Consider the following 60,948-nt stretch of genomic DNA (forward strand, 5'->3'; position numbering starts at 1 on the left):
TTGACTTCAACAGATAGACACCACTGCCAACAGTCCAACGGAAGAATACAAAACAGCACCAGTACCCCTTCGAATCAGCAAAACTTCAAAACTTAGGGCAGCAGCAAAAGTCGAGAAGAACATGATAGAAGAGTTCGACCAATCAGAAGTATATCATTCAGTTCGAAAACAGCAACATCAGCATATACGAAAAAGATGAATCGATTCAAGTATTATTCATCAATCTTCATAAATAGGAAATACAAATACTTAAATCGTTGCCGAAACCCGTGTGAAACCCTAGTCCCTCTTCTTCTTCTATGAACTCTGGTTTCCTTCTTCAAATCATTTACTTAAAACGACTCTCAAAACGGCAATTACGGTAGAGAATCAGGTAATGGTTACAGTTCTGATACAATGTTACAAACCCAGAACCTTTAACCAGTAACTGCAAATAGAAGAAAGAAGAGAGAAAGAGATTGAGGGAGAAGAAACAGTGTATATTTATATTAAAGGCAAAACAATGTTACAATGGAAATAAACCTCTTACCTAGCTAAGCCTAAAACATAATTACAATAGGAGATTGAGACCTACTTACAATAGGAATAGAATAACCATCTTACTTAAACTACTTAGCTTAAAATAGAATCCCATGATATATATCTCTAACAACAACTAAAGATGTGCACTCATCAAGTTTGTTTAGAGGCTGATTAAATAATCAACTTTCTTTTTGTTCATGTTCCTCCCAAACTCACCTCCTACTGTGCTTATGGTACAGAACTAGATGCTTGATGAATTGAGAACTTATTCTTCAGAAGAAACAAAAGTTGGGGGGGGGGATTCTCTATTTATGAAATGGTCTACGACTCTAACATGATCATGATAACTATGGTGAGCCTCAGCAGGGAAAGGGGAAAAAGTGCTTTAGCTGTGTTAGTGATTAAAAAAAAACCCCATTGAATGAGATGATAGGATCCCATCCTTGTTGTGCCACAGAATTTAGTCCCACATCGGCCATGCTTAGGCCATGGAATGTCTATATAAGTGGCGATCAACCTTCACATGATATGACGCGTTTGAAGTTGTGCAACGAACCTTACCCAAATCGGACAATATCATGGCATGTGGGGCCCATCATGGATTGTGGTACTTCATTGGTATTAGAGTCTGGGTGTGGGGGAATGTTGTTGGTATGATTCTGCAGTGGAAGCGTGGATGTTGTGCCACGAAATTTAGTCCCACATCGGCTGTGCTTAGGCCATGGAGTGGCGACCAACCTTCACATAATATGACGCGTTTTAAAGCCGTGCGGTGAACCTTAGCCAAAGCGGACAGTATCGTGGCATGTGGAGCCCGTCGTGGATTGTGGCAATTCAATTCCAACATGCATTTATCACTTGACTGATTAAAAATTCCTTCAAAGCTAGGGTGAGATAAGGAATATACAATCATTGAAGTTTCTCTAAGTTCAAGAGTCGGGCCCCTTGAAATTTAGATATCCATGTCCACACCACAGAGTTTTTCCTCATGACATCATAAAATGTCTTCTTTCCAGAAGATTACTCATATCCATTGGACCATTGCTGGTTTTGCCAATCCGATCAAAGTTTTTACTTCGTGTACTCTCTACTCATATCTCCTTCAAAAGCATTCAGTGTCGTACACGTTTATCCATAAACATTATACTTATATCCATTACATAGTAGGAACCAAGCACAGTTCTTTTAGTTTAACACTAATTTAATGCTCACACACCTCTAATTGTTATCATTTCATACCCTCTGACGTTAAGTATATGGAAACACCAACTCATTGAGAATTGAAGTGTGGCTTACCTATCCTTTTATGTGTAGAATATTATTGGACAACAAGTTATCTTTCAACTGTTTTATATAGAGTCCTCAAAAATTTCTCTTCTTTTCTTCCCCCCTTAGCTTGAATGCATATTAATGAAGTCCAAACCTCATAATTTCAAATGGCCTTTATCTAGGGATTTAACCCCATGTTGCTTTCTTTTTCTCTTTCTCATATTTCACCCTCAATTTGATTTGATACATTTTATTTGTTTGATAAGGTAAAATGTCAATGAAATTAAAGCCTCTAGCAGCTCAGTCCTTCAAATAATAGAACCTGTTAACCCAATATATATGGAACTAGAGTTTCGTACGGGTTTCGACAATGATTTAAGTATTTGTATTTCCTATTTATGAAGATTGATGAATCATACTTGAATCGATTCATCTTTTCCGTATATGCTGATGTTGCTGTTTTCGAACTGAATGATATACTTCTGATTGGTCGAACTCATCTATCATGTTCTTCTTGACCTTTTCTGCTGCCCTAAGTTTTGAAGGTTTGCTGGTTCAAAAGGGTATTGGTGCTGTTGTGCATTCTTCCGCTGGACTGTTGGCAGTGGTGTCTATCTGTTGAAGTTAATTTGCAGATCCTGATCTTTACTTTGACATAGTGTTTAACTCATGTTGATTTTCTGACCTGGTTGTCATTGAAACCAATTTGCTGGTTTCTCACAATCTCTTTCCTTGTAAGAATGGGATTCTGCTGGTATGTTGCTGCTATTGCTGCGATTTGTTCATCTCATTGCGATTCGGGTTTGCGCTGCACCTCGATCCACCATTTCTCGTTGCGATTCTGTTTTCTTTCCCTCTTGGTTACCGCCCCCAACCTCTTGCTCCTGTTTATGTTGAAGGGTGAAGACAATCCCTGGTTTCTTGCAAGTCGATGGGCAATGAGCTGGTTGCATTGTTTATTTCCAAACTCCCATATTGCCCACACCCTTTTTATTTGCTCTTGCATGGTATATTGGTATGCAATCTCTTTTAGGATGGGTTTCTTTGTTACTTTATTTGGTTCCTCAAACCTCAAAATTACCTCATGTCCCCTATGTTATCCACTCTTGTCACCCATGGCACATGTCCCATGTACCTATCATGTCATATTTTTTTTTTAAAATCCCAATATTTATTCCTTTTAATAAATATTAATTCCCTTTATGTCCTATTGCTTCATTATTTAACAATAACCCCTTGAAAAATTCTGGTTATTTACCAAACTGCCATTGCTTTCTAATTCTTGGTGTCTTGTTGATTGGATGGGCCCATAAGCCATCCAAATTGGGTTTTGAAACCCCGAATTACATTATTTGGTATTTTTTGCTTGGGTAGTTCCATTACTATGGCCAAAACGTACGCAATTGCCATTGAGCATATATATTTGTCAAATTATTATTTTGGTGGGCCCTCGATTGCATCAGTTTGGGATTTACAATTTTAGGACGATTGGTACTTGCATGGAAATTATTTGCTACCATGAAAGGGAGATTGGAGATTATTTACAGCTACTCTTGATTATTGGATTTTTTTTTTTTGTGATACTCATCCTTTGAGATGCTAATTGCTGGTCATTATTTGTCCACGTGTAATGCTACACACGAGGGGGAGATTGAAGATTATTATTCTTATCAACTCAAGTCATCAGTTGGAGATTATTATTTATTTGTTCGTGTCCTCAACAACAATATTATCTGTGAAGATGGTATTTAGTAACAATGTATTGTTATTTGGTCTACAACAACTTTATGTTGTCTGGTTCATAGTAACTTGATGTTGCTACTTGGTTCGCAGTAATATATACTACCTATTTATCAATGAAATTTTTTATTTGAGACCTCTATTTGGGGCTCAAGAGTGAGTCTAATCTTCACTAACCAGACCTTTAATTATGTGATCTTTGTTAATCATATCATTGTTACCCTATTGATTGGAGTCCCTTCCTTGAGAAGGGCTTATATGTAGCCATTGGAGCAACACTTTTATCTATTTTTGTTTGAGGAAGTTATTACTTACTACTTGTCTTCATTGGGAAAGTCTTATGATGTAGCTGTTGGATGTTGCACTTTTATCTTCCATTGGGAAGATTACTACCTACTATTTGCTACTTATGATGTAGTTGTTGGATGCTGCATTTTTATCTTTTTTGGAAGATGACTACTTACTACCTGCCATAGTTCAAAAACTTGCCAAGATCTTAAGAGACTCGAGCTGGTCGAGACGAGATAGCATGCGAAATAAAAAAAATGCAATGTTTTGAAAAACTCTACGGAGATTTCAAATATTTCGAGAAATCTCGGTGAAATCTTGAATATTTCGAGAATCTCGACCTCTTCAGTACTCCTAGAGTCCTAGTATTGTATTGTTGGGACTTGGAACTATGTAATATGCATTGTGAATACTTCACTGTATCTTATAGTTTGTAGTAGAAACTTTAAGTTTTTAACTATTTCTTAAATAATTATTCAATATTATATGTCTTCAACCATTATTGCATAATTTACTTGTTTTACTTGCCAATTATATCTCATATTATTCAAACAACGTGTAGAATAGGCAATATTACATTAAGGGTTCGGCCTTTACTGCCAACCAAGTGTGCAAATCCAAAACATCAAATTGGGTATTTTCCCCCCCAATTTGAAGCTTTAAATATGTTTATTAAGACTAAAACAAGCTTCCCTTAATGTTTCGGAGCCAACTGTGGCCATTTGCCCACCAAAACATAGTTCCGAAAAAAAGAAAAAAAAAAAAGTACACTGTCTTGCCGAGATCTCGAGATTTCGAAAAACTCGACTTGGTCGAGATGGCTGTTCGAGACGAGTATTTGAACCATGCTACCTGCCTTCCTTGGGAAGAGTTTTTGATATTGTTGTTGCTACTATGATATTGTGGATTGCGGTTAATATTCATTACCGCCTATTTTTCTCGTTGTTGATTGAATTTATTTGATATGAAGATTATTATCTGCTGAAGTTGCTGGTGATGGATGTGCTTGAGTTAATACTGCTACCTGAATGAAGTTCTCCCTATGGTCACTGGCATCTACCGCTATTGTTTATATTGAAGGCTGATGCGGCTTTTAATATCTGTTCTTGCTATTCCAAACTGGAACTTTGATATGAATACTCCAGCTTGAGGGGGAGTGTTAAAGATATATGCCGTGGGATTCTATTTTAAGCTAAGTAGTTTAGGTTAGATGCTTATTCTATTCTTATTGTAAGTAGGTCTTAGTCTCCTATTGTAATTATGTTTTAGGCTTAGCTAGGTAAGAGGTTTATTCCCATTGTAACACTATTTTGCTTTAATATATGGTTTAGATTTTCTTTATGGATACCCTTGGAGTTACTAAACTTACCAAGGACTTTTTCTGCAGAACTCTTCATCAGATGGCCATGTGGGGGGGGGGGGGGCATAAACATTCTCCTTTATTTTGTGTTGCTTGCTGTCGAAGGAATGCAACCAATATATTTAGTGAGATCAGCTCCTTCAAAATGCTAATTGACAGGATAAAGACATTGCTCTTCTTTTGGTTCTTTATGTTTGAGGAATTTAAGGTGTCAGATATGTGATACTTAGGGTACTTGGGAAGAATAATTTTGATCTTTTTATGACAAGAAATAATACTAGTCTGATGCAGCATGATTGTTTAAAAAAAAAGAAAAAAAGGAAAAGGAGCAAGGCCATGAGCAGAATATTTACCTTTGGCTTGTTATCATTATTTGGGTTACCTTAGAAGTTTGTAGATCCAAGGTTCATCAATTGAGGCCCTTGATGTCAGGGTGCGATTCTATATCTGCTATTTGGAATGGGAGGAATTTCACATTTGATATACAACACTAACTGAATTTGTGTTGTAAAGAACCAAAGCCTTCTTTTTCATAAGTAAATGGATACCACAGATCATGGCAATCGCACTGGTGATTATAATGCAGAGACATTATCATTTAACTTAATGAGGAATCCTTTTACTATCCTGGATTTTGTAAAGGGTCATCCATATATGTATTTAGTCTTCTATATGGTAAGATGCTCTTTGTTCTGACCCAAAATAGTTAAATATTTCCTCTTTAGTGTATTTTGAATCTTTAGAGCTGAGAAGGTTCTACAAATTCCTTTTTTTTTTAACAGAATAACGAAATGTTCTTGGCCAAGAGGCCAAAGCAATTAGAGGCCATGAACAAAAAAGCAAAAGCAAAAACTGATTTCACTTCATACAGTTCTATATATTACCCAATATACAAATTCTTACTACTTACCCCATCCGTGGCTAGAGAGTCTGCTAAAGAGTTTGTTCATCTAGGTCTCCAAGAGAATGAGACATTGCCTTGGGGACAAAGCTTCCGAGCCCTCCTAATCAGACTTGCCAGTCTCCAGGGAACCTGTCCATCCTGTCATAGCAAGAAAAGATCTTGAATCAGTGATTTAATATCTACTGTGTTGGACTAACTTCTCCAAACGGGACCTGAATAAGCAACAAAAATGTCACCAACATGATCCCTAAAGCCATTCTAATGCCTTTCCGAAGCTACTTCCATCGAAGTTCAATTTTATTGATGAAGAATCTGGTGCCACCCATCGACTTATCACCTTATCTTTGCATGGCTGAGATCTGACTTCTGACCATATTTCATAATGTAGTCAAAAGGAATATTGCAAAATCTCCAACACTTAAAAGATTCTCAGGGAAATGAGGTTATTATACATACATTAATGCCTTCCTCTTTATTGTATCTTGAATCTTTAAAGCTGAGCTGGGGCTGCAAATTAAATATTTTATTACTGAGAATGCAAACTCTCCCACTTGGGAGATTTTCAGCTGGCACCCGTCGCTCTTTATATGATGCCCCTTTAGTGCTTCCCAAATAAATAAAAAATCTGTAGAAAATTTTCATGCATGGGTTATTCACAGATAAAGGGAGTAAATAACTGTTGTAACTTGTAACCTATGTGTTTGAAGTTGCATTTTGTTGCATATTGGGTCATAAAATTTTTTAGCTACTTACATCAAATATATTAAAGTATCAAAATTGTTGGTTTATTTGTCATTCGAGGATGCTGAGCTTTGTGAAATTAATGGTTGCATACACTATAATTAAGTAGTCTTTTACGTGAAATTAGTTGACATCACACAGTTCCAAATACTAATCATATTTTTAGAAATTGTTTGGGGGAGGGTGGACCACCTGTAATTGAAACATCATTTTATGCTTTATGTATAATGCTGGACATGTTGAATATGTTGAACACACCTTTTTTACTTCTCTAAAAAAAATTTATGTATCACTTGGAGAATATACTTGCATAATTTTCAGCTTGGATGGTGAAGCAAATTTTAAACTTGATTGGGTAGGTTGATCTGCATCAATGGTATTCTAAGAATACCAAAGGAGGAAAAAAAATTCAACTTAGAGAGTCAACTCAACGGCTCAACTCAGTTTTGAACTCGGTGGACCAACCTAGCTCCCCATCATTGGATAGTTGTTTGGTTTTTATTTGTTTGTTTTAAGTTAGTTAATTCCTATTCCTAGTTGAGTTAGAGTCCCACCTAATTAGAACACTATCTACTTAATTGTTTTAATTAGTCGATACTTTTGTTTAAAGTAGTTTTAACTCTTTCTTTAAGTGTTTTAAACAGATGGGATACTCCATAAAGGGCTGTCGACCAAAGGGGATTCCTATTCTGTTTTTGTTTGATTATTTTAATTAATGAGGACTTCTTCTAATTGGTTAGGAGTTATTCCTAGACCGAATATGAATCTAGGTATTTCCAGTTATTTAATTCCATTGTAAGGTTCCAGGTGAGCGCACGATTTATTGAATGAAGATGGCTTCTGCCCTTATTTTCTATGGTGAATCAGAACTTCTACTGTGGTGAATCAGTAGAGTGGTTAGTGGTGATTCTGACCAAACCCATTGGTGGTGATTCCAGTGGGTTTATCTTTCTCTCCTCTTCTCTTATTTTCTTTCCTGTAATCAGCCTTCAAGTAAGTCTTTTGTTCTCTGTTTATTCAACAATTGCTGGTTGGTATCTTTTAATCTTCGGTTTCTGCTTCTTAATATTTATTATGTTGTTTATTCATAAATCTTCTGAGGGCGGACCTTGGTGCAACAGTAAAGGTTGCTCCATTGTGACCAAGTGGTCACGGGTTCGAATCTGGAAACAGCCTCTCTGCGAAAGCAGGGGTAAGGCTGCATACATTATGACCCTTCCCAGACCCCACAGTAGCGGGAGCCTCGTGCACTGGCATCCTATTCATAAATCTTCTGGACCCCATTTATTCTAAGGTTGACATATGCTCTTAATAATCTGATTTAAGATTCCTACCAGCAGTGGAAAACTCTTTGATCTCAGGATCCAACCCTTGGATTAACCTTTAACCTGAGATTTTGAAGTTCTATTCTATCATCCTACAGTAGCCTTCGACCATACTTTGGGAGAGATCAGATTCTTTGATCTGCTGTGGTTTAATTTCTCCAATATTACTGCTATTACTTCTGTTTTGAGATTGCTTGTTGAACTGGAATTCTGTCAGATCTTTAAATCTGTCCTTCAGATTGGTCAGGATTTTTGGTATGTTAATCTCCTATATCTAATTAATATTTGATCAAAGTTTTATTCACGTTCTAAGTTTTTAATTCTGTTTTATTGGATTTTCTTTGAATCTGGTCTATTCCCTTTGTCTATGATTCTGGCTTGTGGTTGGTTTGCTGAAACCTAGTGTTAGGTGGAGTTAAACCTCATCAGGAGGTCCTCGGGTGTATGTGTGAAAGGATGAGCACTTGATTCATCCATCGCTGTTTAATCTGACTAAAGACCAAGATTAGTCTTTCTCATGTTTGTGAGAGGTATACCTGTTAATTATCCATTATATGTACAATGTGCTCGAGTCCCATGGTTACATGTTGTTTATGTAGGTTTAATAACATATAATATGATGTGTGGCCTTGGGGTGATCAATATCTTGTATGTTTCTATTAAGTTCATGGAATAACTGTTCTGTCACACATCTTGAGGTGGCTATGGCACTATCTTTTGTAAGAGTGGGTTCTGCTGACTATTTATATTATCAATAAAGAGAGAGAGTGTTGGATGCCTTGCAATGTGATGTTTTTATGTCACTAAGTTTGACACCAATGGACAACATGGTGTTTAAGTAAATTAGGTCTTGAGTTATTAATCAGTGTGCATAAATTCAACAGTTTCAAAATCACCCTTTGTCGCTCACATGATGACTATTCTCTCTGAGTTTTTGAGTTGAGCTCCCTCATTTCTGGCTTTTTTGGATTTATTCTCTGCACTATATGACATCAGAATGTCATTGGTGGTGCCTTCTCGTTTGGTTCTGCCAAATACTGAGTGCTGTTCAAAACTGATTGGTTCGGTACACTTATGAATTACTCACTTTGGTTTCTGGAATTTGATGTGTAAAGTTCCACTTGCTTCCATTAGGCTACAATTAGGTTTATCAAGGTGGGGGGGGGGGTACTAAAATGAAGAGTTGCTTACATGATCTGTTTTCTGCAGGAGAATAGCTGTGACATATGTGGAGTCAACGGCTACAGTGAAGCTCTTGTAGTTTGCTCTCGGTGCCAACAAGCATGCGAACATGTGTATGTCCACCTCTGCGTACTCAAGCTAATCTTTTGTATTTTATGTTGTCCAGTCCCCTTAATTGCTGTAACAATATGACATCTGCTTATCATATTGCAACAGAAATGAAACTGTGTTTCTGTTGGAGTTGTTCTTGTAAGGTATGTAACAGTATGTGAATGATAGAATCAATAAACAAAAGAGAAGAGATGAGATGGGAGAGAAGGGGGGCTGACTAGAGAACAATAGTCGATTTATCTAGCCGTCCCCCCAAGGCTTTATTTATAATCAGAAAGATACATAGAATAGGACTCTTGTAGAAGGAATCAAAAATAAAATAAAGATAACAACTTAAAGACTAAACTCAACCCTCCTAGAAATACTAGGACACACAAATACCAAGTCACGATACGAGGGAAAAACCCCCTATATCGTGTTACAATAATTAACACTCCCCCTCAAGCTGGAGTATACATATGTCAAAAGAAGGCTCCAGCTCGGACCAATAAGAACAGATATTAAAAGCCGCATCAGTCTTTGAGCATAAATAGTAGTGGTAGACACAAGTGGGCAAGGGGAGAACTTCATTTTGGTAGCAGTATCAACTCAAGCACATCTAATCATCATCAACATCAGTAGATAATAATCTTCATGTCGAACAAATATCCAATCAGCAACGAGCAAAATAGGCGGTAGTGAACATAAACCGTAATTCATAATATCATGGCAGCAACAACAATATCAAAAGCACTTCGCAAAGAAGGCCAGTAGTAGGTAGTTGTCTTCTGAAAGAAAGATAAAAATGCAGCATCCAACGACTACATCAAAAGCCCTTCTCAAGGAAGGTAGGTAGTAAGTAGTAATCTGCTCAAATAAAGGCAGATATTGAGTCCCAAACAGAGGTCTCAGATAAAAAATCCAGTGATAAATAGGCAGTATAGGTTACTGCGAACCAGATAGGCAGTATAGGTTACTGTAGACCAGACAACATCAGGTTGTTGTAGACCAAATAAATATGAATTGTTGTTGAATACCATCTTCACAAAAAAAAAATTCCTGCCGAGGATGCGAACAAACAAATAATAGTAATCTTCAGATAAAAATAGTCTTGAGATGATGACTTAAGCAGATAAGAGAATAATAATCTTCAATAGCAGATAAGAAAATAATAATTTTCAATCTCCCCTTCATGTGTAGTATTACACGTGGACAAATAATGACTACCAATAATCAACATCTCAAAGGATGAGCGTCACAAAAAAAAATCCAATAATCAAGAGTAGCGGTGCAACAAGGTCGTAATAATCTCCAATTCACCCCTTCACAGTAGAAATAATCTCCATGCAAGTAAGATCCCAAAATATCCAATTGGGTTCGGTGTGGACCCACCCAAGTACACAATAGGCAATAGCAAGGGTTAATGGCAGAACCGTAATTAACTAGAATGTCCAAGGGGGGTACTTGGTATGTAATAACATAACAAGGTTCAATCTGGTAAATAATGGCTATTCGGTAAATATGTCAAAGGTACAAGGGAGAGTGGCAATCTGGTACTAATTAGAATTTTCAAGGGGTCAATTAGGTAGTCAAATGGGGAAATGGACAAGAGGGGAATTATAATTTATTGAAGAGGGGCAAACTTGGAAGTAAAACTAATAAAAGGATATAATCGAAATAAAGAGGATGGGAGGGGTAATTATGGAAAGTATAAATAATTAGATTGAACATACCCACGCTAACCTCGCGACAACCAAAAGCCAGAGGAAAATCTGGTTTGTTTCAAGGTGAGAAATCTCACCCAAATAGGGTTGGACAGACTTTGAGAATCCAGCGGCGGGAGCAAAGAACCATCGAAGTAGTAGAAGGGTAAACCAAGCAGCCAACGGGAAAACCCTAGACAACGGCAAATCGCAAGGAGGAAGCTGAGAATAGCAGCAATCGACATCATTAAATCTTCCGGCAGCAAGAGAAGAGGAAATCCCATCTGAAATTATATCAGCAGTATATCAGGCAATCCCAAACATCAGCAATCGAAGCACATAGAACCAGGGCAGATTATGATAACGACAATAGATTCGAACCAGAGCAGAATTGAAGCAGCAAAACCCTAGTTGTACGAGCAACAAAATCGACACCAGAAAATCGATCAATGACAATCTGGCCAGCAAACTTTCAAATCAGAAAACCCAACAAACAATAGCAGATTCTCGTACAGATCTGCAGCTATGAGAGAGAACCTAAATCCAGGACAACGAACATAAGCAAAACTAGAACACTAGCATGTATGTGAATCGGATTTTTTTATTTTTCTTCTTCTTCGTCATGAACATGTAACAGTATCTGAATGGTAGAATCAGTAAACAAAAGAGAAGAGATGAGATGGGAGATAAGGAGGGACTGACTAGAGAACAATAGTCGATTTATCTAGCAGTTCCCCCCAAGGCTTTATTTATAATCAGAAGTATACATAGAATAAGACTCCTACTTGTAGAAGGAATCAAAAATAAAATAAGGAGAACAACTTAAAGATTAAACCCAACTCTCATAGACATACTAGGGCACACAAATACCAAGTCACAATCGGAGGAAAACCACCCTATATCGTGTTACAATAATTAACATGGAATTTAGGGCATTGCTATGTATTATTAAAAATGTGAAATATATGTTTATGTGATGGGTATTTTATTCATTTCCTTCCTTTTGAAAGAAGATAATAAGAAAAAGGGGGGAAAGTCTTTGACTCTCCTCATGATTCCTCCATTCTTCCTCTTCTACTCTTTGTCTTTGTCTTTCATTGTCTTGTTTGCTTGTCTTTGCAACTTTTTGTCACCTTTCAGTTTCATATTCAATTTCTCCAAGGATCTAGCAAATCATTGGATACTAATGTCAGAAGGTTTCAATTCTTAAATATGACCTCAATTTGCTCTTACTTGTGAGTTGTGACCCTCGTGCATAGTTGCATAAAGAAGTTAGTAGCTACCCAATATGGATCTCATCTAACTGATATCTGTATCCAAAACCACTTAAGCCAGTCACATTCTCTTTGCAGTCCGGAAAAGGGAGATAAAGAAAAGGTCCAGCTAAAAGTAGAGTTGTTATTATTTTGGCTTGTCTGTGTATATAGGTGGGTGGGATCTTGTACTATTAGTCAGTTAGTTGGATTAAGGCTTTAATGAGTATTCCTAACCTGTGGTGGGCTGCCTATGCTTGCATGTCCTCTGCTTATCTGATGGACTAACCTATGTATTCCTATTGAATTAATTGTAGTACACCAACTTTGTTTAAAGACTATTATTTGTTTCCATTCTCAGCTACTGTATGAGAAAAAACCTCAGAGGTGTTCCAGCCATTTGGTTTTGTGAAGCATGCAGACTACAGACAAAGAGTAATTCAGAAGCCAGAAGTGATCCAGTGAAAATAAGGTCTCCCTTGCAGAAGCCTATAGCACCAATTCTCAGAAATAGTAATTGGAAAGGAGTTGAAACTGCAAGAGTAAAGCCTATTTCTGCTGAAGAGGTAATTATGTTGGCATCTGGGACCAAAAGAAAGGCAGTGATTAGTTCAACTTCACAGCCTGGTCCAACAGATGGCATGAGGTCTACGTCCAGGAGGACTCCCCCTGTGTCAGAATCTCTTTCAAAGCATTTCTTTCAGAGGCAGAATGCAACTTCAAAGAAAGTAGCTGTTCGAACCCAACCACCATGTGGTGATAGAATTCCATATAACAAGCCAAGCCTGGGAGAGAATGCAACTTCAAAGAAAGTAGCTGTTCAAACACAACCACCATGTGGTGATAGAATTCCATATAACAAGCCAAGCCTGGGAGAGAATGCAACTTCAAAGAAAGTAGCTGTTCAAACACAACCACCATGTGGTGATAGAATTCCATATAACAAGCCAAGCCTGGGAGAGAAGTTGGAGCTGTCTAAAGTAGAGGGTATATTTACCATTATGTTATGTGTTTCATAGATTCGTTTATCATAGGAGAGTCTTATGGATTTGGCATAGGTTGCTCATATGAGGTTTGTTTCAGGAAGGAAGGCTTCTGTAGAAGTTCATTCTTTGCCACCCTATGAATGCCTAAGCACAAGAAACTCAGGCAAGACAATTGCACTAATATACAATATGATTTTTTTGTATCATAAATTTTCAGCTTTTATTTTTGCCTTAAGAGTTGGCTAGGAAAAATGGAAAAAGAAGACTTTTGTAAATTAAATTCTCTCACAAATAGTGCTATTGTTGTGAAAAGAAGAAAAGGACAAGGAAAATAAAGCAATCTTAATGCCAATGGAGGGCATATGTTGAGAAACCAATTTTGGATGGGTTGCACACCTCATTGATTACTCATGTGTCAAATTTGGGTCCCATCTCAACCATACAGGTTCACCATTTACTGTGCTTTTGCCTTTTATTTGCAGTGGGTAACTCTAACTGCTACATTTGAGTTTTCAGCCAGTTCTCAATGCCTTATATTTCCACATGGGGAATTTGGATTGGGCTTGAAACTTACACATTGATAGAGATGATATAGACCATATTGTAGTTGTTAAGGTGCCTAGGCGACCCAAGGTGTTGGAGGGCCGCCTAAGCGCTTAGGCACCGTAGTATTTTTTTATGTATCCATTAAATGTAGTATTGCATTAATATATTTATGCTTACTGCATCAGTAACAATAATACAGATTAATCTATGCACTATTTTGCCACTATATCTAGCAACATCATTACAGCATTACAACAACATATGGTAGAAACAAATATTTTTAGAGGGAAAAAACAATGTAAGTAAACAAGATAAGGAGAACAGGAGAAGTGAACTAATAAAGTTTGATTTCTTTCTTAATTTATTTACTTAGGGTAGTAAATGATCCCATGCTTCTCACCTATACGCAAACTTGTACACACGCCAATAAAAATGTTAGAAACGACATTATTTAGAGGAAAAAAAAAACCTAAGTAAAAAAAAAATATCAACTGCCCAGGGAGCCAGGTGTCCCCAAGGCTCCCAAGGCAGCGCCTAGGCATTGCAAGGCACCTGTCTTGTTAAGTTAGAATAAGGTGGGCGACCACCCAGCCCTTGGAAACCCGCCGGATGCCTAACTGACGCCTTGATAACTACTGACCAAATGTCCACAGAATTTGAGTACCAATTACTGCCACATGACAGATATTTAGGTTGTCAAGACAAGCTTCTCTTGATGTGCTATCAAGCAAACCTTTGTGATGTAGACCTAGATAGGTAGGAGACCTACTAGGAGCCAGATAACAGGATCAATAGCAAAAAAGGGTTGCTGGTTCGAATGGACAGGGCTCTGATACCAATTTGATGTAGTCCTAGGTAGGAGTAATCCCACTAGGAGCCAGGGTACTAGGATCACTTAACAAGGCTGCTGGTTTGGGACAGCTCAGGCTAAGTAGGAAGAAATTAGGGTTAAGACTAGGAGTTTGAGTTAGGGTTTTATGTAGTAATGATATGCAGGTTTTTAGGAAGCTAATGGTATAGGTTTAGTTAGGTTTAAATAAGAAATTAAAATTCCAGAAATTTAGGTTTAGGGTTTCGGGTTTTAGGTTTTAGGATCTAGGCTGAAACTAGGGTTTAGGATGGGAGTTCAGGGCTGGACTTCAGGTCGAGTTTTACTGGCAGTGAGAGGGTGGTTCGACTGAAATTTGGTTGGGTTTGGATGGCTGGTTAGGTCTAGACAGCTTTTAGGGTTTTTGGGTTTTAAATTTTTAATGGTGATGGAGGGATTTAGGATTTTAATGGTCAGTTGAGGCTGCAACTGAGATCGAGTGAGAGAGTTACTGTGATGGACCTGTGGTTAGATTTTGAGTGTAAACTGATGAGGGAATAGGGCTGTAATGGTTATAGATGAAGCTAGGGTTATGGGATTGATTAGGGTTTTAATGGAAGGTTAGGAGGAGGAGGGGAAAATAATAAAACAGTAAATTGACTTACTGAATTTGCAGGTTCTTCAATGGCAGCTTGGAAAAACTTGATTGAAGAAGAAGAAGACCTCCCGATCTACAAGATGCAAGGAGTCACCGGAGTCCACCAGCCCTAACCCTTGATATGACTCACAAGGGGTCTTGATATGACACACAAGACAGTTCTCTGAAGAGAGAAGCAGCAGCAGCAGCAATGGCTAACAGCAGGAAACGATTTTTTTAAAATATTAAACTTGGTGGGGGAGCCTGCCCACGATCTCTTATTAATAATAAGGCCATAGGCCAAACATAATACAACTCTAACTCCTCCTTTAGAATCGTTGGAGGATTCTAATTTAAAACAACTTAAAAGACATTAAAGAGAAAGACCTAATTACCCCTATTGACTTAAAACACTTAAAACTTTTAAAATAGTTGAGATTCCTCATAAACCAATAGGATATAAGATCCTACTAGCCAATAGGAGCTCTTCACTTAAACTAACCCAATTGAATCAATTGGATGCAACCAATTTAAGTCGGTTCAACTACAAAACAAAAATAAAACTAAGTATAACTGAAATAAACTAAGTATAGGCTATACTAAGGCTCCTACTATAACCCTAGGTCTAGGGTGGTTTCTTCAATTCGAGGAGGCTTGGATCTACATCACTTTGCTTAGGAAGAAATTGCACATTCCGTTATGTTTTTGAAGCGATAATTGGTTGCTTATTTTTTGTCAAGCCCGAATATGTCCTGTTTCTCATACTAATAGATAATGTCATACAATGTGTTGAAAGTGCTACTAAGTTTGGGTTTGTGGTCAGTGTCTTGGTGAATAATTGAGATAATTGTCGCCCAACCTTTACTAATCAGCAAACCTGTGTTTAGTACATAGGAGCTTCGATCCTGAATTGCAATTCTAAATAATAGCATTTATACAGAAAATATGATATTATACAGTATTTCAAAATTGCTACTATACTTAGGTCAGAGGTTGGCGTACCTTGGTTACTGACTTGCACTATATGTTGCCTTACTGATGCTCATTGGCAAACCTGTCTTTGGTAAGTGAAGCCTCACATACTGATTTACATTCCCAGATAATACCATGCAGTATGTTGAAAATTACTATATTCAGGATTGCTGCCAGCATACCTTGCTTACTGACTACTATATGTTGCTTTATGCCAACTGGAAACCAGTGCTTTTGGTAGGTAGAGCATCTGATGTTGATTAGCAATCCCAAATAACATTGCACAGTATGTTAAAGATACACCAATATTTAAAACTGCAGTTAGCATACCTTGTTATTACTTGTAATATATGTTTCTGTTTTTTGGGATACTAACTTGTAATATGTGTTGCCTTGCACAAATTTTCAGAACCTGCGCACTTGGTTGGTGAGGCTTCTTCTCTTATTGACTCACAATACCAGAAATCTGTTCAAGGAAAAGATCTGGCAGTGTTTTCCCCCAGATTTGAGGAGGATCATGAAAATCTTCCTGCTCTAGATTGTACATGGAAGTGAGCAACTTATCCTTTCATGACATAACTTAATGTAATATTCCTCTGATGGAAAACATCCACAAGAACACCTACAATAGGGTCCACAGTATGACCACTTTTCATAGTTTTTTTGACTTTTTTAGACAAAGATTTAGTTAAAACTCAGCTTAATTCTGACTGGTGCTGCTGTATATTCCTTTTTGTTTCTTCTAACTTTGTGTGTGTGTGTTTGTCTAAAGCATATCAATGCATAAGTGATCTAGCCTCCATGATCCTCCCACTATCCTACTAAACCGATCAATCACACAGTCCGAATCCCATTCCACAACTAATGATCTCACCCCTCCCCACAATATCTGAAGCATTTTGTATTCCATTTAATGCAGCTTTTATGAATTTATCTCAGCTTCATACCCGACTGCAATTCTTATACGTATTTGGTGATTCTTAAGTATTTCGTTCAAATCTGCGAGCCCCAAATTGCCCCTAGAACTACCACCCAAATTTCAGCTTTAATATATCTCCAATGGGCATAATGGTTGTCATAGGTGGCCTGGATGATTATCCTCCCTTTTCTTACTTTTGAGTATTGACTCTCTAGTCTCCACTATGCCCACAGGGATCAATGGTAGAATCTGGCCAAGCTGCTCTCCTCCTCATCATGGGTTGAATGATTTGTTTCTGGTCATGGAAAAAGTCTCTGAAAGTTTTGTTGTTTTGCACATCACATATCCTCAAGAAGATACATTCATAGCAACATCCCTCTCTTGCTTAAAATTTGAGGGAACCATGCATGAAGGAAATCAGAAAGTCCAAACAGAAAAGCACCAGCCAGCTGCAGAGGTCAAGGAAGTTGATGCAGGAAGCCCAGCTGGAGTGGGCCTGATTAGACTTAAGTTTGGGTCCTCATTGGGTTTTATGTGTAATGGCTAAGTATTTTTGGGTTAACTGTTACGTTGTTTAAGAGTCCTGGTTGGGTTAGCATACTAATTGAGTGTTTAGCAAGTCCAGTATCAGATTCTAATAGGGATTTTCATCCATGCTATAAGTAGGAATTTAGGAGGGTTTCTCCAGTTTAAAAAACTGGGTCTGGTCCAGCAATGTGATACATAGTTTTCTGATTAATTGAGTAGAATTTTGATTATGGCTGCTGGTGCCTATCAATCAGTGTATTATGTGTGCATGCGTAGTGATCTATTCTTCCCAAGTTTGGCTGGTGACTCAACTCTAATTATTCTACCTCTGTTCTTCTGAATTCTCTCCATCTGTTTCTCTCTCAAAGAGCAGCTTGAAACCCAAGTGAGTCTGATCATCTCTTGATCCACTTAGCCGATTGAGAAAATAGTTTGCAGGGTGATTCAGGCTCATAAGAGAAGCACTCAACCTGAATTTGATAGCATGAGATCAGTTTCCTCTGAGTTATTAAAATTCTTCTAGATCCTGACTTTTTGTTTCTATTTCCTAATTCCTGTTTGGTTCTTATTTCGAGTTCTGACCTCATATTCCTCACACCATACCTGAAATTTGACTTCTAGAATTGATTCTGAGATTCTCTTAGGCCTCTAGTCTGCTTTTCTAATTTTAAGTGTTAGAATTCTGTTGGTTTCCTCTCTCTTCTTCTCTCACCAAGCAGACTTAGGTCTTCCAGCCCTAGCATCGACATTAGAAGTGGAAGCAACCCTTTGAGTGAAGGCACAATAAATAAATATGTGTGGGAAGGCACAATAAATAAAGGTGTGGGACAGACCCATTAAATGATGCACCTATGGAAGTAGTACCTAGTTCTTCCTTCTTTGGAGTTTGTTGCTTGTTGCGAGTGTTTACATTTTGAAGGTCAACTTCTCACAGCAAGGCTTTGATGTTGAAGGTGCTGGGGTACTCCAAATAATTTTGGAAGGGAATTTTTTTTTTTTTTTTTTTTTTTTTTTTTTGGAGGGGTGGGGGGGGGGGGTTGGGGAGCTCTGTTATTTTGAAGTTGCAGGGATTTGATATGGGATGAAAAAGAAGAAGTAGAACATAGCCCATAGAGGATGGAGTTTGTTATTCTTCTGATAATTAGATATTAAAACATTCCTGGGAGAATTAATTAATGAATTAGCATCCTGATTCCTGAAGTTTGAACTCCCTTCAGGATCTTTCACAAGTCCCAGAGAAGGCCATCTTTGTTGAGGTTATACTTCATGCCACAACTTAATTTTTTTCCCCTCAAAAGTCCTATATTTCTAGGATACCTTACTACAAGTCACTGAAAGACTGATTACCCCACAGCAACTCTATTCTTCATAGTTCAGCATATACTCTCTTTTCTATTTTTGCGTCAATATTCATGTTTGTGATGGCAGCATTCCTCTTTAGAAGTTAAGATCTAAGTTACATCTTATTAATGCTTTTCGATTTTGAAAAAGAGTACTCATTTGAGCTGACCTGACAAGTAACAGGTAATAGCTTAATTTATTTGTTATGTGTTTTTTATATGTTTAAAATTTTTAAGTATCTTTTTTACTTGCATACATTGAGCAGCTACATTAGTCCTATTCTGGTTTGCACTCTATGTCATAACCTCTTATCTTTCCCACTCCTTCAACCCAATCTATTTTGCTATTGGTGCAATCCTTCTCAGTTCTTATTGCCTATCATGAATGTTTATTGTTCTCTTTTGTGATGAGTGCCAAACAACAAATTTTGCTAGTAAATGTATTACTACTAGGTACTAAACACACACAAAAACCTGCAATTTTGAATATCATAATTACATAGATTGAAAGAGGGTGTGCACGGATACCGCAGAATTAGGGAGGAAAATAGTGTTGGCATGGACATGTGCAATGGAAGTCTTTGAATGCTCCAGTACGGAGGGGTGATTTGATTCAAGTTGACGGGGAGCTAGAAGAGTCAAGGGTAGGTCTAAAATGACTCTAGGAGAAGTGGTGAGGAAAGCCATGCGTTGTTTAGGACTAGTAACAAGTATGACCTTGAATAGATCTGAATCATCTGATTGGAGAAAAAGGAACAATGTACCCGACCCCATTTAATTGGGATAAGGCTGAGTTGAGTTCAGTTGAGTATAGAGGAAAATAGTGTTCATTGTATAGATTGGAGGATCTTCAAGGGAAATGAATGAAGAGGAATGCTGTGTAGATTGAAGAACCTTATTGGGCTAAGCTAACAGACTTGGGAAATTGTGATTGCAATGATTGATCTTCACATAATTTGGTAGAATGATGGAAAAGGATTCATGTAGCTGACCCATATAGTTGGCAAATCAAACTACCTTTCTTTCCTCTTTCTCTATTGTCAATAATATGATTTATTAATCAGAGGGGGGGGGGGAGCTGATGCAGATACAAAGACTTACTTTCGAAAGAAGTCCAGGCTGTCCAAGTAGTATCAGTATTAGTAGTTAATTGTTTTAGTTAGTTTTCCATATTTAGTTTTTATTTTGATGTAATAAGTTGAACTGGACCAGAACTGGTAAAACCAGTGGTTCAACTTAATTAGTCTTTTATTTAGGTGTTTTTAGTTAAGTGTCATGTGACCAACTTAAGTTAGTCACATGACCTCTTTCAGGTGACTTTTAATAGAGCTCGACTGGGGAAGGGGGGGGGGATTCATTCCTTCTCCTAGGCTGGTTAGGAGTAGGTCCTTGGCTATTATAAATAAAGTAAATTCGTGAGCTGGTGGGATTGGTGTTTGATCCAATCGACACCTTGCGGTGTGAAGCCCAGGTGGTTCCTTTGAAGATCTACTTTCAAGTTCTGGTTTTTATTCAAGTTCTTACAATCAAACAATCTGCTGCCAAGGAAATTCTGCAACAACAGCGAGTTTGAATCATCCCCATCCCCAATCATTCTTCTTCTAATCCACTCACAGCCCAAACCCTAGAGTTCTCCCTTTTGTTTTCAATTTTCCCATTACCTATATTCTGCCCAGAGCAAACCAGCCAGCCAAATCACACCAAACTTTGATCTAATTCTCCTCTCATACTAAGGAAAACTCGATCCAAATTGCTCCCTCATCTGACCATCCTAAACCCTAGAAATCCATCTTTTCCCTTTTCCAAAAACCCAAAACCCTAACCTCTACAGTGCTGCCGATTCTGGTTAGCATACCTAGAACCATTAAACTTTAACAGGACCTTCACTGGAAGACTCCCCAACATCAATTAGCCCTAATTATACCATCAAACCCTAGGTTCCATTAAACCCTAACCCTAATTTGACCAAAACACATATTTTTGACCTACCCGAATTACTTTTCATAGCAGATCCTGGTTATTGGCTTCTAGTTGGATTACATCCAATCTAGAACTACATTAGGAGCACAACTAGCTGAAAAAATGGATATTTAGACTGATAGACATCCCCAATTCCTCATGGAAAATAGCGGTGTTTCTTTGGTACGTTTGGGTAGGGAAGCCAGTAAACAAGACCTGGAGGAATATTATGTTATGAAGCATATACAAAACAAGTTCTGGAGCATAATGTCAGCAAAACTGTTTCCTACTGTTTTCAGACCAGCGTCACACAGTAACTCCAAAGCCAGGGGAAATATTTACATTACTAAGCACTCATCTGCTTGGCATAACATGGCTGGAACTCTTACTGTTACATGGTGCGGGGTGGTTGAACCAACCTCTGCTATATGATTCAGTATGTGATGTCTTTTGCTTGAGTAGCTGGCAAACAATTGCTGCTGTTTTATATTTTATAAAGCCTTCTTGAACCATAGCATCTACCATCCCTCACAAATTATCTATCTGTATTGTGTTCTTTTTTGTGGACCATTATTATAAGCTTTATAGCTGATGAATTATTCTTCTTTCCACCCTTAATGTGTTGGAACTTAATGTTTCATGTGGGTGATTACTTTTGGTTGTGCTGTTCATGGTTCTCAGGGGATTTTATAGAGTGATCCAGAAAGAAAATTTTATGTTGCACCTGAGTAGAACTGCATGAACCATAGCTATTCTTTCTTTTTACAGGGGGAGCTTCGAGATTGTCAATATGTCTTCCGGTAGCCACTTTTATGATGGATTTCGGGCTCATCCTCCTGGAAAAGTCTCTCGTAAAGCTTATGAGTTTTCAAAGAAAATGTCTGGAATTCTGCAGTTTAAGTTGCAAAATCATTCTGATGTATGGGCTGAGGTCTTTAATTCCTATTCACCATCTGGGTGTGATATTGCTCTCTATTTTTTCCCTGGGGATTTCGAGAGGTTTGATTTTACCATCTATAAGGTCTCAATTCAAGATTTGCTTGATAACTCAATTATTAAGTCATCATAATAACCTACGCAGGTCAATAAAAATGTATAATGCCCTTTACGCATACTTGGAAATGCATGATTTTGCCATGCGGAGTTGCTTGGAAGGAGTAGAGTTATTGATATTTACATCTAAACAACTGCCTCTGGATTCGAGTGAGTCTTCCAACTTTTATGTTAGGATATCTGGTTACCTTATATATTAAATTTATGAAGAAGCATAAATTTTCATTCTCCTTCTGATCAATCTTGTAAACAAAAAAGTGGAAAGTCTAAAGTGGATGTAACTTGATTGAGTTGATAAAAAGTCAGTACAAGTGACTGGAACTGGATAAAATTCTCAAGCTGAAATACAGTAAGTTGTTAATGCCTATTATCTTCTTATCATTGTCCCTTAATAACAGGATGTTAGATATATGGGCCAGAATCCCGTGGGGGTATTCTGGACTTTTTCCCTTTATTATTTTGTTAGTTTCTTGCGTGTGGTTTAGTCCCACATTGCTCATGTAATTACGTTCATTCTTTCATTATAGTTATAAATACATATGTGCTTGGGATGAATTAATCATCCAAGCATCGAGTTCTAATTCTGATCCTCTTAACATGGTATCAGAGCTGGTTATGAATTAGGACTCACATTGCCATCCACGATCCCCTTCCCTCTCTAATTCTCGATCTCTCTCCCCTTCTCTTCTCTTCTCTTCTCTTCTCTTCTCTTCTCTTCTTCCCTTTGTTTTGTTTTGTTCTTCTCTGTCCCATAGGGCAGCACTGATGAGGTGATCTATTAATCCAGCTACTGCCCTCCTTTGTTACCTCATCCCATGATATGAAGATTTGATCGATAGGGTGCTTGGCCTCTTTGCTGCGAATATTGAAGACTTCAGCCTTCGTTGGACAGATCCACTCTATACTACAAAGGATTTGTTCACCATATTGGAGCTCCAGACCTGCAGCAGATTAGTATTCCAGCACTTGCATCAAGTTATATCAAGTTACAGCCTCTCAAGATCGATATCTCTTCACTTTCAGGGTTTTTCGGTCGACCTTGGGGTTCCATCTATCAGTTGATTCTGATTTTTTTAGGAGTGATTCTCCCCTGTTCAAGACTAATTCGACTGCAATTTCAGCCTCATCCAGTCACTTTTCAGGCCTCAATTCATCTTATCGATTTCAGCACTTTCAGGGTTTTTTTCAAAACCCTGAAAAAATCGATCTCAAGGTTCTCTCTGTCTGGTGTTGCTGATTTTTGGAGACATTTATTCCTTCATTATTAGAGGGCTTTCATCCTTGTTGCAGCCCTTAACTTGGAGGTTTTCTTGGGTTTCTCTTCACAACAGCCCCCTTCTGCGATTTGGGATTCTTCACTGTCTTCATGGGTGACTCTGTGGATTCGACTGCTACTTCTGTTGGTGATGGAAACAGCAAACCAGATTATCATACTTTTTTCCCAAATCCAATCAAGTTGGATGGCACAAATTACTTGCTTTGGTCTAGGTCTGCCTCCTTTGCCATTGCTGGCCGTGGCCTTACTGGTCATATTAGGGGAACCACTGCTATGCCTACTAAGGTTGGAGCTGCTCAAGACAAGTGGCTTGCCAACAATGGAGTTCTTATGTCCTATCTGATCGGTTCTATGACTACAGATCTGCAGCACAATTTTCTTCTCCTTGACACAGCCTCGGAAATTTAGGCTGCTTGCAAGGAGACTTGTGGACAGCTTGGCAATGATGCCCAGGTATATGAAATCAGGAAGAAGGTCCTTCACACTACTCAGGGAGAGTTGACAGTCTCCAAATACTATGCTACCTTACGCAGCCTTTGGCAGCAACTGGACCATTGTTTTGACTTTCACCCAAGTACAGCTGCCGATATTGCTTCTTATAAGCAACATGTGGACAAGATCAGAGTTTATGATTTTTTGGCAGGATTAAATGTGGAGTATGATCAGATTCGGGTTCAAGTGTTGGGTCACAAGCCCTTTCCCACACTTGAACAGTCCTATGCCCTGGTCTCCTCTGAAGAAAACCGTAGGGCTGCCATGTTGCACCTCCTATTATCGATGTGTGTCGCCTCTCCAGGTCGCTGCCCCGCCACTCCCGCACCTAGTGGCACTGCTTCTCTTGGTGATTCTACTACAGGGTCTGTTGTTTGTGAGTACTATCACAAACCTTACCACACTAAGGAGAAGTGCTGGAAACTTCATGGGAAACCGGCTGACTTTGAAGCAAAGAGGGCTGTCAAGACCAAGACAAAGACAAAGGCCAAGGCCCATCGATCGAGATCAGCATCGCAGCCCTCAAGCATCGACACTGGTCTATCCCAGGATGATCATGTGCACTCCTACTTATGCCGAGGTCTTTCCGCCGCTCTACTACATCGCCATCGCCAATTCTTCGCTTCCTTCAGGTTCACACTTTGCCCGGTCAGGTATTCCATTTGGAGGTCATTGTGCTTCTGTAGCTTCACATCCTTGGATCATAGATTCTGGAGCTACAGATCATATGACCGGTTCCTCTAGCCTGTTTCACAAATATTCTCCCACTTCTGGGAAAGACAAGGTTAAAGTAGTTGATGGTTCCCTTTCTTCCATATCTGGAAAAGGACTCATCAACTGCACTTCCTCTCTTCCCTTGTCCTCTGTTTTGCACATTCCTAGCTTTACTACTAACCTTCTTTCCATTAGTTGTATTACCCGTGATCTTAGCTGCAAAGTCACTTTCTTTCCTTCTCATTGTGTGTTTCAGGATCTGGACTCTGGGAAAACGATTGGATTGGGTAAAGTGCACGGTGGGCTGTACCTGCTTGATGACGGTCGCTTCTCTCCACCACCATTGCCTTCTCCGCTACACCAGAACTCCATGGTCTCTTCTGAACTCTACCAGTGGCACTCTAGGTTAGGTCACCCCCCTTTAGGAATTTTAGCTCATTTATTTCCTAGTTTGGTCACCCTTCGTACTAAGGATAACTTTTTTTGTGAGGCTTGTGTTCTGGCCAAACAGACACGTTCAACTTATCCAATTTCAAATAAAAGGAGTTCTTCTTGTTTTCAATTGGTGCATTCTGATGTTTGGGGCCCTAGTCGTAAACAATCTATTTCTGGTCATCGTTGGTTTGTCTCTTTCATTGATTGTCATTCTAGGAACACCTGGGTGTATCCTTTGCATACAAAAAATCAAGTTTTTTCATGTTTTCAGCACTTTCATAAAATGGTCCAAACTCAGTTCCAGGCTACTCTCAAAGTATTGAGAAGTGATAATAGAACAGAGTATACAAAATCACAATTTCAAAAATATTTGGCTGATCATGGAATCATTCATCAAACTAGTTGTGTTGATACCCCTGCCCAAAATGGTGTGGCGGAAAGGAAAAATCGTCACTTGTTAGAAATGGCTAGGGCTTTGATGTTTGCGAGGAATGTCCCGTCTCAATATTAGGGGGATGCGGTTCTCACTGTAGCCTATCTCATCAATAGACTACCCTCTAGGGTTCTTAACTCCTGCAGCCCCTCTGATATTTTACTGGGTAATTCCTCCTTTATTGTGCCTCCCAAGGTGTTTGGTTGTGTGTATTATGCTAGAGATACCAAATCTCCAGGGAAACTTGAACCTCGGGGGCTTCGTTGTATTTTCTTGGGTTATTCACCAACCCAGAAAGGTTATAAATGCTACCATCCCCCTTCCCGACGTACCATGGTTAGTATGGATGTTATTTTCCATGAGTCCCTTTCTTATTATTCTTCGCCACCTCTTCAGGGGGAGAGTTCTAGTGAAGATGTGTCCTTTGAGATTCCTCTACCTGAGGTTCCTCTAGCTGCTGCCCAGCCTTCTTTACCACCCACGGCTGCTGCCCAGCATTTCTTATCACCACCCACGTCCCATCCTACTTTGGAGACTGCCCAACACCCTCTGGTTGTTCCTCCCTCACCTAATGGGAATCCTTTACGAGGGGAGACCATAGAAAATAGTGTTGTTAATGTTCCTATCCAGGGGTGACTCGATCAGAGAACTATTGGTGAATTTCAGAAGAGAATTGACAACTCCAACATGATCACCTATACAAGGGGCAGATCCAACAGAGGGCAACTGCAACCCACTATAGCACCAGTACCCATCCAATTGCCGGCTCCAGACACTGATCCTACATCTCCTGGTAATCCCTCTTCTTCCGACCTACCTATTGTACTTTGCAAAGGTACTAGGACTTGCACTTTACATCCCATATCTCATTTTGTTTCTTATAACTCTCTTTCTCCCTCTTTTCGTGCTTTTGTATCCTCTCTTTCCTCTATCTCGATTCCTAGAAATTGGTAGGAAGCATCTACAGATGGAAAGTGGAAGGCAGCAATGTTGGAAGAAATGAGAGCACTACATAAAAATAATACGTGGGATCTTGTGGCTCTTCCTCCAAGGAAAAAATCAGTGGGATGCAAATGGGTCTTCGTGGTTAAACAGAAGGCTGATGGTTCGGTGGATAGGTATAAGGCACGTCTGGTTGCAAAGGGGTTCACTCAGACTTGTGGAGTTGACTATCAGGAGACCTTTGCACCAGTGGCAAAGCTCAACACCGTCAGGGTGTTATTATCTTGTGTTGCAAATCTTGGGTGGGATCTTCAGCAGTTAGATGTAAAGAATGCCTTCCTCCATGGGGAGCTTGAGGAGGAGGTATATATGGACATTCCACCAGGCTTTTCTGATGATAGGACTAGGGGCAGGGTCTGTAAATTGAAGCGTGCCCTTTATGGTTTGAAGCAGTCACCTAGGGCCTGGTTTGGCAGATTTCATATGGCTATGATTTCAGCAGGTTACAAGCAGAGCAATGCTGATCACACTTTGTTTATCAGACGGCTTGGTGACAAGGTTACTCTTCTCAAAGTCTATGTGGATGATATTGTGGTCACTGGTAATGATGATGTTGCAAGCAGGGATTTGAAACTTCTTTATTGGCCGTGAGTTTGAGGTCAAAGATCTTGGTCCTCTAAAATATTTTCTAGGGATAGAAGTTGCTCGATCTTCAAAAGGCATCTTTCTTTCTCAAAGAAAATATGTCCTTGATCTATTGACTGAGACAGGGCTGCTAAGTTGTCATCCTTCAGATACTCCTATGGAAGCTACTACAAAACTTAGGGAGAAAGAGGGTGAGCTTGTTGACAAGGGTGGTTATCAGTGGTTAGTGGGCAAACTAATCTACCTTTCCCACACATGACCTGACATAGCAGTTGCTGTAAGTTTGGTGAGCCAGTTCATGCATGATCCCTATTCCTCTCATATGGATGCGGTCCGTCGCATTTTGCGGTATTTGAAGTTTGCTCCAGGAAAGGGAATCCTTCTATCTCCCAATGGTCACCTTAAGATTGAAGCTTATACTGATGCTGATTGGGCTGGTTCTACTGACAGGAAGTCTATCTCTGGCTATTGTTCCTTTGTGGGTGGGAACCTTGTCACGTGGCGTAGCAAAAAGCAGAATGTTGTGGCAAGGTCCAGTGCTGAAGCCGAGTTTTGTGCCATGGCACACGACATCTGTGAACTTTTGTGGCTTAGAGGATTATTGCAGGATATCGGTGTTGCTGTCCATCTTCCCATGATGCTTTATTGTGACAATAAAGCTGCCATTAGCATTGCTCATAACCCTGTCCAGCATGATCGCACTAAACACGTGGAGGTTGACAGACATTTCATCAAGGAGAAGCTTGACGCCGGCCTCATTTGTGTTCCCTTTGTGATGTCTACTGATCAACTGGCTGATGTATTCACTAAGGGATTGAGTGGCAAGCTGTTTCATCCTATCTTCACAGGATAATTTGGGAGATGGTGTAAAGCTGTTAAAGAGAAAACAATTCTGTCTTCAAACATGGGCTTTTATAAATTGATCTAGGATTCTGGAACTTTTATAATAAAATTCTAGTTCCATTACATGTCGAATAGCAACCTTACTAAAAGTGGAGCTAAGCCAAACTCAAATATGAACTTGCTATAACCATTACAGTTCAAATCAGAAATTAGACGACTTTTTAAACCAAATTAGTGATTCAACCAAACTCAGACACAGAGCTAACCCCAAAATTGGAAATTCCATCATCCATATTGTGTTTTTCTATACGAAATGGAACTGAATCTTTCATATAGTTATATTGGGCCAGAATACCGTGGGGGTATTCTAGACTTTTTTCCTTTATTATTTGTTAGTTTCTTATGTGGTTTAATCCCACATTGCTTATGTAATTATTTTTACTATTTCATTATAGTTATAAATACAATGTGCTTGGGATGAACTAATCATCCAAGCATTAACCTAATTCAAATCTGTTTCTACATGGTATCAGAGCAGATTTCGAACTAGGGACACCAATTTTTCTCGTTTTTTGTTCTTCTCTCTCTCGATCTTCTTCTCTTCTAGTTCCCTCCTTCTCCCTTGTTCTTTATTCCCATATAGGGCAGCACTGATGAGGTAATCATGCGATCCAGTTGCTGCCCCCATTACCTCATTTGACTTATAATTCTGTTTGATAGACTCCAATCAACACTGCTGCGATATTGGTTCTTCAGTTCCTTCTTGGAGATTGCTTCTACATCAGATACAAGGGCTCCTCTCCTCTCTTTGAAGACCAGAAGCTGCTGCAGAATTGTTGTTTTATTGGTTCAGAAATTATTCCTCAAGATTGAAGACTTCCTTGAGATCGATTCCTCCATTATCAGGGTTTTTTTCAAAACCCTGACATCTATCGATCTTAGGGTTATTGCTGCCCACTGTTGCTGATTTTTTGCAGGTGTTTTCTTCACTTATAAGGGCTCCTTCGACAGCTATATCAGCTTCTACAGATCTGTTTTTTGGTGTGTGAAGACCTTGAGATCGATCTCATCATTACAAGGTTTTTTAAACCCTAATTCTATCGATATTGGGCTGTTGCACCTGTTTTTTGGATCAGATTTTTCTGCAGATGTGTTTCTCTTATTAAGGACTTCTCTACCTCAGTTTTTCAGCCACTTTGATATTATTTATTGCAGCCTAGGCTCATCCATCGATTCCATCACTTTAGGGTTTTGTTCAAAACCCTAAAAACCATAATCAATCAAGGTTCTTTTTGGCTGCTGGTTCTATTTGTTTGGGACTTTACTTGAAGTTGTTTGGCCTTCTCTCTGCTGCCGGTATGGGTGACTCTACCAACTCTCTTGCTACTACATGTTCATGATGGCAATCACAAGATAGATTATCACAGCTTTCCACCTAACCCCATCAAATTGGATGGCTCAAATTACCTTATGTGGTCCAGATCAGTCTCATTTGCCATTGCTGGCCGTGGCCTCATTGACCATATTGATGGCACTATTGTTAAGCCTAGTGATAAAGGCCCTGATCAGACTAAGTGGCTGGCCAATAATGGTGTTCTTATGTCCTACCTCATAGGCTCTATGACTTCAGCTTTACAACATAATTTTCTTCTTCTGGATACTGCCGACCAGATTTGGGCTGCTTGCAAGGAGACCTACGGACAGCTTGGCAATGATGCCCAGGTTTATGAAATTTGAAAGAAGGTCCTTCACACTACTCGGGGGAGCTTTGCATTTGGACTACTATGCTTCTCTCGCAGCACTGTGGCAACAATTTGGATCATTACTCGATTTTCACCCCTCTACGATTCCGATATTGCCTCTTATAAGAAACATGTGGACAAGATCAGAGTCTATGATTTTTTAGCTGGTTTGAATATGAAGTATGATCCCATTCGTGTTCAAGTGTTGGGCTATACACCTTTTCCCACACTTGAACAATCTTATGTATTGGTTTCTTCTGAGGAGAACCGTAGGGCTGCCATGTTACATCCTCCTATTACTGACTGATCTGCTCTCAAGGCTGCTGCCCCCATCACTCCTACACCTATTGGCACTGCTTCTCTTAGTGATTCTACTACAGGGACTGTTATTTGTGAGCATTGTCACAAACCATATCACACCAAGGAGAGGTGCTGGAAACTTCATGGGAAACCAGCTGACTTTGAAGCAAAACGGGCTGCCAAGACCAAGAACAAGACAAGGCCCAAGGCCCATCAGACTGAGACTGTTACTACAGACCCTACTACTGACCCTGGTCTATCCCAGGATGAGCTACAGGCATTTCGACGTATGCTGAGGTCTTCCGCTGCTGCTGCCTCTACTACATCAGCTACTGCCAATTCTTCCGCTCATTCAGGTTCACACTTTGCCCGGTCAGGTATTCCTTTTGGCGGTCATTGTGCTTTTGTAGCCTCCCATCCTTGGATCATAGATTCTGGGGCTACAGATCATATGACCGGTTCCTCTAGTTTGTTTCATCGATACTCTCTTACTTCTGGGAAGGACAAGGTCAAGGTAGCTGATGGTTCTCTTTCATCTATCTCTGGAAAGGGAATCATCAACTGCACTTCCTCCCTTCCATTAACTTCTGTTTTGCACATTCCTAATTTTACTACTAACCTTCTTTTCATTAGTAGTATTACTCATGATCTTAACTGCAAAGTTACTTTCTTTCCTTCTCATTGTGTGTTTCAGGATCTGGCCTCTGGGAAGACGATTGGATTGGGTAAATTGCACAGTGGGCTGTACCTGCTTGATGATGGTCGCTTCTCTCCACCACCATTACCTTTTCCACTACACCAGAACTCCATGGTCTCTTCTGAACTCTACCAGTGGCACTCTAGGTTAGGTCACCCCCCTTTAGGAATTTTAGCACATTTATTTCCTAGTTTGGTCACCCTACATACTAAGGATGATTTTTTTTGTGAGGCGTGTGTTCTGGCCAAACAGACACGTTCAAATTATCCTATTTCAAATAAAAGAAGTTCTTCTTGTTTTGAGTTAGTGCATTCTGATGTTTGGGGCCCTAATCGTAAACCCTCTATTTTTGGCCATCGGTGGTTTGTATCTTTCATTGATTGTCATTCTAGGAACACATGGGTCTATCTCTTGCACACCAAAAATCAAGTTTTTTCATGCTTTCAACACTTTCATAAAATGGTCCAAACTCAGTTCCAGGCTACTCTCAAAATATTGAGAAGTGATAATGGAACAGAGTATAAAGAATCACAATTTCAAAAATATTTGGCTGACCATGGAATCATTCATCAGACTAGTTGTGTTGATACCCCTGCCCAGAATGGTGTGGCAGAAAGGAAAAACCGCCACTTGTTAGAAATGGCCAGAGCATTAATGTTTGCGAGGAATGTCCCGTCTCAATATTGGGGGGATGCGGTTATCACGGCAGCCTATCTCATCAATAGGCTGCCATCTCGGGTACTTCACTCCTGTAGCCCCTCTGATGTTTTAATTGGTAATTCCTCCTTTATTGTGCCTCCCAAGGTGTTTGGTTGTGTGTGTTATGCTCGAGATACTAAATCTCCCAGCAAACTTGACCCTCGAGGACTCCGTTGTATTTTCTTGGGTTATTCTCCAACCCAGAAAGGCTATAAATGTTACCATCCCCCTTCCTGCCGTACCATGGTTAGCATGGATGTTGTTTTCCATGAGTCCCTTTTTTATTATTCTTCGCCACCTCTTCAGGGGGAGAGTGCTGGTGAAGATGTGGCTTTCGAGATTCCTCTACCTGAGGAGCCTCTGGCTGCCCAGCCCTCTTTACCACCCACGGCTGTTGTCCAGCCCCTTTTGGATGCTTCCCATCCACCCTTGGATGCTGCCCATGCTACTTTGGAGACCTCCCAACAACCTTTGGCTGTTCCTCCCTCACCTAATGGGAATCCTTTACAGGAGGAGACCATAGAAAATAGTGTTGTTAATATTCCTACTCAGGGGGAGTAGACTCCGGTCCAGAGAACTATTGGTGAATTTCAGAAGAGAATTGACAACTCCAACATGATCACCTATACAAGGGGAAGGTCCACAAGAGGGCAGTTGCATCCCACTATAGCACTAGTACCCATCCAATTGCGGCTCCGCATACGATCCTACATCTCCCGGTAATCCATCTCCTTCCGACCTACCTATTGCACTTCGCAAAGGTACTAGGACTTGCACTTTACATCCCATATCTCATTTTGTTTCGTATAACTCTCTTTCTCCCTCTTTTCATGCATTTGTATCTTCTCTTTCCTCTGTTTCGGTTCCTAGAAATTGGCAGGAAGCATCTACTGATGGAAAGTGGAAGACAGCAATGTTGGAAGAAATGAGAGCACTACACAAAAATAATACGTGGGATCTTGTGGCTCTTCCTTTAGGAAAAAAACCAGTGGGTTGTAGATGGGTCTTCGTAATTAAACAGAAGGCTGATGGTTCGGTGGACAGGTACAAGGCACGTTTGGTTGCAAAGGGGTTTACTCAGACTTATGGAGTTGACTATCAGGAGACCTTTGCACCAGTGCCAAAGCTCAACACTGTCAGGGTGTTATTATCTTGTGTTGCAAATCTTGGGTGGGATCTTCAGCAGTTAGATGTCAAAAATGCCTTTCTCCATGGGGAGCTTGAGGAGGAGGTATATATGGACATTCCACCTGGTTTCTCTGATGACAGGACTAAGGGCAAGGTTTGTAAATTGAAGCGTGCCCTTTATGGCTTGAAGTAGTCACCCAGGGCCTGGTTTGGCAGATTTCATAAGGCTATGATTTCAGCAGGTTACAAGCAGAACAATGCTGATCACACCTTGTTTATCAGACGATTTCGTGACAAGGTTACTCTTCTCGTAGTCTATGTGAATGATATTGTGATCACTGGTAATGATGATGCTACAATCAGGGATTTGAAATTTCTTCTTGGCCGTGAGTTTGAGGTCAAAGATCTTGGTCCCCTAAAATATTTTCTAGGGATAGAAGTTGCTCAATCTTCAAAGGGCATCTTTCTTTCTCAAAGAAAATATGTCCTTGATCTATTGACTGAGACAGGGCTACTACAAAACTTAGGGAGAAAGAGGGTGAGCCGGTTGACAAGGGTGCCTATCAGCGGTTAGTAGGCAAACTAATCTACCTTTCCCACACACGCCCTGACATTGCAGTTGCTATGAGTTTGGTGAGTCAGTTCATGCATGATCCATATTCCTCTCATATGGATGCGGTCCATTGTATTTTGAGGTACTTGAAGTCTGCTCCAGGAAAGGGAATTCTTCTATCTGCCAATGGTCACTTGAAGGTTGAAGCCTATACTGATGCCGATTGGGCTAGTTCTCCTGACAGGAAATCAATCTCTGGCTACTGTTCCTTTGTGGGTGGAAATCTTGTCACATGGCGGAGCAAAAAGCAGAATGTTGTGGCAAGGTCTAGTGCTGAAGCTGAATTCCGCGCAATGGCACAAGGAATTTGTGAACTTCTGTGGCTTAGAGGGTTATTGCAGGATATTGGTGTTGTTGTCCATCTTCCAATGATGCTTTATTGTGACAATAAAGCGGCCATTAGTATTGCTCATAACCCTGTCCAGCATGATCCCACGAAACATGTGGAGGTTGACCGACATTTCATCAAGGAGAAGCTTGAAGCTGGCCTCGTTTGTGTTCCCTTTGTGAAGTCTTCTGATCAGCTAGCTGATGTGTTCACTAAGGGATTGAGTAGCAAGTTGTTTCATCCTATCTTAGTCAAGTTGGGCATGCATGATATATATGCTCCAACTTGAGGGGGAGTGTTAGTTATATTGGGCCAGAATACCGTGGGGGTATTTTGGACTTTTTTCCTTTATTATTTGTTAGTTTCTTATGTGGTTTAATCCCACATTGCTTATGTAATTATTTTTACTATTTCATTATAGTTATAAATACAATGTGCTTGGGATGAACTAATCATCCAAGCATTAACCTAATTCAAATCTGTTTCTACAGGAATCAAGGGTAAAACAAACTGAATGCAGCAAATACATTATCAGCAAACCTATGCAAATGGAGGCCGAACATTTAGGATGCAAAGGCCCAAGATAGAGACAAAAGTGAACCAAAACAACAATTAGCTCTAATCATATCCTATCAAGCAAAAGAGCAGTCTAAAGCAACGACAATGCTCCAATATTAGAGGCTCAGAAAAACAACAAAGTTTTTGGGTAACACCTTTGCAGGCATACATGCATACGCTTGTATGTCTCTTGTGTCTGTGGACAGAGGAGAGAGATTATCAAATTTGTGACCTTGTCTTGGTTATCAGTTGAGTTTGGGAAAGTATTTTCACACTGTTTGTGGGCTTTATATAGTATGTGTGTATGTACATAATAGAATTTTTTTTTTTTTAAATATTCAAATTTGAACAGAATGTTTATGGACCAAGATAAAAAATGATGGGAGTTCAGGAAATGAATCATGCAGACAAACCCAAGAAAATTTGGGGCAAAAAACCCAAGGAAATTAGGACAAGGTTTTTTTTTTTGGTTGAATTGAGTCTCAAGTCTAGTCGAGTAAGATATTCTGCACAATTTGATGATTCTTAACCTAATGGTTGAGTTAATGGTACTTCTGTGTGTGTGTGTGTGTGTGTGTTGAGGGTTTATGTATATTGTAACTACACATAGAAGATCAATTATTTTTCTCCATTACTTTATAAGCACTCCATAGCTTCGCTTTACAGAAATGACAAATTGATTTTGATGACTTTACTAGCTACTTCTATATTACAGTTTATGATGTGGCTTGATGTAGTTAAATATTGCAACAGGAATAAATATGGAGTTTTACCTGTGGGGAGTTTTCCACCATGTGAAAGGTAACAATGTTCGGCACCCTGCAGATGTACCATTATCTTCCTCTCAGTTGCTGCCAGGAGATCTACATGGGTACAATGCTCACTCTCTCAAGTATGAAAATAAGGATAAGCCTGAAGTTGTCGACATGGACATTGACATGGAAGGAGGGAAGGATGTTGGGAGAGTAGATGTTGTCAGGCATATGCTACCACAGCTGAAAAGGAGGGATCATGAGTTTCTTGATACTCCTCCTGGATTTTTTAGATCAATAGTAAAATTGGAGTGGATTTCTTCAAAATGGCCTCAGAAGAAAGCTCAAAAGAACATAGAAGCACCACCGAAACATTGTCAGGTATCAAAGTTATGAATCCGGATCAGCTACCCCCATGGGGATGGGTGGGGACAGATCTGACCCCTCCATGGGGCATGGGTCCCACACCCCCATGGAGGGTTCAGATCTGTCCCCACCCGTCCCCATGTGGGTAGCAGATCTGAACTCCAAAGTTATTTCCTTATTTCTGAGTGATATGTTCTTTAGAAACAGCCTGCCACGTTTGGCTGTGAAAGCTCCTGAGTTATAGCTATTTCTACTTGTTGGCTGCGGGTTCAAAACTTGGAAACAGCCTTGCTGTGAAGCAGGAGGTAAGGCTGCGTACATTTGCCCCTCCCAGACCCTGCAGTAGCGGGAGCCTCATGCACTGGGACGCTCTTTTTGATTGAAGTATGAAATCGGAGGTGTATCTCCCACATATTCAACTATGGCAAAGGTGAATATGAATAGTAGGTGTTGGAAATACAATTTAAATAATTAAAACTTGCAAAAAGCAGTCCTGAATTCTCGAGAAGACATTTATCTTTTGTTTCCCTTCTTGTGTGATCACATTCTCGAGACTGGTACTTCCATCGTATTGAGTTTCACCAGTGCTGCTGGGCATGCACATGACCTCGCATGCAGGAGGGTCAGAAGCCATTGCACACCACTAATTGGTTTCCTAGCCAGGAAAGCTCTCGTGCAGATTAACCCAATCAGTTTTGGATGTCTGGATGATGAGAAACTGAGAATTCCTGCCTTACACGGGTTAGGTTCCTGTGAAGCTCCCCTTCCCCCTCCCCCCCCCCCCCAAAAAAAAAAAAGAAAAGAGAATAATAAGTAATGACTAATGATATGCTGATTGACAAATCTTTACCAGTTCAGTCTTGATTTTCTGCATAATAGTTGAATCTGCTAAGGATTCGATAATAAGCATCTATGTCGTCTAAGTGCATACATTCCTATGATTCTTGAAATCACGATTCTTAAAAAAATTGCCATAATCAGGTAGTCAATCCAAGCTGCGCAATGGATTCAATGGCTACTGAACTTACACATCCCTCAGAGAAGCAGAAGAGGCCTGTCCAATCTGAGAACAAAAACTTTGTTCTCACTATAAACAAAGAAGACCACCATCAGAGGCAGACGGATGGAGGAAAAATGGGAAGCTCACCCCATAAATCTCAAGTTTGGGATTGCTCAGAAATGAAAGCAACCGGAAAGGGAGTGAAAATTCAAAGTCTGGATGAGATAGAGAAAGCAGCGAAGAAGACAACTTCATCTACGTCTCAGGACTTGACAAAGAGCCCTGCAGGTGGTGGTTTTAGATTCAGGAATCAATGTCATCCACCCATCCCCATGAAAGTGAAGAAAGATGAAGAGGCTCGGAGGCCTGACCAATGTCTTCCAGTCATTCCCGTGAACGTGAAGATAGAAGAAGAGGAGGCTCAGGAGCGTCAAACGGATGAATCGGGGTTCAGATTTGGGTGGAATGGCAGCAGAATGACAATGAAGAACGAGTACACCAGCAGACAGATCTAAGGACTACATGAAAGACGAAGAGCGTTGTTGGATCAGAGCCAAACCGAAGGAGACGGGTGTGGTGATGACATGAAGCCGATGCTGTGATGAAGTCTTTGAATCATTCTTCATCTATGCGTCTGCAGATTGCTGCCTCAAATTTTCTGGTGTAATGTAAAAAAAAAACGTAGATTTTGTTTTCCGATTCAAGACACCTGTGAATCTGTGAAGAAGAAAATAGTTTCTGGCATTGTGGTGAAGAAGTAGATATATAGATATATATATATAGCGAGAGAGAGAGATAGGTTTTTGTTGGTTCATGCGACTTGAGAATTGAGACTCGACGGTTAATACTTTTTTTATTTTTATAATCTTTTTTGGGTTATGGTTTTGTTACTGTAATATAAAAGTTCCGAAGTTACATGTTTTGACTTGTGAGAGATTGTCAAGTCAGACAATTGTTTGCCGTTTTTAGATCGGAAGTTGTTAGATGTTTGTTGTACTATTGCCTATTGGGGGCAAAAAAGAACTTTTAATTTCAAAAAGTGCATGACATTTTCAAGGAAGAAGGGGAGTGGGGAACAAGGGAAAAAAAGAGTAAAATAATGACATTGCGCATCCAGGGAATCGAACCCTGGTCAGTACCGTGGGAGGGTACTATGATACCACTACACCAGATGCGCTTGCTTATGAATATAAAGGCGCTTTACATTTCATATTTTCAAATTAATTGACAATGGGACAAAAAAGACCATATGGGAAAGTGGCACCAGTTTAGGAATTTTCATCCTATGCGGTTCCTTAGTGCCTCTTACAAAAGGAGGGTGAACCCTACTTGGGTAGAGTGTTCGGTCGGGTGGGTCCAACCCCCCTCTTATGAGAGGCACTAGGGAACCGCAACGGTCAGGGAACCATAAACGATAACGATTCACCAGTTTAGTGCAATGAGACTCGCACTACTCTAGGGTCTAGAAGGGGCAAATGTATGCAGTCTTACCCTGTGTTTCGCAAGAGAGATTATTTCTTTCTGAACATACAACCAACAAGTTGCAATAGAACAACTTAACCATTAAGTTAAGGCTTATCCATTTTGTTTCCAACCTTAATAACACATGAAAATAAATTTTGCGGCTCAAAGCTGACATACTAATAGACCCTATCAATCCTCATCTACCTATAAAATTTAAGTTCAGTATGAATTACAAATATAAAGAAAAAGAAAATCATAAATAGGAATCAAAATTATGAATCATCTAAAATACAGAGTCATAATTGAATAAAAATTTATGTTTTTGATTAGAATTTGACATGTGACTAACTCATGAAGGACCTTACCTATCCATACCATCTAAAATTGTCACATCATCATCCATGTTACTAAAATCAATTGGGATGTGTTTAAGAAACAAACACAACCTAATTATCTCATGTTATCTAATGATTTTCCATTTCACTACAGCCCCCCATCCCCACCTTTCCAAAGTTATTTCTTATTTGAACAATGATTGAAGAGCCAAGGTTAACAATTTACCAGACCCATGCTCAGGTTCGAGCTGGCACTATTAGTTGATGTGGCCTATCTTGCCACATTTGCATAAGAACTCCAATTAAGATTCAATTGTGAGTCTAAGTTGGACTGCGATAATGGTTTCAGAGTTGAATTATGACTTTATGTATCTCTCCTTTAATGCAACAATAACCCTTCTACATCATCTAATCACAAATCCTACATTGGAGGTAGAAGGAACGGAAAATTATCCTCTCCAATTCCCTAAAACTCAGCAGTGCTAGGTGGAGATGCTGACACGTGGTAGTTCAGACATCCAACGGTGTGCTATGTTGAGCTCGGACCGTTGGATGTCCGAGCTACCATGTGTCAGCATCTCCACCTAACACTGCCGCACTGCCGAGCTTTAGGAATTGGAGAGAATAATAATCTAGAAGGAACATTGCATTGGGATGTTGAGAAGTTCTTAAAAGATATGAATTTTGTAAGGATTCTTAAGCAAGTTCGGGGGATTGCCTCTAGCAAAGCTAGTTTGTGGGTTGCTTGGGTGAATCAATGCTATCTAACAAAATGCTTCTTTGTGGATTATTAGGCCTCTACAGAATTGGTCATGGGTGCGGAGGAAGATCTTGAAGTATAGGGCGGCATTTGGCTGAACCAAAAGTGCACCATATTATTGGAGATGGTTTGATTACAAGAATATGACTTGATCCATGGCATCCAACTAGAATTCTGCTTAACAGATTTGGGGACAGAATTTGTTGACTCGGGGGCTTTGGCTCAATTGGTGATATTGGGAAGTTAGCGTTTTGTGCAACTTTGTATCATGTGTGGAGGGGAGAGGAACTTTAGGAGATTCCGCAACAAATTAAAAGACTCCCCATGACATGCTAAGATTTTAACCAGCTTGATTATATTGTTCTCACAACACCTAAGATAGAAATGTCAAGGAATAATTTAAAAGACCCCCCATGACCACACCATTCGATCAAACTTTGGCAAGAGAGACACCAGAGTAGAGGAATAGAACAAAACCTCCATCACCACATATTCTTTCTTTGTGGGTGATTTGATCTCTTGAGCGAGACTCATGATTCCTACTTCAACCTTGTCACCTATCTATCCAGAGCCAAAACCAACAAAAGTGGATTGCCTTTTATGGGCAATCAAGACCACTGTTAGTAAAAACACATTTAAATTTTTATTCCTGTTTTTTAACGTTTTAAACACGTTTTGTCGTATGTCTCTCAAATGAGTGAAAAAAAATGCATATTTTTGTCTTCCATGTTTTAAATGCGTATTAAACACATTTGTGTTTGTTTAAAACTTCCAAAGAAGTGAGGTTTCCAATTCAAAACGTACTCCACACCAACGTCAATTCTTAAGAATCCTAAATGAGGTTCTCAATTCAAAACGGACGTAATAGCATTAAAAAGGATGTACTCAATGCATGAGACTCCCGCCATTGCGGGGTCTAGGGAGGGGTCATAATGTACACAGCTTTACCCCCCACTTTGCGGAGAGGCTGTAATAGTATTATTTTAATAGTTTTTATCATTTAAGAAGCAAGATAACAAGAAAAAAAAATCCTAAAGTAATTCATGTGTAGAGTATAAAGTATAAACCCATAAGGGAGTATAAGGGTCATATTTTCATCTGACACGTGTTCTAATTAAAATATAATCATATCGAATCAATTGTTTATGTTAAAACAATTCATTGTGCAAAAACTACAATCCCTTTCATTTCATGTTCATCTCTTATTATTTAATAAAAAAAAAGGTTTATTTTTTATTATTAACATTTTTTTTTCTTGCTAACTAAGATCAAGATTCACCCATCCAGCCTCAAACACTGTTGCCAAACATATCACCGACCGGTGGGTAATTTGGTAAGTAACTTTGTATCTTTAAGGCAAAATTTTCCCTTTTTGCCAAATACAAATAGACAAGGCGCGCCAGCCGCCACTCACGCAGAGTCTTTTTTGGTTTTTTCTTTTCCGCTTCTTCGGTCTGTAAGGTCAAAACCCCGAAGAAATAATCAAGAATTCAAAACCCTACGATCGCCAGGGAGCAAACGAGCAAAACTCTCTGCTTAAAGCCATGGCGGTTTCCACCACATCTTCTTCTTCAGACGACACACAGGCATTAACTTCTCCTCTCACCAGCAGGACTCACAGTAACTTCTTCGGTAATTGTTCTTTTGCTTCTTTCAGCATTCTTGATATCTATCCTCGAAAATGATTCTTCATGCTCAGAAATTTCCGCACGGAACGAAATATGCGTATTTCACTTCTTCGGTAATTGTTTTGTTTTTTTGTTTTTTATTCTTTCAGCAGTCTTGCTATCTGTCTTGAAAATGAACGTAACGAAATATGCGTATGTTACTTCTGTAATTGTTCTTTTGATTCTTTCAGTATTTTTGCTATCTTTCCTCGATGATTCTTCATGCTCAGAAATTTCCTCATGTAAAGAACTATGCGTATTTTATTCGGCTCTGGTCTGTAGAATAGATCGAGTTGAAGTTATATGCCAATCGAGTTCTACGTCCAAACGCGGGGGAGATCTTCGAACTGGATATATTTGGACTCCTCTGCCTTTTCTTAACTGTGAGAAGCTTAGATCGAACATGCCATGTATTTCAGTATGCTTTGCTTTACTAATGTAGAATCACTTAGTTTTCGTATTGGGAGCCCCGTGGGATGAAATGATTTTATGTCGGTTTTGCATTGCGCTTCAAAACATGGATTTACAGACTTACAGTCTAAATAAAGTTATTTGTAACTGTTTCTTGAATATTAAAATTGTTGACAAAGAAAATAGAATAGAGCTCTTATGTAAATGGAGAATATGCCCCAAGCCTCCAAACAGGTTGCAAATCCCAACACTCAATTCCATTTCACATGGTGTCAGCGGACAGCCTTACAGTAGTCATATCAATATCAGAACTGGAAAATCCTATGCATAAATGTCCATAAACTCCAGTTTGTTGCTTGTTCACTGCTGGGATTGAGTGGTCTTGATTCTCAGTTGTTATGAAATGTACTTATTTAAAAAGCAAAGAAAATTTTACTTCATATGTTTCCATTTGGATGTGAGGGTTTTAATTCTCAGATGTTATGGTATGTACTAGTTTAAAGATGGGTACGGAATATTCTTTTTAGATGTTTCCATTTGGATGCAAACGTATTTTTAAAATCAAGTAAAATACAGCTTTATAAAAAAGGGCAAAAAGAAAAAAATACGAGGAAATAGGTAAGCACCTAAGGTCAGTGCTACACCTGTTTAATATCTCATTTATGTACTGCAGTTTGGAGAGAATTCTTGTGGGGAGCATTTGCTGGAGCTTTTGGGGAGGGTATGGTGCACCCAATTGACACCATAAAGACACGGATTCAAAGTCAAGCTGTGTTTAGTGGAGGCCAGGTTTGCCCAACAATTAAGTGGACTGTGCAGTAGCATTACTTTAACCTGCTTTTAGGATCATGGAGGGGAGTTTCGGGAATGCACTGCTACTCAATATTTTAGTTGTCTAATATACTTAATTTCATCATTTTCCAGCGCCAAAAGGGCATATCGCAGATGGTCCGGAGTGTCTGTGTTGCTGACGGAATGTCAGGTAATTCATCTTCTACCTGTTTTATCCAATGAACGCCTGGTCTTTTGAGAAACATAGTTGTAGATGCATTACATTACTTGAAAATCTTACTACATGAGTAGCTACGGTTCAAAGACACAGTGAATGCTGGATGATCTCTCTGTCCCTGTCTCCCTCTGCTTATAAACTAGACATGTTTAAGTTCAGATAAAGAATAAATTACATTTCTGAACAGGATTTATATATTTTTATTTTATAACATATGCAAGTTTGTATATGAGTGCCGCACAACTGATGTAGGCATCGGTTTCAATACTTGAATTTGGAAGCTCATCTGTTTGTACCTCCACGATCCTTAATCTGTTGAATCTGATGACTTTCCTAGGCCTAGATGGCCTGGCCCCTGTTGCAAATAGACTGGCTATATACAATATAATACCTTAACTTCCTTTTTTGGGCTGAATATGCTGATGTACCTTAACTGATCAGAGGATATATAGATGATTGGAAAGTAACCAAGTTCTGTGGAGCTGACCCCAACGTTGGTTAAGGCTTTGCTGAGTTAATTGAGTATCAGGAGGTATCTGGATAATGACTATATCTAGATTATTGTAATAATGTTCAACTGTTTAAGGAATCAATGTGTAGATAATTAGTTCTAGTATGTCCAACTTTTTGAAGAAACTAATCTTGAGATGTCATACTTACCTTTCTAATCTAGGCTACCTGGGGGCAACTAGAAACCCCTAACCCTAATCAGGGATTTTGGGTTCAAATTGCTGGTGGCTAAAAGGGGACAGATCAGGGTTGAAACTAAGGGTGCCGTGTCTGAAACTGGAATATAGGTGTTGTGAGTAGAATTTAAGAGAAATCAGATCTGAACCCTGAGAAAATAAATCGAACAGAAATTGGAGTAGAAGTAGAATGGGAAAGGAGATTTTCTGTTACTCAGAAAGTAGGTTCAGATGGGGCTGAAACTTGGGTCAAGTAGGCTTTATGGAAGGATGAACTAATGGTTTTGTTGATGAAATTCTCTGGTTATTTGAAGGAGACAATGGGACTGATTTGGCTATGAAGAGAACAGGACAGGTTCTGAGATGGTGATAGAGGGCTTAGAATAGGGATTGTGATCAGAAATCTAAGGGCACGGATATCAGAAGCTTGGAGATCAAATTTGAACTGAAACAGAGAAGGTTTGTAGGAGACATGAGTGAAACAAGTGGACTGAAAGTGATGCCAAAAGCAGAGCATCCGCAGGGTGATGGATGGACTGATAAACTCACCTGAGATGATGAAGAAGTAATCCGTAAGGTTGCAGGGACAGAAGATCTGGTGAAGAATTTGAAGGAACAGTAAAGTTTCAATGAGAATCCACCCTACTCGAGCTACAGTGAATCTACACTAAGTAGAAGCTAACAGTGGCAATTTTTACTATTCGAAAAAATATATATATATATATAGTGTTGGGGGGGGGGGGGGGGGCGATCCCCATTTATAGCTGAAGGGATCAGCCTTGATGCTTGGCTTACAAGCAATAAACTTCCTAATTTCAACAAATAGAAACTCACTAAGAACTGAAAATAGACACTAATACTCAACTGAGTTTCTAGAAAACTTCTAGAAGCTAATAAGAGAACAGAAACTAGATTTTCCTCTCATCCGGCTCAAGTAGTTACACCAAATAAAGATAAAGAAAGGGCTCTAGCTTTCAAATTTTGCTCTAGAAACCCCCTTTAAACGTAAAAAAACTAAAATAGAAACTCAAGTCCTAAGGCTGCTGATGTAATGCTCTGGAAGGCTGCTGAAGCTACTGGAAAGGCCTAGAAGCATGGATTAAGCTATCAGTATCAGATCGGCCGTGACCGATACTGATACGTACCATTGGTATCAGTCAAAAAGGTGATGTTTTTGAATTTTCAACTGATTCAGACCGATACTGTCTGATACGAATCAGTATCAGCTGTGACCAATACCGGTACTGATACTAAATCCTTGCCTAGAAGGGGCTGACCGATTAGGGCTTTTTGTTCCCTTTTCTCTTGGTTGCTGCATCTTACCATTAGGACTTGTGTCTTCTTCTTGAGACCAAATTTTACAGATTTGGCATTGGAGAAGATATGGACCAATGTCTCTTAGTTATCTATGGGTACAACAACATATATTCCCTACTTTGAATTTAGGGAAGCTGATATCTGAAAAGTATCTTCAAATAATGGTTGAATTTCTTGAATATGTCCAATGCATGTATAATTTCAAAATGGCTACTTATGCACTTCTAAATGCTGAAAGCAATTGCAATGTCTCTCTCTCTCTCTTTGGGATGATATTGGTAGCTTTTCTTTTTGTCAGATTTAAATTTATCACAGCTTATCATGTTATGTATCTTCAAATAATGGTTGAATTTCTTGAATATGTCCAATGCATGTTTAAATTTCAAAATGGTTACTCATACACTTCTAAATGTTGAAAGCAATTACAATGTCTCTCTCTCTCTCTGGGATGATATTGGTAGCTTTTCTTTTTGTCAGATTTAAATTCATCAAGCCTATCATGCTATTCTATATGGGTGAACAGACATGTTGTCCACTGTATGAGTGTGTGACCTAGGGGTGTCAATCTTAGGCCTGACCTGATTAAACCTATTGGGACTGGATGATAAAATCCGAGATTGGACCAACCAAATAACTAATTGGTTCGATAATTTATCTAATTAGTCGGTGTCGGTTTGACCTGACCTACCAATTGAGCCCGATGACTGACCAAGCCCAAATGACCGTGTGATTAACCCTTTAAAATGAGAGTGTACACCCACTCCCAATACTTCTCTCTTATTGCCCTTCTCCCTCTTTTTCCTTCATTAGTTTTCCAATATGAGACTAAAAAATGAAACCCATTCTTTGCTCTTTAGAGTAGAAGTGTCTATTTTCTCCTACAGTTTAAGAGCTTTAGTCCGACATAGGATTGCTATAAAAGGTTAAGATGAAGAAGAGACTATAAATGTGACTAGGCCATTTGCAAAAATTATAAGGGTGCATGATAAGGCCCATGGCACCCATGGCCTGATATGGGCTTATTTGCCCCAAAACGGTTCCAAACTGATTTAGGCCTGATAACCGACCGATAGGCTGAGGATGACTAAACCCGGAGAACCGATCGTATAGTCGATCAGTTTTGGTCTTGGTCCAAATAGTTGAATGACCGATTAGAGCCTGACTGAAACCAACTAAGTTACACTCCTAGTATGATCCATACATGAAAATATGCCATGTTGGGCCAACTTAGCTATCAAAGCTAAGTGACCCATTTATAAAACCGTTTTCAATGTTAATATTTCTACAACTTTGTGCTGTTGAAATTCCAATATTATTCACCCCAAAAAAAAAAAACTCATATGGGCTTTTTTATTTTTTTTCCAAAACTTATCTGTTTATCATCTTATACATTTTTTTTTTCTGAATCAAATGGTTTTGTAGGATTTTATAGAGGAATTACTCCTGGGATAATTGGATCTTTTGCTACTGGAGCAACATACTTCGGTTTCATTGAATCGACTAAGAAGTGGATTGAGGACGTGCATCCTAACCTTAGGGGTTACTGGGCACATTTTATTGCTGGAGGAGTTGGTAAGCTGTTTGTATGTCCTCAGACGTTCACATTGCGTTATTAATGTCTATTGGAGGTATTAGTTATTGTTCTTTTTCTCTACGAGATTCATGTCCACTTGCTATGATAAAATTATGGAGCAATGGCAATGTAACAGTTAACCACACAACATAATGATGACATGCATAATGGTTTTAATTTTTCTAAAACCATGGTTCATACTTAAGTAAAACCATTTTGCTCTTTTGTTTATTTGGCTGCTGTATGCTTGCATGTATTCTGTGGAGTTGGCCAATGATTGATATCTCTCGCATGTGTGCACCCAGCCTCACACCCACAGCCATTTTCCCACACTAGCATTCATGCAAATACACACATGTATACATATAGATACTCAACTTCACTAAGACTTGTCACAGCTAAATGGGGTTGGCTACACATACCTGTTTTTGCATCCCACTCTATTTACAGTCAATCGCCTTCTTGATGATGGCATCATATGAGCTGCTTCTAATAATTTTGGAGGTGGGCACAACCATGTGAGCTACTTCCAATTGCTTGAGCAGTTATATGGGAAATGTTAACCTCTCAGCCCATTGGTGGAGGTTAGTGTTATCCCCATCTTTCCTTGGGCAAGAATCACAAAGATGTCTCTTTCTTTAAAATTAAATCAAAAGTAAATATTAAATGCATGACCTATTGGTAGTTGATTTTTTTTCAGAAATCGCTGAATTTATATCTTCTTTCTTCTTTTCCTTTCCATGTCCCAGGAGATACACTTGGATCATTCATATATGTACCTTGTGAAGTAGTGAAGCTACGTATGCAGGTCCAAGGCACCAAAAACTCTTGGAGTTCTGCTATCATGAGAGACAACGCCTGCAAGAAACCTGGAGTCCAAATGTATGGTTACTATAATGGGATGTTTCAAGCTGGCTATTCAATTTGGAAGGAACAGGGTTTGAAGGGACTGTATGCAGGGTATATTTTGGAGTTAGCTCCTCACTCTGATTTTTAAGATGTGCTCTTTTTGTAAATATTAACATTTACAATTAAAAAAAAAAGAAATAATAGCTAACTCATACAGCTTATTCTTTCTGGTACCTTCTTTTTTATGCAAAACAATTGGTGAAGATATTCTATCTGATTCCACTATAATATATTAAACATGCTTCTATCTGAAGGCTGGTTCAACTTATCTGGGCTGTTCATGTGGTACTCGTCCCCCCCCCCCCCCAAAAAAAATGCTGTGGATGGCTGCCATACTGTAAAATATACAGAATAAATTCTGGATGTTCATCGATGTTGTTTATATATGTTTTTCAGAAGGATTGACTATACATAAAAAATTATGACTTAGTAATTGATTTTTTCTCTGGTTACTTTGACAGATACTGGTCTACACTTGCAAGAGATGTGCCTTTTGCTGGTCTAATGGTACATTAAAACATTTCTTTTTTCCTTATTTGATTTAATAAAAGGTTAAATGTTTCTTAAAGAAGAAAAAGCAATTTCCATGAGTCAGCAGTAACCTGAAATTTAGATCTAAGTGTTTGTTGAGACAATTAATCAGTGACTGCCTATGTGTGGAATAGCATGCCAATAGACATCTATTTAGACTGTGACTGGTCCATAATATCCATCATAGATTGATTGTACAAGCTAATCTCCAGGGTTCTAGACTTCTTGTCATTGTCATTTGATACGGTACTGCAAATACTCTCGCAATGAAGGGTCCTACTCCCTATTGCCATGGTTTCCTAAATTTCAAATTGTTTGAATGAAAATATCCACTTCAATTTCACCCATATATAACACATCACCAACGGCAAATTGACCTGAATTATGCCTAAGGTGATCTTACAGAACTTCGACGTGTATTTCTTGACCTTGAGTTGTAAATTGAAAGATCTGGTTCTAGATTGAGCCAGATCTTGATATTTGTTCTGGTTCTAGAGAGACGTATTGTAGGAAAAGGTTTTCTATGCAGACAATGTGGGATATATTCCCACATGGACAGCTTGTTCTACCATGTGGACAAGTGATTTTTTCATTCTAATAATTAGATAGATGGGAAATTCCTTGGATAAGCACGTGCCAAGTTTGTGGCCCATCTCAATTATATGGTCTGTCACATAAAAAATGTGGTTTTCCCTCCTGTTTTTTCTTAGTTAACTGTTATTCATACATCGTTAATTTTCTTTTCAAATAATTCTCAAAACACCGTATTGACACTCAGAGAAGTCAAATTGGTGCAAAATTAACCGATGACTAGATAATTATGTGGGCAACAGAGATTTTGGCCTCCACCAGACACTTTCACACGGCAAAGAAAACATTGTTGGTGTAGGAAACACTTCCACTTCTTGTCATAAGTTTCTTGTCTTCAAACCATGGAGTCTGCTGCATCAGGTTGCTATCAGCTCCGGTTAATTTTCCCTCTTAAATGAAAACCACCCACCGAGAGGACACTATGGCTTCTTTTGATTTCAGAGGTCGTATCTTGTTTTGAACTTTCATTTCTATTTCAGGTTACCTTTTATGAAGCCCTCAAAGATTTTACAGACTATGGGAAGGAGAGGTGGCTGTCAAATCGTGACATTAATAGTTCTCTGGAGGGACTTATCTTAGGGGGATTAGCCGGGGGTAAGTGTCTTGCTTGTTCTTCTTAACCGTGCCTCGTGCTGTTTCTGGTCTGTTGGGACTGCATGGTGAAGTACATGGTCAGTACTTACCCTCTGAAATTGAAGATCTTGATTCAGAAAAAGGATTCATGGCTTCATTTATTTTTACAGGTTTTAGTGCGTTCCTCACCACTCCTTTGGATGTCATCAAGACAAGACTGCAAGTGCAAGGATCAACTTTAAGGTTTCAGTTTCTATCTTTTCTTCTTCCTTCATTTTTTTTTCTTCCAAGTGCAAGGATCAACTTTAAGGTTTCAGAGTACAGTTGAGTGAGTTCTATCACTCGTAACCAGCATACGTCTTCCGTTGGTTCTGTTGCTTTTGTCGTAAAGTTGAAGAATAAACAAATTTTGTGATTACATTTATGTCCTTCACTTGCTGATTTTACATAAAAGCCCTCTTAGTTATATTCTGTCCCTGTTTAACTCATTCTTATTAAAATTTCCAGAAAATCCTATTTCTCAAATCTAAATTACAGTTTTGGTTCCATAATCCTTTGTTTCCTCCCGAGAAAGTACAAAATCGCCTTTAATCCATAATGACCCAAAACTATGGGTGTCAAACCCGGGGTTGCATCACCCATGTTCTGGCTTTTCTCATACTCCATGATATGGATCATCAAAGATCCTGAACAAGGGTTCCTATCTTTGTTTTTGCCGTTGCTGTATACTCTTTCAATGAATTTGATTGGCACTCCACCCCTTCTTTGCTTTTGTATGCACACACATGGTCTCACAGTCTCACTTTCTGGTGAAGACCTTCACTCCTAACAGCTCTATTAATATGAATGGATTGAAGCTTAGCTGTGATAACAGTCTCAGTTGCAGATTTTTTATTTTCCTTTTTATATCTAGGCATTTTCTTACTTTTGACAGAAGATAATTTGCTTTGATAGGCAATGGCTGAACTGTGGCGTTTAGTTGACCAATATATTAATCGGTGGTTTGTAATTTATGTAGGAAAGAAGATGGTAAAATTTTGCTTCTTTCTAGATTGAGGGTGCTTATGATATTCTTCTTATTTATGTATTCAATGTTTTTTTTTTTTTTTTTGGGGGGGGGGGGTTGTCATCAGCTATGATTGCTTGCCAAGACTCATCACTAAATTTGGTTGGCTGTTCTTCAATGGACTTTGCCTTTGTAGTAGTTTGGTTAGTGGCTTATTTTTATTTTTATTTGGTAGGTCATTATGTTTCTGTTAAAAGTAAATAAAACATTCTCCAACACTTCAATGTGCTGGTAGGTACAATGGCTGGTTGGATGCAATTCAGAAGATTTGGATGGTGGAAGGCACAAAGGGAATGTTCAGAGGTAGTGTCCCTAGGGTCATGTGGTATGTTCCAGCTTCTTCTCTCACATTCATGGCCGTGGAATTTCTCAGAGAGCGATTCAACAATGATTTAGATAAATAAAGATGTGTGTGAAGGTACAAGCTTACCAATGGACAAAAAGGGGTTTTCCCCTACAAAAGGAGGTATAGGTTTTTGCTGAAGGTTCTGTATTTTTTGGTCTTATTCAATTCCATCCATTTTATTAGAGATGGGCATTGTATCATTTTAGAAACTTGCAGCCTTATGGCCATTTCTACTTGTATTCTTTCTGTTGTACTTCTCCAACATATAGTGAATATATACACATTCAAGTTTAGAGAATGGCTGCTGGTAAAATCTTCAATGTAGTAGATGATGCAGGCCGATATTTTACTAATGCACTGGTTAGCTGGAGACTTGGAGTCCAATTACGGCATATGTTGCCCGGGATGGGCTGTCCTAATTAGGGTTATAGGAATTAGAATCGGATAGGTAGAACCATGGCCGACTCCGATTCCACCCAGTCTAGAGAAGCCCTACAACCCAAGTGAAAGTCTTCTACCACCTCTGTGAGCGTCCAAGTTTGATTCTCCTAGATTTGAAGTCATCTCTTTAAATTTTGGATGACTTATCATTTTGAGAGGAGAAGACATCCATTGGAATCAATCAACCGGAAAACTTATGGAGAAGGAGATCAAAGGCCTGAAATTTCTGCAATTTCTTTTGCCCCGGGACCTTTCAGGCTTGATATCTCAGCCCTATTTGAAATCAAATCACATGAAAATTTTTGTACTTGTAATTCCATGAAATTTTCATTAAAAATTGAAAGAAAAAAAACATTCAGCCATGGAAAAATGAAAATAGGCTACTTTTTGAATTTTGAATTTTGAATTTATGTAAATATTATTTAAAATTGCATGGGTTTAGCTTTTTCCTCACTTAATACACTTTGGAATTCATTTTTGTAATTTTTCGTGATTTTTTTTTCTTTTCTCAGTGTTACTTATATATTTTTTGGTTTTTTTTTTTCAATTCTCTTTATTTTTTAAAATTTTAATATTTTTATGGTCAATTTTCACCAAATTCAGAAATATGGATCATTGAGGTAGACTCGACTCCACTCGATTCTGAGTTCTAGAACCTTGTGCAATAAGCTTATTAGGGTGGCTCAATTTTCTGCCACTTGTTAAATGAGATGAGACCCAAATTTTGTTGATAGATGGACCTCAAGGTGCGCATCCTGTATGTAGATTTTAGGGTTTTTTACAATTACCACCCCAAAATCTTTACTATCTATTATTATCCTCCCAAAAACTTTTAAACAACAGTTACCCCCCTCTGATGCATACTAACCACTAACTGACCCCCACCGTTACATTTCCGTAACGGTGGGGGTTAGTCGTGACAGTGTGCTGTTGTCACAAATTTTCTAAGACCAAAATACCCTTTTGGGGTGATAATTGTTATTAAAAAAAAAAAACCCATTGCCGTCCTTCTCCTTCTTCTTCTTCCTCCTCTGCAACCCCAAAGGTGAAATATCCATTTTACCCCTTACTTGAAACCATCACCTGCTCAGGCTCCGGTGGCCATTACCAGCGGCATCTCCTATGTCCCTTTCCTTCTCCGACTCCGACATCCCTTCCCCTCATCTGCTCAGACTTTCCCTCTTCGTTCCTGCCTGAAAACGTTGGCTGCTCAGTTCTCCAGCTTCACCCTTCATATTAACGGTAAGGGGTAATTGGATATTTCACCTTTGGGGTTGCAAAGGAGGGTAATTGAACAGTTTCCCTCTATTCAGATCTTGGTAGGAATTGGATTTTAATCGATTTGCACGTTTTTAGGATTTCATTTTGGGGTTTATCTGATCTTTATGCTCTAATTTCATTACCAGATCTAATGCTGGGGTTTTTTGTTTTTTTTTTTGGATGAAATAATGCTAGGGTTCGGAACAAAGAAACATGTATGATGGAAGATGAAAATTGGGGGTATTAGTTTCCCTCTTGTCAGTTGAGTGTTTGTAGATGGAAAACAGCTTAGCAGAAGAACCTGATATCCCTAGAATTTCAAAAAATCGAGATCTTTGGATCTTCAAAGCCTCTATATTGAGAAGTCCAGAGGTTCCGTGGAAGGGGCCGAAGATAGGGTCCTAAAGAGGAAAAGGAAGTCTCCGTTGGAAAATGTGGGGTCAAGTTTGGGGCATGGGAAGAGGAAAAGGAAGAGTTGGAAGGAGGTATCCCTTCGTAGTTTTGAACCGGCTGACAAGAAGAGTAGAAATAGTTCAAATGTAGTAAGTGGTAGTGGCTTGAGTTTGGGATCATCCGCGTTCAACAGACCGCCATTAAAGTTAAGCCGCTTTGTTTTACACCAAAAGACTCAGGGGAAGAAGAAGAATGATCATTCCCTAGGGGTTGGGAATCAGCAAAATTTGAGTAGTTTAAGCGTTATTTCTACCAGTTTGGATGATAAAATCCCAAAGCGTCCTCGAGGTTTGTCAAGGCGAAAGAAGTTTCAGAGTAATCATGTATCAGAACAGGTGGGAACTTCTAGTAGCAAAGTCAGTTCATAAGGAAATGGGTGATGGGTTTCACCTTTGGGGTTGCAGAGGAGGAAGAAGAAGGAGACGAAGGAGGAGGAGGAGAAGGACGGTGATGGGTTTATTTTTTACAATTACCACCCCAAAAGGGTATTTTGGTCCTAAAAATTTGTGACAATGGTACACTGTCACGACTAACCCCACCGTTACGGAAATGTAACGGTGGGGTCAGTTAGTGGTTAATATGCATCGAGGGGTAACAGTTGTTTGAAAGTTTTGGGGGTAATAGTAGATAGTAAAGATTTTGTGGTGGTAATTGTAAAAAACCCTAGATTTTACCAAGTGACGATAAACCTTTGAAAATCTTGGGGCTTCAAGATTTGGCAAACTCATATGATTAATTATACAATGATGGATGTCAATACACGAGAGGATATTTGATTAATTTAGGCCTTGAAATATAACATGTGTATATAATGTGAATAGTCATATTTGTTACATCATCTCACCATTTGGCTAAAATTTGATGAGCCATCTTAGTGGATCCTTCTAATGGCAAGTTTTGCCAAGAAGAAGTCCTATGAAAAAAGAAAAAGGGAATTTGTCAATGTCACAAGAATGGTTAAGAGCTGAAAACAATCCTAAATAAATCCCCTCACACGAAACACTTCACTTTTTAAAGCTCCCAAGACCGCAGGTTGCAGCTGCGGAAGCAACATTTGATTTAACTATAGCCGCATATCTAGGATACGATTTTGAGGAATTACAAAAGAAACTTACTTTCCCAAGTCCCAAGTCCCAACACAACCACGACACCCTTCTCCATACGTTTACCGGTTTACGTTAGAATTGTAAAATTATGGGACTGGTCCCTTAAACAGTAATATTTCAATAACATTACGCTATTTTCAAATAAAAATTTCCAAAAAATGAAAGGTAGACTATGAAAGAAGGCTTTGGTATCTCTCTCTGTGTGCCAGTCTCACTGCCTATGATTTCTCTTCCTTTGCCATGAAAATGGGAAAAGAAGAGAAGGAGCTATCGTCGACGATTGTAGTGGAGGAATGGAGTGGATCTTCTTCTACGAAGCTCTCCAGGACTGCTATCTTAACTGCCACTCCCACAGCTCTTTCTCTTCACAGGTTACACCGCAACTCAGTTTCTTTTTGCCGGTAACCCTTCTTACCCGCTTTATTGGTTAATGATGTAGTTGTTGTTTTTCTCGCTCTATCATAGATCGGGTAGTCGATTTAACGAGGTCCGGAGACGAATTCTCAGTGCATTTGTACCGGAGGCAAGTCCATCACTCGTCCCTCCTTATTCCGATTTTGTAGATTTTGGATTAATTTCATCGTCAACAAGTTCTTAACTAGAGAAGCTATTTTCTGTTTTTCTTCTTTTCATTAGTTCAACTACATGATTTCGACCAGTATACACCATTCCTTCTTAAACCCTCTAATTTTAATCAAACTTGCTATTTCATCATAACTGCAATATAAGAGAGAAAAGTTGGGTGTTTCGCATTTTTATGTATCGTAGTGCGTGTGTAAATCTGTGTGTGAGTTGAGCTCTCTTAATGATTCTCCCTCCTATGAGATTCTGAATTCGCTTTCTTCTTTTGGGCTTTCAGGGTTTTCCGAGTAGTGTGACGCCCGATTACGTTCCTTTCCAAATCTGGGATTCGTTGCAGGTAATTACGGTCACTCAATCTTGAGTAAATTCACTGGCAGAGAACCATTTAGTTGTGAAATCCGTTTTGATTATTTGATTTGTTTTAGGGCCTTTCAACTTATATACGCGTCATGCTCTCCACCCAAGTAAGGTTCTAATTTTCAAAATCCTTACAAGTGACGACCATTTCAGTCACTTTGTTCGCCTCCAGACTTGTATGCCTTTTTTAATACTTTGAACTATGATTTCTTTAGGCTCTCCTAGGTGCTATTGGAGTTGGTGAGAAATCCGCTACTATAATTGGTGCAACATTTCAGGTAAAATATCTCCAATCTGGTAATTCCACATAATTTTCATACATTGTTCTAGCCACCACGTCATTCATAGTCTCACATTGTGATCGTACTTCAAAATTTCCTGTTTTACTCATCACCCCCGCTCCTTTGCCTCTTTGGAATTGCTCAGTTAACAACTGGTTTTGAATGTGAAAACTGCCACAGTGGTTTTTGAGGGATTTGACGGGGATGCTTGGAGGCATCTTATTCACTTGCTACCAGGTATGTTTGCCTCCAGTTTCATTATTGAATTGTTTATTATCTACTTTAAAGTTTGCACAACACAAATGGGCTTTTCATTAATATTGTTATTATGATTTTGATGAACATGACCATTTTGGAAAGCGCCATACGTTGAAAATTAGTTGCAGGTTAATGGGTGCAAACTGTGTTCTGCTTTATTGATCTCGTTTGATTAGGAAGAGAACAAAATTTCTTTGTTTTGAAAGGATCCATGTAGCCGACCCCATTTAGTTGGGATAAGGCTAAGTTGTTGTTGTTGTGTCTAGATGCTGTAACACTGCCTCATTAGTATATTCTTCTTTTGAAATCTATACTAAGAAAGCAATGTTGTATGACTTTCTTTTTGCTCTAGGGCTCTAACCTGGATAGTAATGCCAAAATGTGGCGTTTAGTTGCAGATCTGATGAATGACATCGGTATGGTACATCTTCTTATTTGTAACAATGATCAAATAATTTTGAAACCGCAGAGGGATTTTTTCTTCCCCTATTAATATATCTGCAGGCTTTAATTTATATAATATTGGCCTGTAGAAATGATATGGTTCACTACTTTGGCTGCAGGAATGTTGATGGACCTTATTTCTCCTTTGTTCCCTTCAGCTTTTGTTGTAATAGTTTGCCTAGGAAGCCTCTCAAGATCATTCAGTAAGTTCTCTGTAAACTACAGGTCTTTATTTATTATTTGTTAAAAACAGTTACTATCAACATCCAACTTCATATAGATGCATACTTGAAGGGAAGTTTCATTGGATATTAAGTTGTAACATATGCTGTATGCATTATGTCAAGTCTGTTTGGTAACATATTGTTATGAGTCACATTTACTAGGTGATTAGAGCTGTCTTATTAGAACTTGATAAGAAAATAGCAGTGTTGACTAAAAGTTTTGAACTGAAAATAAGGTGAAAACTCACTTGCTTGTCCTAATGGTACTTGATGGAAAATTCTTCAATGATTAAATAACAATGGAAAGAACCAACCATGGATATTCACTAAGGAAAAAGAAAATACAGATTTATTAAGATTATTATTTGAATTTCACTTTATTTTATGTGGATCAACATTATCTGTTCAATCCTCTCAACCTCACCATAGTTGCAGCTAACTATGTGCTTGGATATATGGTCAAGCTCCAAATTATCATTTTCCTGAAACCCAGTAGGTTGATTAAACTGAGTACCAGACTACCAGGTGTGGAGTGTTGGAATCATTGGTGTTTTTTGTTATTTTCAAATTAAATAAGACCACTTCTTGGCCTCTGCACCAAAGAAATAAAAAAAATTACAACTTCATGGTTATTGGATTGTGATTTCTGTTCCTTTTTCTATGGGGGAAGAGGAATAGTAAAGAAAAACAGCAGTATCTGGTCTTTATTGAAGTAATACTGGTGGATTATGCATGTCTAAGCATCTTGTCATTTATCTTAGCGAACTTATCTTTGACGTCCAAACTTAATTATTTATCATCCTTTATTATCTTTATATTGTCTTCGTAATTAGCTGGTGTTGCAATTGGAGCAACTAGGGCTGCTCTGACACAGCATTTTTCACTGCAAAACAATGCAGCAGATATATCTGCTAAGGTACCATTGTACAGTTCTCAAAGTTCGGTGATGCATGAACTTATACTTTTTTTTAGTGCCCATTCATTAACTTGTTCTTTTGTTAGATAGGAAGGCAGTCAAGAGACTATGGCAACAATGATTGGGATGGTATTCGGAATGCTACTTGCCCACATTACAATGGGACACCCCATAGTTATTTGGTTCTGTTTCCTGGCCCTCACCATGTTCCATATGTATGGTAAGTTCGACTTAGAAAATGTCCAACCCTAAACTTTCTGGTTGAATCTTGATTATACATCATATAGAAGTTCTTGTGCATAGTTGTCAAGGCAGCAAGGCGGTGGAGGGCTGCCTAAGCGCTTAGGCTACTAAGGCGCCCAAGTGTTAGTTTTTATTTTCCCTCTTTTCTGACGTTATTTAGTTTGTTACAATGTATACCTTATATCATCAAAATCAACATTAAGCCACATCAAGTCATCAAAAATCCACATTAAGTCACATAAAGTCATCGAAAATCAATATTAAGCCACGTCAAGTCATCAAAAATCAACATAGAACTGAAGAAGCAAGCTTTTGGAAGTTTGAAACAATCAAAACATACAGTTAGTTTATACTGTTCTTGAATTTGGTCATTGTCATGGTATACCTAGTCTCACATTTGGTTTATATTGTGTTTAGAAAATATGATCTTATCTATAAATAATTAAACTGCTCTCAATTTAGAGAATGTTTTTGTTCTCTAAGAAGTGTGACTGATTTTATTTTTACATGAGACTTTTTGTATTAGATAGACCACAAAACCAGCTTTCCAACAAATCCAAGATTGCTTAAATCTGATTTATATTGAAGGAATTATGTTCCGGTCAAACCTTATTTGATATACGTGAATGCTGTCAAAGTTGCTCTAAATGAAAATATTTTTTTAGATATCAAAACAAATGAATATTTTACCACACTTTTGGTTTTTAACAATGTTTTACCATATTAAGATTTATGAAATGTTTAGATTTGAGAAAAAAACCCAGCAGTAAAAAGTTGAAACTTTCACCTCCCGTTGAAAAGCCAGTTTTTGTTCTTGAATAGGGGGGGGGGGAGGTTGACTTTTTATCCTTTTGGAATTTGATTGTTTAACTATTTTTATTGGATTCTAATAGGGGGTATTTGCTTATTTATGAATAATAACTTAAGTAAATGAAATAGTAAATTACTTAAATGAGGTTGGCATAAATAAGGGCCTAGGCGCTCAATACCACTAAGGCGGCAACCCAGACACCACAAAATCCACCTGGATGCCTAGGCAGCGCCTAAGCAACACCTTGACAACTATGCTCTTGTGGGTACTTGTTGTGAGACTTTTCAGAGAAAGATTATCCAACAAAAAAGGAATATAGTAAATTTTAATTTCAGAAATTGTGGTAATCCCATAGAGAAACACATAAACATGTGCATATGACTAGCAAAAATAATGCGTAGCTTTATATTCTTTTGATAATTGGTGGAGTAAGCATTTTTTTAACTGTATTTATTTCCTCTTAATCAGTTTATCGCCTTGTCCCACAAAGTTCATATAATTTTTCATCTGATTTTTAACGTAATATCTAAAGCTTACTTGGGATGTATTATATTTTAAAATTATGGCATGGGCAGCGCCCAATAATAGGTTGCTGTTGCTTTCTGCAGCAAACTATAGAGCTGTTCGGTGCCTTTGCTTGACAACATTAAACGGTGAAAGAGCCTCAATTCTTTTGCAGCATTTTATGGAAACTGGTCAAGGTAATATCTAGGATTGGTCGACCATTAATTACTGGTTTGTCTGATAGGAATCTTTAATCATTGATATAAATAATTGTAAGTTTGGGCCCTGCATTACACTGTTTAAGGCAACTAGAATGGTATTGTCAATCAAATCCAAGTGATGAGGAACTGCAGCTGTTAAAATTCTGTCCAAGCCAGAACTTGAGTTCTGTTGGGTGAAGCTAGTATGAACTAATATGGTCCTGTAATCCTGTCTTGCATAATCTGTTTTTACTGGAGCTGAAACAGCTAGCTGCTGACAGTGTTCAAGCTCGATATCTTTCTTTGCTTTATAAACTCTACCACTTATATTTAACAGACCTTTCATTAGTCTACTAATGCTTTTACAAAAAAAAAAAGTGTACTAATGCTGTTTCTGGTTACCTGAGAATTTAAGTATTGAACTCCCCCCATCTGGATCTTTTGCCAGTTCTCTCTCCACAGCGGGTCTCACGAATGGAGCATGTTTTGCCTTTCTGGACCAGTTCATGGAGTTTGGAGGCAGCTAAATCACTACACAAGAGGGTACACCTGGGTGTGAGGGTTTCCTCACTGGACCACAGTGAAATGTGAGTCTTTAGTTTTGTTCTCCTTTTAATGCAGCAATATTACTGACAGTTCAATTCCTTGACTAACAGGAGGGACCTCTTAGGCTCCGCAAAGTCTTACCGTAAGGAAGGTCAAACATGTTTCTAACTTGGTATCTTTTCAACTTATGAATCTTGACCACAATGACCTAAATCAGTTTAGTTGTCTTTTATCCTATCCAGTGAAGTACCTATTGATGGAGAGGAAAACGATTATCAGCGTTGTGATACATAAACATTCAACAGCTGCTGATATTTTGCAGTCATTCGTGCATGCACTTGTAATGGCAAATCTTGTGGATAGAAAATTACTGTTGCATGCCGAAAGCGACCTGTGGATGGATAAACACTACGAAGTTTTCATTGCAAAGGTACTAAACTACTTTCATAAAGCTCGTAGCATAGGTTGTTGTGTGGGATAACTCTGCTGACATATTCAACAGAGCATTAAGGCTGTGTATGGATCTTAGGAAAACAAGCCATCATTGGAATCAATTTGATTGATGTTTTTTTTGGGTGCTTCAAAAAAAACACATCAATCAAATAGAAGTTCAAACATACACCTGAATCAATTTGATTGATGTTGGATGAGGTTGATTGCTCTGAAAATGGAAGTGGCCTGCTGGCAATTCATCTTCAACAATAGAAGTTCAAACATACACCTGAATATAGAACTCTAGTGAAATTCAGGAATTACTTCACATCCCTGGGTTAATTTATTACCTTAGATTCATGGGCGTTTCAACTCCAAGGATCCAAATACAGCCTGATAAGATGACATGTTAATATGTTATTCTATTAATTGGGTGTCAGATGTAGTGTTGACCCTTTTGATTGGATCGGAGATCTAGGACAGGATGTTCTCCAACGTGGGTAGTGTGGCATTGTTCTCCCCTGCTCAATGAATGGTTGGATCTGTTCATCAGTGGTTTGCGAATTAATATGCCTAACCTAGGGTTGCATCAGTTGGATGTTTTTATGTGCATGATCAATGAAAATTTGTCTTTTGATGTCATTCTTTTTATCTGGTAAACCAAACTGAGTAATCATGTGGTTATGATTGTTGAGTGTACTGTGATCACCCACTAAAGCATGCTAACTGGATTGTCAAGATTGATTTATCTGTGACATGTTTCTTCTTGCTTGAAGGGGAACCTTATATCCATGGTTGGGAGATTCTTATACTATTGCCTTTTGAATTGGTTAATGAAACCCCAAATCAGAAGTTGGAAGTCATGCAAATTTTTCCGCCTTTTGAAAGTTTCGAGGATATTTTCTTATGCTGTTTCCAACACAACAGACATTTACACTGGTTTCCCCCCCCCCCCAAATTAAATTTGCAGCTACAGTCTGCAGGATGGAAAACTGAACGTCTTTTATGCCCTTCAATTATTTGGACGGCAAATTGGGTTCGTGATCCTTTTGAGTGAAAAGATCAACTAGGCAATATGACATAAAATCCATGAGCAATGGGGGGAGGAAAGATTCATCAACCATTGGACTTTGAAACAGTTGGCATTTAGTTCAGGGCTTGATGCTGGTTTACCTGCCAAAGATGGGAAAGGAGTAGAATCATGTAGTTCCACTTGTGATATTTGATTTATCTCTCTTGTGGAACAGTTTCTCCGGCAGATGTCACCATTGGTATATTATTACATCATGATAGTGCAGCAGTTATGTAACAGTTGATTCTGGAGAATTTTTGTCAGTAGAATCAGGTATTCAATAACCATGTAAACTTTCCCACGGGTGAGTATGAATGATAATGCCTGCCTCTCAATAGTGTAGCCTGGCATTTTTTAAATTGAGGCTGGTTTTTTGGTCTTGCTTACTAGTTTCAGTTTTTGGAGTTGGATTTGATATTGCTTGTATAATTCATACTGAAGAAACGCCTATGCTCATCTTCTCTGGAGTTCTTCATTATACAGTGTAATTTGATGCAAGTAGAAGCCAAATCCAAATTGCGCTGAGAAGATAATTTATAATTACATACAAGTCTCAAATTGTAGACTGTCTCTTGGCTGAAGAATGATAAGTTTGTGTCATAACCTTTCCATGTCTTTTTTCAGGTTGCTCATACCATACTTTCTGCAATGGCAGGACTTCGACTCTTGAGAAAGTTTGTGGATGTTATTTGATGGTATGAACAAAATTAAACACTAAAAAGTTTCTTTTTCATCTCTGCCAAAGCCGCATCTGAGCGAGCTTCTACAGTACAGTCCTGTACAGGCTTCCAAAGAGCTTGCATGCCTTTCCTCACCCTTGTAAAACTCATCATAAAGCCAAAACGGGATCTAAAAATTTAAGAACTTAAACATTTTCTTGTTCCCCTTGAAGTTGCTATTTGCGACTGGCTCCCACTGCAATCCTGCCCTTCATTATTTGTTAAAGCAATGTACTATCTTAGTCTCCCAGGTAGCTAGGGTCTGTGTCAGGGTTGCACCACTTGCTGAATATGATTCTTATATCCTTTCGTCTCCTCCCCTCTTTTCCCTCTTCTGTTGCCTCCTTGGTTAATTTGTGACACCATTTTCATATCTCAGAACAGACCTGGGTGGTAGGTCCTCTATGGAAACTCTTCGATTGGAGCTTCTGTTTATGGTGGAATTAGGAATGAAACATTGTGAGAATGAAATCTCAAAGAACTAACATGAAAAGTTGCAGCATAACATCCTGATGATCGTATGGTATGTTATATGGTTATCAGGGCAAAAGCCAACTTGAATTAGAACATTTTGAAGGATTTGCGGAAACAATGATGATCAATGATGGTAGTGAAATGTATTTGGAGGAAAACTTAGCCTGGCCTCCTTGATGAACAAACAAATAACTGGATAGGACTAGTGTTTTTCCCCTTGAATGGCTGCTCCGATGGGCCCTTGGCATCAAGTTTATGAAAGAATAAAATTTTGAAATTTTCATTTTGTAGAGGACTAA

The 60,948-nt window shown here is 38.8% G+C and overlaps 3 protein-coding genes and 1 non-coding gene across 7 annotated transcripts; 3 read left to right on the forward strand and 1 right to left on the reverse strand.

The window, feature by feature from the left end:
• Positions 1-9,162: 9,162 nt before the first annotated feature.
• On the forward strand, positions 9,163-35,023 carry LOC122654875. The gene is made up of 7 exons (XM_043849142.1): positions 9,163-9,444; positions 12,739-13,364; positions 16,736-16,877; positions 21,841-22,071; positions 22,154-22,275; positions 34,724-34,955; positions 34,987-35,023. Exons 1-7 carry the CDS (start codon positions 9,341-9,343, stop codon positions 35,021-35,023), a joined length of 1,494 nt encoding a protein of 497 aa, XP_043705077.1. The 5' UTR covers positions 9,163-9,340.
• Positions 35,024-37,194: 2,171 nt separating this feature from the next.
• Positions 37,195-37,265, reverse strand: TRNAG-CCC. Its single transcript has one exon. It is a non-coding gene; the product is annotated as a tRNA-Gly (tRNA).
• A 2,833-nt stretch (positions 37,266-40,098) lies between these two features.
• Positions 40,099-49,624, forward strand: LOC122653543 (mitochondrial substrate carrier family protein E). 3 transcript variants are annotated; one of them, XM_043847402.1, is made up of 9 exons: positions 40,099-40,279; positions 41,399-41,514; positions 41,650-41,707; positions 45,160-45,309; positions 46,060-46,270; positions 46,681-46,726; positions 47,821-47,935; positions 48,085-48,157; positions 49,216-49,624. In XM_043847402.1, the coding sequence occupies exons 1-9, from the start codon at positions 40,192-40,194 to the stop codon at positions 49,382-49,384; spliced, it is 1,026 nt and encodes a 341-aa protein (XP_043703337.1). In that variant the 5' UTR covers positions 40,099-40,191; the 3' UTR covers positions 49,385-49,624. The 3 variants fall into 3 exon arrangements, with proteins under 3 accessions (XP_043703337.1, XP_043703338.1, XP_043703339.1); XM_043847403.1 differs by having other exon boundaries at positions 41,399-41,508; positions 41,644-41,707; XM_043847404.1 differs by lacking the exon at positions 40,099-40,279 and adding an exon at positions 40,382-40,388 and having other exon boundaries at positions 41,399-41,508; positions 41,644-41,707.
• Positions 49,625-52,783: 3,159 nt separating this feature from the next.
• Positions 52,784-60,193, forward strand: LOC122656884 (protein root UVB sensitive 3). 2 transcript variants are annotated; one of them, XM_043851573.1, is made up of 15 exons: positions 52,784-52,957; positions 53,052-53,109; positions 53,446-53,505; positions 53,594-53,632; positions 53,741-53,803; positions 53,987-54,043; positions 54,417-54,480; positions 54,628-54,711; positions 55,566-55,648; positions 55,739-55,868; positions 57,311-57,403; positions 57,855-57,993; positions 58,063-58,103; positions 58,195-58,382; positions 59,355-60,193. In XM_043851573.1, exons 1-15 carry the CDS (start codon positions 52,827-52,829, stop codon positions 59,439-59,441), a joined length of 1,317 nt encoding a protein of 438 aa, XP_043707508.1. In that variant the 5' UTR covers positions 52,784-52,826; the 3' UTR covers positions 59,442-60,193. The 2 variants fall into 2 exon arrangements, with proteins under 2 accessions (XP_043707508.1, XP_043707509.1); XM_043851574.1 differs by lacking the exon at positions 59,355-60,193 and adding an exon at positions 58,830-59,132 and having other exon boundaries at positions 58,195-58,466.
• The last annotated feature ends 755 nt before the right edge of the window (positions 60,194-60,948 follow it).

Source organism: Telopea speciosissima, chromosome 3 (assembly GCF_018873765.1).
Source record: "Telopea speciosissima isolate NSW1024214 ecotype Mountain lineage chromosome 3, Tspe_v1, whole genome shotgun sequence".
In the NCBI taxonomy this organism is placed as follows: domain Eukaryota; kingdom Viridiplantae; phylum Streptophyta; class Magnoliopsida; order Proteales; family Proteaceae; genus Telopea; species Telopea speciosissima.

Coding starts and splice junctions, on each gene's coding strand:
- LOC122653543 (XM_043847402.1), top strand. CDS start 40,192: ATGGCGGTTTCCACCACATCTTCTTCTTCAGACGACACACAGGCATTA. Junction 46,271..46,680: donor TTGAAGGGACTGTATGCAGG/GTATATTTTGGA, acceptor TTACTTTGACAG/ATACTGGTCTACACTTGCAA. Junction 47,936..48,084: donor CTTAGGGGGATTAGCCGGGG/GTAAGTGTCTTG, acceptor TTATTTTTACAG/GTTTTAGTGCGTTCCTCACC.
- LOC122654875 (XM_043849142.1), top strand. CDS start 9,341: ATGATCTGTTTTCTGCAGGAGAATAGCTGTGACATATGTGGAGTCAAC. Junction 9,445..12,738: donor CAACAAGCATGCGAACATGT/GTATGTCCACCT, acceptor TTCCATTCTCAG/CTACTGTATGAGAAAAAACC. Junction 34,956..34,986: donor GTAGATGTTGTCAGGCATAT/GCTACCACAGCT, acceptor AGGGATCATGAG/TTTCTTGATACTCCTCCTGG.
- LOC122656884 (XM_043851573.1), top strand. CDS start 52,827: ATGAAAATGGGAAAAGAAGAGAAGGAGCTATCGTCGACGATTGTAGTG. Junction 53,633..53,740: donor GCGTCATGCTCTCCACCCAA/GTAAGGTTCTAA, acceptor TGATTTCTTTAG/GCTCTCCTAGGTGCTATTGG. Junction 53,804..53,986: donor TAATTGGTGCAACATTTCAG/GTAAAATATCTC, acceptor AAACTGCCACAG/TGGTTTTTGAGGGATTTGAC.